Here is a 72,089-nt window from a genome sequence, read left to right as displayed (position 1 = left end):
GAGAAAGATCTTGATTTACTTGAGGAACGGCGTGAGGCAGATATGGTCCAATTGGCTTATTATCAGCAGAAGCTAAAACGAGGATATGATGCCCACGTGAAGCTAAGGCCACTTGCACCTGGTGATCTTGTATTAAGGAAAGTTGTAGGCACTTCTAAGAACCCAGCATGGGGTAAGCTAGGACCTAACTGGGAAGGCCCCTATCGCATTGTTTCAGTAGCGGGCATAGGGTCATATAGGCTAGCTGATCTAGACGAACGAATTGTTCCACGTCCATGGAATGTAAATAATCTTAGAAGGTATTATTATTAATGAAACGAGCTTTTGTCAGTTTGTATTTCAAAGTTATGAGCAGCTCTGACGCTCGCAATTATCAATTTTAAGAATCAAACAGAAACTTGGTTAAGTGCAGTCCTCGGACCACAAACCTTGTGGAAATTGATGTCTTATCATTTGTTAAACAGAACCTTAGTTATGCCGGGTCCTCGGACCTCCTACTTTGGGAAAATTAACATTTGAAATTATCAATTTTAAGAATCAAACAGAAATTTAGTTAAGTGCAGTCCTCGGACCACAAACCTTGTGGAAATTGATGTCTTATCATTTGTTAAACAGAACCTTAGTTATGCCGGGTCTTCGGACCTCCTACTTTGGGAAAATTAACATTTGAAGTAATAATTTTTAAGAATCAAACAGAAACTTGGTTAAGTGCAGTCCTCGGATCACAAACCTTGTGGAAATTGATGTCTTGTCACTTGTTAAACAGAACCTTAGTTATGCCGGGTCTTCGGACCTCCTACTTTGGGAAAATTAACATTTGAAGTAATAATTTTTAAGAATCAAACAGAAACTTGGTTAAGTGCAGTCCTCGGATCACAAACCTTGTGGAAATTGATGTCTTGTCACTTGTTAAACAGAACCTTAGTTATGCCGGGTCTTCGGACCTCCTACTTTGGAAAAATTAACATTTGAAGTAATAATTTTTAAGAATCAAACAGAAACTTGGTTAAGTGCAGTCCTCGGATCACAAACCTTGTGGAAATTGATGTCTTGTCACTTGTTAAACAGAACCTTAGTTATGCCGGGTCTTCGGACCTCCTACTTTGGGAAAATTAACATTTGAAGTAATAATTTTTAAGAATCAAACAGAAACTTGGTTAAGTGCAGTCCTCGGATCACAAACCTTGTGGAAATTGATGTCTTGTCACTTGTTAAACAGAACCTTAGTTATGCCGGGTCTTCGGACCTCCTACTTTGGGAAAATTAACATTTGAAGTAATAATTTTTAAGAATCAAACAGAAACTTGGTTAAGTGCAGTCTTCGGATCACAAACCTTGTGGAAATTGATGTCTTGTCACTTGTTAAACAGAACCTTAGTTATGCCGGGTCTTCGGACCTCCTACTTTGGGAAAATTAACATTTGAAGTAATAATTTTTAAGAATCAAACAGAAACTTGGTTAAGTGCAGTCCTCGGATCACAAACCTTGTGGAAATTGATGTCTTGTCACTTGTTAAACAGAACCTTAGTTATGCCGGGTCTTCGGACCTCCTACTTTGGGAAAATTAACATTTGAAGCTATAATTTTTAAGGATTAAACGTAAAATGGGTTAAGTCTTGTCTTCGGACCACAATTTTGATCAAGGTTATCTCCTTATTATGTCTGGATGTTATTGCGTTACTGTTTATTAAACTCGAACCTTGAGTTTCATATCTTTAAGTGTTAAGCAATTTTGTGCAAGGAATGGTCCTCCGATCTTACATCCTACTAGAAACGGTGTTATGCATTATGAGGGTTTAATCGTTATATGAATTCCTCTTTTCTTTTTAATCAAGGCATTGTTTAAATATATTAACCATGTCACCTTTATTAAATCTTTAATGATGTGCATAAGATTATGTGAAAGTTATGATTGTGCAATCCTTAGAGTTAGATTTGTTTACTCTGAGAAATTTTTGGTTATGTACTAATGGCAATCTTTATAACAAATACAAAAAAAGTAAGGTAAAGTATAACAGATACAACCCAAGTGAAAGGCAAATGAAATTGTTCTTCATTAATCAGTTAAATATGCATTACATAGATAGTTCAAAAATGGAAAAAGAGAAGCCCTAAGCTAAGTCCTAAGCTTTTGGAGGAGGATCTTGCTGAGAGGTACTAGTGCCCTCGGTCTTTCTCAACTCCAGCTCAAAGGGAGTCAAGATCTGCTTTCCCTTATCTGCTGTCTTCGTTGGAGGGACGTTGGGTTCAACTGTTTGGCTTAAATCCTTCTCTGCATCCCCTCCTCCTTCCTTCTCTTTGTTGGAACCAGAAGGTTCTGTAGGATCAGGAATTTGCTGTGTGACCACTGGAGGTAGAGCAGGAAGAGTTGTCTCAGGGGTAGGAGTAACAGCAGGAGCCTCTTCAATCTCCTGTATTTCTAGGGGAAGCCAAACGTTCTCGGACTTCCTCAAATCCGAAGATTGGGGAACTCCTGCTACGTTTAAAGCTTCCCCCCATACTTTTTGACAGTAATCGCAGCATAAAGCCGCGAACTCCTCTGTCAGCTGTTCCTCGGTGGTTGCTACCCCTTCATCAAAACTTGCCTGCTTGGCAGCTTGAAGAGAGAGTTGGAAGGAGCTGGCTTCTTCCTTCATCAGAGCCAGTTGCTTCTTCAGATCCGAGCACTCCCTTTGAGCTTGGGAGAGTTCTTCATCTCTTTCATGAAGGAGCTTGCGCTGTCCTTCTATCTGGGTCTTCATGGTCTTCAAGTTTAACTCGACCCCATTTTTCTCTCTCCTCAGATCAGCCACCTCCGAGGTCAACTTCTCATTCGCAGCAAGGGCTGTGCCCAAGGACTTCTCAGTTTCCATCCTGATTTCGAGCTCAGTCCTGGCTATTTTCCGAGTGTCTTCAATAAACTTCTCAGCTACGAAGACCTCCTGAATAGCCTGTAGTAAAGTATGATGGAGTTAGGAATAATAAGAAACAAACTTACCTATAAATATTTTTAAAAGTGGAATCTCCCTAAAAAAAGGAGAAAAACTTACCAACGCTAAGTCTCTTTTTAGTGAGAGGAATAGTTGTGGCTGGCCCATCTTTTCCAAGGTCTCCATGTCCTTGGGCAGCAGAAGAGGGCGTTCCAAGACCTCGGCCAGGTGGTGGGCGTGGCCTTGTTGAACTGCCCTTATACTGGATTAGCAGGAGATGGCTGCGCCGTCCAGCCTTAGATCGGGTGACCAGGTGGTCGGTGCTCGGCGCACTTCAGCCTCGTCCCTGATTTCCCCGATTTCTACCTAACGGGCTCTACCCTTGCCCTTGTCCAGCTTCTGCTGCTGGGCCGGTGGGAGTTGTTGGCGTGGTTTCTTGGGGTCTTTATTAATTGTCCCCTCATTATCCCCCTTCCTCTTCTTCTTGGGATCCTCGGCTGGCAGTTTTGGCTCAGCTGGAGGAGGAGGAGGAGGTAAAGCTGGGGGAACTTGGGACGTCCCCGTTTTCTTTTTCTCTGCAACCTTAGCAGCCCTATTGGTGAGGAGACCCTTCATTCTTCCCATGTCTTCTTCTAATTCGTCTTCGGGAAGGGCAACCACAAACCCTGCAATTCCAGAGGCCTCGGTGGCTTCTTCCTCCTCGTCGGAAAGTACCACAAACTGGTTCCCGCGAGGTCTCTCGGTGTCTTCGAGATGGAATTGGTCTATCTCGTCGTCAAGTGTGTGTGAAGAAGACACCTGCTCTTCTGGAACGACAGTTGCTTGTGAGTGCACGGCGAGGGGGACTGCTGTTATCGGCCGGTTGTACAAAATGGTGTTAGGAGCGTCCGGGAGGTCACGGTCGTCCAAAAAGTGGGGCCGAGCTACGTTTATCCTCTTTCGTCTTCGGTCGCCCGCAATTATGGCGTTCTCTATCTCCTGGAAGTCTTTGGAAAGGGGGGTGTACCCAAGAATAAGGTGAGCAGCCCGGAGTTGTAGGTCTTCACTAACGAACACCTCGGAGCGAAGTACCCGGTTTAGATCTGCGATGTTACAGTGACTCAGACGAGGACGCACGTGTTGCTTATCTGCAAAAAAGACGTCAAAACAAACAAACTTGGTCAGATTTACATAGATGTTTAACAAATTTAAGTAAGTACGAATACGCATTTCTGTGTGTGTGTTAGGAGAAGTTGTGTTGTGGGGAGATTATCCTACGGCGTCGCACCTGGATCCCCCCACTCAACTAGGCAGTGGAAGCCGTCGTGCCAGTTCCCAGACACGATCAAGTAGTCGTCCTTCATGCCTTTGTTTGATTTGGGCAGACAGGAGATTAGCCTAACGGTGCTAGACCGAGATTTAATGTAATAACCTACTTTAGAAAGTTTATGGGACTCGTATAGGAACACGACATCGTGCCATGTGAGGTTTAAACCCATCTGCTCGTTTAGAGCATCTACACTACCTAGAACTCTAAAAACGTTTGGGAGGCATTGATCGGGACACAACCGGTGGTTGCAAAGGTACTCCCTAGTTACAGGTTTCATTGGAAGGGTCATCCCACCCTCTAGAAAGGCTATCATAGGAATGATAACCTCTCCCTCTTTCCTAGAACCGGCCACGGCTGTTGCCGGGCAGTATTTTAGTCTCACATCGCTGGGAATACGGTATTTGGCCCTAAAGCCTTCCATCCCAGCGGTGGTATCAACTAGACACTTAAACTTACCCATTGGAAAAGAACGAAAGGTTAAACTCTAAAGGGGAGAGTGTTTACGAAGAAAGCCGAGGACTGTATCCGAGGAGAAAGGGTTAAGAGTAGAGAGAGCAAGAACTTACAAGGTTGAAGGTACAGATTTCCACGGTTTTCTGCTGGTAAAGGATGATTGTTGGTGTTTTGATGGGATTGATCCCTAAGGAATTAAATGAAGGCGCAGGTTCCCGAAGCGTCACGACGTGCGAAAAGGCGGCCTCGAAATTATATTTGTCCCGCCTAAAATTTCGTGGAGTAATGAGGGCCGTTGGATGCCCATCTCACCGTTGAACGTGAGGGACAAAGTGTAACTGGCAGTATTAAATACGCGCGTTGTTCAAAATAAAACCGCCAAATGGCATCTTCTGGGACGCGAAACGATTTCCACACGTGCCATTACTCACAAAATGATTGGAGTAGGTTCTCGTCGGATCAAAACCCTATTTTTCTCCTCGGACGTTGAAAATTAGAGTTTTGAGGGGCTATTGTGGGGGGCAAAAAGATCCTGATGGGAACGTGGGCCTTTTGGGCCGTGTTAAGGAAGGCCGACCTGACCCTGGGTTTGGAAGTTGTTAGTGCTATGGGTCGGCCCATACGCCGAGGATACGAGGATCCAGCCGAGGGTGAACTTACCCTCGGATGAGCACCTAAGAACTCGGGATTTCATAGTAAAGGTTAGGGGATGACACAGTTAAGGCCAATGGTTAAAAGGGGCGAACCCTAGAACGCCCCAGAAGCACCGGTGTTGAAGAAATGTCAAAGATAAAGGCTGCTACCTCCACATTAAAGACCCTGCACCTACCACCCTGGCCGCATTTATGGGGAAGTGACACCTGAACAGTGGAAGAGAAACTTCTGGTTACTATTCAAAGGCATTGAGAAAAGAAATATCTAGGCTAAGGGGGAGGTGAGACAACACGTGTACAAAGCATTCAAAAGAGTAGTATATAAAGAGCAATTTAAGACAGAAAAGAGGGAGGACTTTTTGTAACCTAAAAAAGAAAAAAAAGACTAAGAAAGGGATATAATATAAGAACAGCTCTCGGCTTACGTCCGAGGAGGCCAATTTACAATATTCCTTATTGTTTCCAAGTATTCGAAATCCTTAGTTTGTCATTTAATCCCCATATACTTCTAACTTGGGTTTCAAGCCCACACTCTACAAATTCATATTGTTTAAGGCTCATTGGGCCTGGGCCCGTAACTGTTCTTGGGGCCAGGTGCAATTGTGTACTTACACCCACCATTAGATTACATCTTTCTCTTATATCCTTTATGCTTACAAAATTTCAAGAAAATTAAAGATTGATAGTTATGTCATTAATAAATATTTTAAACTGCAAGTTTTTGTAATTTAAAATTATGCACAAAATATAAGTTTATACGTCATCTAATAAATAATATCTAATTGACACAAAATTTAACATGTGTATTAAGTGCGTAAAGAACATATAATTCAATAGTTAGATTTTTAAAATAATAAAGTTTAGCTACAAAATTGGTTGTACCATAAGGCTACAACCTTACTCAATATCTTTTTATTAGAAGTGAATTTTGACAAATCCACTGTTAAATTACATTTTCTTCTTATATCCTCCATACTTACAAAATTTCTATAAAATTAAAAATCAATAACTATATCATCAATAAATTGTTTAAATTGCAAGTTTTTGTAGTTTAAAATTATGCATAAAATGTAAACTTATAGATCATATAGTAAATAATATCCAATTGACACAAAATTTGATATGTGTATTAAAAACATAAAGAACATGCAATTCAATGGTTAGATTTTCAAAATACGTAGTAATGTGAATGATATTGAATAAAGTTGTAGTCTTAGGCTACAACTAATTTTGTAGCTAAACTAATATGTTATAATATTTATTTTATTGAGTAAGTTTGTAGTCTTAAGTCACAACAAATTTTGTAGTTAAAATTTGTCCGTAAGAAAATAGAAGAAATTAAGTTAAATTGGTATGAACTTACTTGCCTTATAGGGAACAAGAATAAGCGAGTAGAGAAATCACACTACAAAAACTTTGCTGGAAGAAACTATTTTGGCTAATTTTGCGTACTTATATATCGTAAGTTCTATTCCCAACATATACAGCCAATGACAGTCACATTCATACTACTTTTAAACCTATTGCATGTATAGTTGCATACAAGTATAGACTTGCCCTTTTAGCTATACTCGCTTGTTTTAGCCTAAAAAAAAATAGTCTTTTAGTTGTAACTTGTAAAGGTTGCCGTATATATCAAAAAATGCAAATTTGCTGATCCAATGTATGTGAGTAGAGCTGGAATTTAGCTTAAATAAAACGAGTTAATTTAACTTGAATCTGCCACGCACCATTCCACCAACCAGGGAATAAATCCTTTGGCTTTAATTAGAAGGATTAGCATTGTGTCTTATTATATATGGAGAAATCAAAATCAAAAGGTTGGAAATTCTCTATCTCTCAAAAGACAAAAAGAATGGTTCGCTTTACCATTGACTTAATTGTCATATATGTAAAAAATGCTTTTCGGCCTAAGATAAGTAACATTGAAAAATTGAAACTATTACTCTAAATGAAACCTACATTAACCTATGAAAGTCCACCGTATTTTTATTTATTAATTTTTTTTTTTGGAATAAGTTTTGGAACTAAGACTTATTTGTTGTTATTTAATTCTAACAAGTGATATGATTCTGAACGTGTTTTATTCAATTTTCGACACCCATCCCACCTTGATAATCCCTATTTATGTGAGATAGATTATTCATCCTTCAGATGTAGTACTGTATTTGCCAATTTAAATATCAAAACAATTACTTATCCCTTTAAAACAAGGAATCAAAGGGATTCTCCTACTTTTTAAGTTACAAGTAAGACTGCCACTATATTTTTCCTATATAAATAATCCCTTCCTCCTTCAAACTCTTCACGTACATCTCTATCTTTTATCTCTATATATTTGAAATCCTTATTATTCCTCTATTATTCATCTACATCTTCATTCTTTCTTCAAGTGATCATGGCTAGGGTTCCCATCGACAGCCTTCTCCTTCTAAGGTTTGTGCCTGTTTTTTTCTCTTATAGATATAATTTTCAATCATCATGGGCCATCTTCTTCTTTTGTGTTCTGGTACTATATAAGGGTTACTTTTTCTTGACATGAACTTTTTTTTTTTTTTTTGGGTTACTATAGGAGAGCATACTCGGTGGCAGTGGAGAATGCAAGGGTGCAGCCGGTAGCGACAGTGGTGAGTAAGGCTGCCGAATCTGGCAGCACTGTGGCTGGAGAGCAGAAAGATATCTTTTGGATGAGAGATCCAAAGAGTGGCAACTGGATTCCGGAGAGTCACTTTGGTGAGATTGATGTTGCAGAGCTAAGGGAGAAGCTTCTTCCCAAGAAGGAGAAACTTTGAAGAAGAAGAATTTTGATTCGAAGACCTCACTTGACTAGGAGGAGAAATATTACGTTTTTGTTTCTAATGTTACATGCTTTTAATCTAGTAAAACATGTTTTAGGTTTTTGTTCCATCTTGTCCTTTAATAGTCCATTAAATAAAAGTAGCTTTGTTGTTCTTGGCGTCCAAGTTGATTTGGTGTGCATTATTTTAAAATTATTATATTTTAAACAATATTTTTTTATGGGAATTATACTCAACAATATTGAATATACCGAGTTGATCTTGTTGTATACACTGTGTGGATATACTTTTACCTCAAAAAAAAAAAAAAAAATTCCAGAGTGCAAAGGAGGTAAATTGCCTATACTTCAATTACAAATGGAAATAAGGGATACAGTTCTCTACATGGGAGAAGTTGGATATACCTCTCTCTCTTCGTGGATAACTTGGATTCAAATATTCCCACCCTGGCTACTAGGGAAAAAGAAAACTCCTACTCCTAGTACCCCCAACCGTGATAGAAAGAAATCGATTAAAGAATTTGATAAAACCTTAGACTGAAAGAAATAAGAAAATCCAAAAGAAGAGTTAGAATTGCAATTGCAAAACTCCAGAAGAATGAATACATATTTTTGGAATTGGGGGAGCAGGTCCGGAATGGAAGGGGCTTGAAAAAAAAGAGAACAAGGGAGCAGCCTACTAGAATTAATAATGTTTAAAACGCATGGTGATAATATTCACCATGCGTCATTAGAACTAATAGTGCTTAACATGCACAATTCTTAAGGATAACATGCACTTAACTCTTAAGGATGAGGCCATAGCTTTTTTTCCACACAAAAAAAAAAAAAAAAAAAAAGATGATAGCTTTTTCTTTGAACTTTTTTACGTGAAGCTTTTAACTTATTTTCTTATGTAACTTTTTAAAACTTTTTTATTTTTCCTAAGAGCAATTTTTAATAAAATTTTAGCTATTAAGGTTTAGTTAAAAAGTACATCCAAATACACCAAAAGAAAGAGAAGAAAAATCCTAGTGGTATGCCCCTACACAATATCCATCCAACATGTTCCATTCACCATGATTAACTCAATATATTTCAAACATCAAATTTAACGACTTAAAAACATGATTGCCGCATCACAGGGTTGCATTCTCGTAACTTATTTTCTTGTCTCTAGAGCACAGGAACGAATGAGCCTGACCTCTATGCTCTAACATCAAAAACATCAAATGACCATAGTAAATGAGTGTAGTGGTGCCAGTAGGCCCAATACCACGACAAACAAATTATCTTATAAGGCCGGCTTATATAAAGTGCTGCCCAACTTGTGTACTCGTAAGAAACTTTATTTACGATGTTTTCTCTACACGCATGGGCATGCATGTTTGCAAATAGGCCTATGTGTTTGCACGAAAAAATGACATGCATTCCTATCCATTCCATCCATTCCAAAGTTCACGAATAAAAAACCACCAACAAAACCAAGCCAACCATTCATGCATGAATACAGAAAATTGTATCCAACTATCCATACACGACTATGACTATAAGTATAGCTGGATGAGCTCATCACTGACCACAGAAGGAGTGAGCACACCAAAATCTGTGAAGAGTAGAGTAAGATATTGAGGAGGTGCATAATCCTTATATATATATATATATATATATATATATATATATGGGAACTTTTAAAAAAAAATTGTAGGTTATTCTTAAAAAAAATGACCTATAGTGGTGTTTATAAAACGCTACTATAGGTTCTTTACAAAACGCCACTATAGTGTCTTGTAAACCAAGGCACGGCCTATAGCAGTGTTTTAGTAGTCCTAAAAAACGTTGCTATAGGAAACTTTTTTAGTAGTCCTACTCGTAGGAACCAGAAGTTTTTTATTATGGTAGTTGTGAGATGGAAAGCTATTTTGTTGGTTGCACGTGCTTAAAACCATAAAATGGAAATTTAGTGAGGTTGTTTTTTAATGCAGGGGTGGGATGGGGAGAAGGTAATTAGCTGAGGATATTTGGCTTTTAGCATAGTAAGAGAGGACAAAATTATAAGTTAACATGTGTTTAAAAGAATTTTGGAAACTAACATCTCGAGTTTTGGAAACCCGAGATGTGGGGTAAAACTTGAGTCTCAAAAGACTAGCTTTAGGCCGCTTTGTAGTTGATGACCTGGACATGAACGCCACATAGATCTCGAGTCTTAAAGACTCGAGTTCTGCCAAATAAAAATCGAGTCTCTAAGACTCGATTTTTTGTGCGAAAACTATTTTTGACACATAGACCTCGAGTCTATAAGACTCAAAATCTAATTAAAACTTACATTGATCTTGATTCTTATAGACTCGATTTTTGCTAGGAAAAATTTATTAAAACGCACACCTGATACGCAGTTGTTCTTTGCTCTCACTCTCTCACCCACAATCCTCACTTTGCTCTCTCACTCTCTCACCCACACTTAGCCTCACACTCCTCACTGCCTCACTCAACCATAACTTTGATACTCTCACTCACCACATTGCCTCTCCCACTACTCCTCCCTCTCAACAAATTCATATATTAGGTAAGGGTTTTTTGAGGACTTTGTCATTGTAGTGGGGATCATTTGTTGTTGGGTGTGTGTTAAAGAGTTTCACTATTTATTTTGTAGATAGTTAACATAACTTAGTTAAGATACCAATATTGTGAATTATAGAACTTTTTTTGTTAGTGTTAATTTTTTGAGTATTTATTTGCATGGTTTTTGTTATCATGATTCATCATTTGTAGGCTCTTATTTTTATCATGATCTTACAAGGGTTTTGACTTTATTCATCATTGTTTTGGGTATGAAATGGGTAGTGAATGAATTGTAATGAAATGGGTATGTAATTCATGCCCTTTGAATGGGTATATGAGTATGAAATGGGTATGTAATGAAATGTGTGACTTACTCATGCCCTTCGAATGAATTGTAATAAAATCGGTATGTAATTTATGCTCTTTGAATGTGTAATGAAATTGATTTTTTTGTATTGCGTATGAAATGGGTAAGTAATTATGATTAGATAATTTTGGCTTTTTTTTTTTTGTTGTATTGGGTATGAAATGAGTAGTCTTAACTTGACAGAAAAATGATTTGGCTATGAAATGTGTAATGAATGTGTAATGAAATTCATGCCCTTTAAATATATTGGAATTTGTACTTTGTGTAGTTTGACTAGATAAAATTTTTTTTAACTAACGCAGTAACTTGACTCAGACAGGTTCACAATAACTGTAATTGATATAATCCTACATGAACAATGAAACAGCAAGAGAGATGACAAACCATGAAATGATTGGTTGTATCCTTGTGAATGTGATCACAGTCTTCATGCTTTTGTGGGCTATTTACACCCGAATTAGACTTTCAATGGAACCTAGAGAAGACAGCAAATACCATTTCATAACTTTCTCAATTGGAGTTATCACCATTGTCTTTGGTTTCATATATTTCATCTTTGGACTTACAATAACGCTAGAGAGAAGGGGAAGCAGCATCCATAAAGGCCACAACACAAATGTTAAATGTTTGGTTTGACTTTGACAATTGACAAACAAATTTATACTGCATCTTTTATTATTGTGATGCTATACTTGAATTATTTCCTTATCATTCAAATAATTATTGGAATCTACAACAAAACGATACTATTGATCAGGATGCCCAATAAAGATTGTATATATACGATTTTGCACTTCTCAACAATTATGAGTTTAGACCGTTAAACAAAGTCAAACCATGGTTTGGGAAACTTTTTTTATTTGATAGTTACAACAGGGGAGGTGGATTCAAACCCCAAATGTCTCTATTTATAACACCTAGATTAGTCAGTTGAGCTATAAGGCTCTTGGCAACCATGGTTTGGGAAACTGTCTTACATTAAGAAAAATTCAGATTTTGTTTAGGCATCCCATCCTATTTTCTGACTGCTTTAGCTTTACACATCCACGACCTTCTAATTACTTATCAGATCATGGTTGCAAGATGAGAGCAAAACTTTACATAAAATAGTCCTCATGTGATGTCTAGCACCTCTCTCCACTCCTATATATATATATATAGTTGGCCAAAAGAAGGAAGGATGCCCCACAAAATAGTTTTTCAAATGCATCTAGAGGATGTTTATATAATCCTAACTGCTTAAGCCAACTAAACCCTACCACTACTATGAAAAATTCTAGTTAACCTCCTCTTGATTTTTGACCTACTACTATACAATAGCAAGAACAACAACCAAATAAAAAAATTCTAGTTAACCTCCTCTTGATTTTTGACCTACTACTATACAACAACAAGAACAACAACCAAGCCTTAATCTCATATAGCACTCACGTGTATTCTTTTTCTCCATTCTATCATATCGAAGACCATACTCCTTGTAACCTCATTTCCTAGTTTCTTACTCATACCACTTAACAACTAAGTAAAGAACTAAACAGAATCTCCAATTCTAATAACACCAATAGAATTCTAAACATGGTAGTCTCTCATAGATGTATGAATAAAAATGACAACTTGACAATGAAACAGAGCTTCAAGGAATCACATAAACAATAAAGCATCATTTTTCATTAAAACAAAGAGAACCCAATATAAAAATAAAAATAAAAATAAAAATAAATAAAAAATAAAAAGTTTGAAACATATGAAACATTCATTAATGGATTCCTAACAACTTTATGACAAAATGTACAGAATCTGAGTACAAAAAACCATAGATGTTAATACAAAAAACCATAGATGTCAATTACAAAAATTCAAATTTATATTCAATAAACGCAGAATTAGAAAATTATAAAATAAAAGCAATGAAAAAAATATCAAACTAGATTAAATATCAATGTATAAAATCCACACTAATTTCATAACAACAATTCACACTAATTTCTACGTGGCTAAATTTACACTATTGAAATTCACACTAATTTCATAACAACAATTCGAATGCTCAATTTGTTAAAAAAAAAAATCATTTTTTTATTTACTCATTTTCCAAACAATCAAACAAAATAATATACATTCTTCACTGAAATGACAAATGATCATTTCCTACCTAAAACCTCAATTTTTTTTTCTCGGAAACCAAACATGAATCACCAAAACTCAAAAAGATCCGAAATTGAAAAACGAAAAACCCTAGGTAACATCATGAAATTTCAAAATCTAAAATTGGAGAGAGAGAGAGAGAGAGAGAGAGAGAGAGGAATCTAAGAAGCAAAAATGACAACATATTGAGTAGAGAGAGATAGTACCTTCAGCACGGTGAGTCAATGGAAGCAGTATTGAGAGAGGAAACTGTTTAAGTGACTGATTGAGGAAACTGTTTCAGACTGAATGAGGAAACTGATTCAGACTAAGTGATTTACTCAAGTGAGTGAGTGAGTGAGTGAGTTTGAAAGTGACTTTGAGAGGGCGGAGCGAAGTTTGAGTGAGTGAGAGTGTTTGACTGAGTTTCAGTGTGTTTAAACTTTGAGAGTATGAGAGTATTTGAGTGAGGCATTTGAAAGTGCGTTTTTGGTATATGATCTGTAGATTTCAAGTCTTATAAACTCAATTTCTACATGGCTAAATTTGCTCCACGTGGAAAATTTGTCCACGTAACGGTATCCACAAAAACACTGAAATCGAGATTTAGAAGCTCGAGTTCTAATAAAATCTCGAGATGTTAGTTTCTAACATTCTTTTTAAACCTGATAACTAACGAAAATGTTATATATTTAATGCTAAATGAAAAAAAAAAATCGTAATTAGCTAGTTGTTTATGTGGAAGAGCAAAATCAAAGCGTGAAGCTCTATTAGCAGTAAGCACAAGGGGAATTCATCTTCCCTCTCTGCCTTATGAGTCACGATTTGTGTGCAACACCAAGGTACTTAAAAAGGTAGCTAGTGATCTAGCATACATATGCTCACTCCTCGTCCATTTCCAATCACAAGACGTAATATCTTAAAAGAAAAATGGTGTTTTTTTTTTTTTTTTGGTACCGCGCGCGAGTAGTTGATCACTATGTGGCAACTATGTAAGAATGGTGAAACACGCTGCTGCCAAATCAAAGCATATTGATAAACGACAATGTTAGCAAAATATCTTTGAGGGAAGCCCACTTGAGATTGTGGATTTGTGATGGCCTTGTCTTGTAGTGACAGACAAAAAAAGAAAGTGACATATTACAATGATACGTGATATTTATCTTACAATCGAAAGGGAAAGAAAAGAAATTGAGCACTCTTTTCTTTGGTTGAGAAAAAGCGCTACTTCAAATCATCTTTTTCAGCTTGTTTTATTATACTCTTGAATATGGAAAAAATAGTACTGCAGCAGAAATTTCATCTGCTTACCATAAAATAGTTCATAGTTCATTATACTCTTTCACCTTTCCCTTCCCACTCTCTACATCATCTTCACTTGCAAATACACAATGAAAGAGTGTTGAACTATGAACTATATATGATTCTATGACACTATCGCCCAATTTATTTGACAACGGATTGGCCTAGGCTCATGTCTCTGACCTATTTCCTCAAGGAGTATTTGAGTCTCACGTCTGCCACTATTGCAACAATGTCTATAAGATGCCACCATGTTCTTCGTAGAAGCTTCTAATTCTCTCATTTCATCCAATACAATTTGTCTGTTCCGGCACTCTATGCTACAAAAGCCTTGGTCACCCCTGCATTAACATAGCATCAATTAGTTTAATCCATAGCATTGGAGCACAAAATTTAGAGAAGGGCAAGACTTAAACACAGTAATGAACTTACATATTTTACAAAATACTATCACACTAGCAAGATAACTTTCACTCTAATTAACAAGAAATGTAATAAGATTAATTACCTGTACATGTACACATCTTTATCAAGGCTTAGTTCCTTATCACATAGGTGACACATTTTTAGAAAGCAAGATTCAAGAGATTTGGTCTGAAGATGAAGTGGGAATTGAGGATGAGAGGTGGGTTGGGTTAATTTCAATGCGGATTTCACAAGGATATTGGATTCACCATGTGAAACCTGTGTAAGGATTCGTAACCCAACAGCTAATGAAGTGCCGTTGTTTGAGACTGCCTGGCCTGCATAGCTGGACTTATTGTGTTGTTTACTCTGCTTATTAACTTCATCTTCCATTTTGAAGGGACTCTTGAACTTTAGAAGCATTTTGTTTATTATGCACAGAGAGAGAGAGAGAGAGAGAGAGGAATTTGATGAAGTTGGGAAGTGGTTGAGTGAATGAAATTTAAAGGCATTTGGTCCACACACAGAAAAATAATGATACAAGGCAAACGACATGTTTTACTGTTGTTGGTACTTTTTTGTTTCCCCACGTGCTTCATTTTCATTTGTATATAATAATTTTATAATCTTTACTTTATTTTGCATTGCATGCTTTGTCTAAAGACTAACGGTTTGGCACAAATTATATTGTAAAAAATTATAGTTCATATTCAACATTTTTCAAACCTTTGATTATACGGACCTGCCAAGTAATAACCACTATAACATGGGATGAGAAACGTGAAAAATGTGCAAGTAGAAGTAGAAGGAACAGGCGGAGTTTATTCAATTCATCATATATAGGGTTGGCCCAGACATCGAGAAAAAAAATAGGACGGTGGTACGGAAAAGCCAAAAATGCTGGACGTGAAAAGTGAAAACATCACGCACCGTAGGATTTGTGATTCGTCAGTGATGTAAGATGATCTTTTACAAGGATTGGTGGGTGATTTCAGTTTTAGGGAGGGACAATATAGAAGATAATAATAAGAAATAATCTAACAATATTAATCAATAGTAATAATAAAATAATAAATAGTAGTAATTGTCATACAAAATCTATTAATATTAAACAATTGTAAAACATCCGATTTATAGTTACTAAAGATTGATCATCATAGTTACTAAAGTTTAGATATGTAATTTGATTCCTAAAAATAAATTAAAAAAATAAATTTCAACTTTTATTTCTCTACTATTCTTATTATTTAAAATTTGGACTTCTACGAAAATGCAAGAGAATGAGGAAAAAAAAGATAATGTTTTAGTTGCATACAAGACATTATTATTATTATTATTATTATTATTATTATTATTATTATTATTATTATTGTAGGGGCATTGGGCCCAGTAATTTACCAAGGATGGCCCAACGAAGTCTTTTGGGCTAGAAACTCAAATCCGAAGACATCAAAATGATCTTGGAGTATCTGAATGTATCTCATAAAGAAATGTCAAGTAAAGATATGATAAACGAATGACCAATTACGTCCGAGGATTAGATTTGTCCTCGGATGGTTAAGCCGAGGACATAGGAAGAGAGGTTTAGTGTCCCACGGGCTATAATATAAAGAATCCTATGACTACGGGAATACACAGTACACGTGGAGAACGGTAGAAAGAGTGGTGGAATATCTAAGATAAAGCTGCTACCACCGCCCATACATTAAAAGTTCTGTAATTGATATACTGACTGCATAGATGGAAAAATGGGACATGAGCATGAGGTTTGGAACTTGGTCCCTGATCCTAGCGGACTTTAGGGAAAAATTGATGGGACAAGTATCATAAACTAGCATTGCAACCATGAGGTGGAAAATGATGAAGAGAAGAAGAGGAAGTATAAATAAAGGGGAAGACCTACAAAGAGAGGAGAGGTTTTTTCAGTAAGAAAAAGGGTCAATAGTATGTGATAATCAATAATTGTATCCAACCTTAGAAAATATCATTGTAAACTATCCTCGGATTGTGTCCGAGGAGGAACTTTCAGTCTTACTCTTGCAAATAACTCTTTATTTCGTACCATTGGGCCCAAAGCCCGTTCTTTTCCTTGTTATCTAAACCATCCTTGAAATCTAGATTACAAACCCATATTCTACAAATTTATTGTAAAAAGGCTTTTCAAGCCCATTTCCTTCCAGTCGTAGATTGGGAATTTAAATTGTGTCCTTACAATTATTATTATTATTATTATTATTATTATTATTATTATTATTATGTGTAAAGTTTGACATAAGGGTGAATTTTTCGTGTCTTGATTTGATGATAAAAAATTATCATTAGGAGCAAACGTTATAAGTTAAAATTCTAAAAAAAAAAAGTAAAACATAAGGGTGAATATTGTTTAAAGTGGAAGGAGTTGTTTTAATAACACTACAAAATCTCACAATATTTTTATAATAAATTAAAGTGTCAATATCTCTAAAAAAATTGAGGTGTCAATAAATTATTGGTAAAAATAAAATAAATTATTCTAGGCTTATTTTAACTAAAAATAAGAGTATTATAAATATATTGAAAATTTTATTGTGTTTTTAAACTTTTAAATCTGTGTAATTTTTTTTTTTAATGTCAGGATACAGTTTGTGCAGAACTCAACTTTATTGAAGTATATAACGGATTTTAGAAGAATATAACGTATGCAATTGTGGTGATAACGTGTGAGTTTAACGAAAAAAAAAAAAAAAGGGGATATTTCAGGAGAAGTCAGTATAGGGTAGGTGCCCCCCTCTGGCTCTGCCCCTAGTGCCTACAGAGAGAGTACAGTCCTATCTGTTGGCTTGGGGTGAGATGGGTCCAGGTCCAGCACTCACAGATCTATGCATGTCCCATGGGTCTGAAAAGTGGTGCTTTTGCAGCCACGTGATTGCAAAAATTAAATATAAAATAACGATTTATTTTGTGTTTAAATATTTATTTAATATATTTTATGTGTATTTATTTTTTATTTATTTTATACATGTTACTGTTTCAAAAACATTTAGAGGAGCATTCTCATCCAATTATATAAAATTCATAAAAATGCATATATATAAAATTGTAGCTAAAAGGAGAGCGGGGATTAGCTTCTTTTGATTCTCTATTTTGCATAAAATTATACACAACGCTACAGTACTTATCTAAATATATATAGGCATTTCTTATGCAAAAAGCTTCTCCCATTTTACTTTTCTCGATCTTCTAAACTCATTTGCATAGAAAAATAATTGCTTTAAAAGGGGAGAAATTGCTAATATCAATATAAATAAAGTTATGACCATGTTAGTTTAGTTAGTTCACATATATTTCATAATTTCTACTTTTTTTTTTTATAGGTAATTTCTACTAATTTAAGCACACACAATTTTTTTTTTCAATTTTATACATTTGTTATTAAATTTACTTTTTTGCCGTCTGATTTTTTTTTTTTCAAATGTTGTCAAAGAAATTAAATATGAGGAAAAATGACATATTCCATATTAATTTTTTGACTTTTGACAAGTATTCCAAATAATTATTTTTTCATATAAATTTTATAGAAAAAAAAAACCATATTTAAATTATTAATTTAAGGGAATAAATGCATTTATCCCATTAACATATGGAAAGTAATTAATACATTGACAAAAATACAAAGTTTTATTTTTATTTTTATATAAAATAGAAATTCTACTCTAGCCTAATCTAAGTGTATATACGAAACTTTTTTCTAGAAACTTGAACCTCTGCCCTTGTCCTCCATACCTCACAAGCTACAAGTATCAAGTATTTATACTCGTGAGGTGACCACCACACTAAGGGTACGTAGTAATCATAAATACAAAGTTTTGATAAGGTAGAAGGTTAAGTAAAGAAAACTTTTTTTTTATTATTCTCATGGAATATGCCACCTTACAAAACTTTACGTCACAATGACTAAGATTCATGTTGGTTCCATTTAGTTTAATTGGAAAAAATATTTTATTCTTAAATAAAATATGTGAGATTTAATCAACGCCTACACCAAAAGCCAATTAATTTGTATCATACCCTAATAAAATTGAGCAATCATTATGTAGTAGGCACAATAAATTTGAAATATTACTGTATCTATAAAATAATAAACAAATAAAATAATACTGAAATTCCTGCAAAAACCTACACACAAAAAAGAATCCAAAGCTCCTTTTCACACATATAATAAATACTATTAATTTTTTCAATAACTCACGTAAAAGTATGGTTGCAAGCACAAATCTATTTATTATGAATTCTACCACTCATAAATAAAACATACGTTTGATACTCTTTTTATCTGCTCAAAGTATATAAAATACCAATCTATTTTCTTTATATTATCCCCAAAATGTAATCTTGGGTTATAGTGCATTGGTATAACATCCAGAGTGTGATGAGATGTATAGCACAAAAAAATTGGCACTCCATAAACACAAACTTCATCACACTCCTAGTAAGTATTTGCAGTGATTAGTAAACATATTAAGAGGCTAGTTTACCATAATGAAATCATTGGCCTCTTATTTCATGGAATCGAGCAAAAGGCAATCTGATTCCTTGGCTCCAACCGTGCCTACTGAATGAAAGAACACCCCTAAATTTCACTGCATTCTCCAACATGGTGATCAAGTTATATTATATGTTTAATTTTTGTAATTGGGTTCCTTCTAAAACCTCAGGTCTTCCTTTTCCTCAATAAGCTTAGCTAAACTCACTCAAATGGCAACTATCCAACCCAAAAACTTATAAAAACAATAAAAAAAAAATTTACAATGGTGATTGTATTTTAGCAAAAATATATATATTTTACTACCAAATAACCAAAAAGTCTTGTTATTGGAGAAGCTAATTAAAGTTAAATTTTTTCCAAATTGAGAGCCATTCATTGGAGATCCATATCCTCTTGATTCACCGCCTTGCAACTACAGTAAACTGGTATAATTACTAGTTGGTTGTAGCAGGTTGTTAAAAATAAGATGAAATATTTTATTAAGATTATATCTCTTCTTTCAATTAAAAAACTCAAAACTCTCTTTTCCTTTATTATTTTGATGAGTTGTTTATATTATTTTAAATGAAGTGATAAAATAAATATAACATTTAATGTTGGATACATTCATTACATTGTAAAGTAATGTGATAAAATAGATAAAGTAGTTTTTTGAGGTGCTAAAAGCTAAAATTTTTAACACCACCACTATAAATGCTCTAATTTCAAATAAAAAAATCCTAACCAGCCTAGTATTAAAAAAACATTATTTTGATTTTGTTTTTTTTTTTTTTTTTTGTTTTTATCTTTGTTGGTAAATGATTGCATCTTAATGTATTTAGAAACAATAATTTTTAGTATTTATAATTTTTTAATACTATATGGATGTTTATTTAGAGTTCTTTTTCCTTTATACTCCGGCCCCCGCTAACTTAAAATCTTGAGTCCGTCCTTGCCTCCGTTTCATTTCCATTAATTATGAGTGGTGAAAAGTGGTCACATTCAATAAAAATTATTATTATATAAAATTTAATAAAATATTACTTATAAATTTTAAAAATGCAAGAGCAATTGATAATAAAAATATTAGTTGTTTTTTTTTTTAAATTCAATTTTAATAACATTTTCTATTAAGTTTTATATCAATTGATAATAAAAATAAAAAGTTTGTATAGACAAAAAACACGTAAATACATAAAATCTTAAGATTTACTTGTAAGAATATTTTTATTTTAAAATCATTACATGATAGTCTCATTATTAAAATGTCGCAAGCTACATATCTTTCAAAATTTTAATTAAATAAATTTTTTTTTGGACTTTTTTTTTTTTTTTTGTAAGGACATAATGTATATTGTTAAAAAGAGCAAAGTTTAAGGACAAAATTTATCTATAAACGTAGTTGTAGCCTTAGGCTACAACTCTCATGAAACAAATTCACATGACTGTATATTTTGAAAATTTAACTGTTGGATTACATGTTCTTTATGTTCTCAAAAAAATGTTAAATTTCATGTCAATCAGATGTAGTTTACTATTTAATCCATAAATTTATTTTTATCTATAATTTTGGACTACAAAAATTCAAATTTCAAAATTTAATTGATGACATAACTATTAATCTTTAATTTTATTAAAATTTTGCAAATATGAAATATATAAGAAATAAATGTAATCCAATTGTGGATTTGTCAGAATTCAAGTCTAATAGAAAAATATTGAGTAGAGCTGTAGCCTTAGTTTACAACCAAGTTTATGACCAAACTTTATTCAAAAGTGTAATTATATTGGGCCTAAAAAAATTTATGGTGGTCAAAAAAAAATTAAGGATTAGAAATCATAAAATTTTTAAAATTTGAATATAATAATTATCATTTTTTCTAGGTGGGGGTGGTCTATGACCTCCCTTAACCCAATGTGGAGCTGCGCTAACAGGAGTATTTGAGTTTTGAAATTACATTTCGAAATCATCAAGCTCATTTTCTATTTTCGAGAAAATTGCTACAAGAGTATTTGAGTTTTGAAATTACATTTCGAATTCTTCAAGCTCATTCTCTATTTTCAAGAAAATTGCTAGGTTTGGCCATTTGTGGTTATGGCTTTGCTTGGATAATGGCCAAAATGGTGATGGGTGAATGTTTGTTGGAAATTGATGGCTTTTGATTTGCAATGGATGACCTTGTCTTGGTGTTTATTAGCTCAGATATGGTTGTTTCTATTGTAGGTGGAAATGGTGTTAATGAGTATTGGTCCCTCATGGGATGAGGCTTGTCGTTGAGTGTTTTGATAGATATTTGATGGTAAAGGGTGTAAATGAACCAAGCCAATCATGAATAACTTGGACTCGACTCAATAAAAAACTCATTCATGTTTGTTTGTTTATAAATAAGTCAAGGTTGAGCCTTAGTTTTAAGCTCGTTTAATAAATAAGACAAGCCCAAGAAAAAAAATTTATTCACGAAAAAACTCATAAGCTATAAGACTTGATATAAAACAATTTAAGCATAGACTTATTTATAAGTTTATATATGTTAGTTAAATATACTCATTATCCATATCTTAATAATGACATGGACAACTTGGAAACACTACCTATTACTTAATATTTTTCATTCCCTCTAAACTGACCAAAAATCACTTTAGACTTTAGTTACATTTAAAAATTAATTAATTAATTAAGTTGACCACATATGATCCTTCTTCATCAATCATCTAATGTAAAGTTATAAAATATGTTAGTCTTTGCCCACTCATAATAGTTACAGAAAAAATATTTTTCTAAATTTTCACCATCTAACGTGAATGTAAAAATTGTATTTTGAATATTGTTGAAGTTGTAGACAATGATGAATGAATGAATTTAATTATGTAAATTTTAATTTGAATAATGGCTAATCATAAGTAAGATTAGACACATAATACAATAAGCATACTATTTTTTTTTCTTAATTTTACATATTTAAGCATTTGGTCATGTAATTTTGTTAAATCTCAAGCTCAAAAGCTTGGCATGAGCTTGACTTTAAGCTTGATATTAAGCTTGAGCTTGACTTGACTAGACTAATTAATTAAGCTAAGTCAAGCTAAGCTCAAGTTTTTTGGCTTTCCCATGAGCTCAAGCCGAGTTTGAGTTTTTTACTTTTCCTGACGAGCCAAGTTTGAACATGTACTACTAAACAAAGCTCGACTCTTTTACATGTAAAAAATCTAAAGCAGCGAAAGAAAATAAAACATACCTTCAGCTATTGTAGTTCAAATGATTTATTGAGAAAAACCCAATGTAAAGCAAGAAATTAAAAGAGATTCTTCTAGTCTATGGCTCTCTCCTTAAAAACTATTTTGATGGAGAACGTAGGCTTTTTAAGGTTAGACTAGGGACTTTTTCAATTTAAAGTTGGTTATCTATTTATACTCCTCCCATCAAAGAGTTTGTCTATTTACCAAAAGATGTCTATATTACCAAACAACGTTATAAGTGTCTATTCACAAATAGACTCCTAACAGGATGGATATTTATCTATCACTCTTATTATCAAATAAATAGTAAATCTAAATAAATGATAATTAATTAATTAATAAAATGTATCTAGGCCACATTAAGTCTCCTAATGGAGATAATTTTACATTCTCCCACTTGGCTCATATGACGTTTTAAGAATTTAATGAGTGATAGTCAATGTAATATGGCCGTAATTTTACCCATAGTTTCTATTTGTGAAATGCTCCCACTCAAATAAAGTATCCTATACATGAATCAAGGCGGTAATACTCTAATAGCAATGAGTACTTCCTTCAATGTATCACAATGTATGCACTCCCTAAGTGAGCACTTTATGAGCCATTAATACTGTATGAATTGACTACCTACTAGCCATTTGAGTCCTCTATATATCGGCATAGATATATTCTTTATATCCCCACGAATATACACCCTTATATATCCTCATGGATAAAACAAACCTTACATATACCCATGGATAAAACATCATTTACATCCCCACAGATAAAACAAACTTTATACATATACTTTGAGTGTGTTTGTGATTTGGCTATTTTACTGAATTTTTTTTGTTAAAAGTAATGTAGATAAAGGTAAAAATAAGCTGAAATAGTACAGTGGAACCTGTGAATAGTACAAAAAAGTACAGTGAGACTCATAAATAGTAACAAAAATAAGCTAAATAGTAAAATAAATTGACAAAAATAATATTTTCCAAACGAACACTTTATGTGCATAAAATAAAAATAAAAATAAAAAATGATGTCTTTTATTCTCTAAGAATATCCAAATACAATATCCAAATACATGTCCAAAAAATAAAACAACTAAAGTGAGTTTTTTTTTTTTTAAGAGAATTTCAACCTATGGCATCCGCTTCTAATGATAGCTCTTTATCATCAAACTAAGACACCAATCAGTTTTTGGTGTATGTGGAGATTAATCCTCAAATCTCTTATATAATTATCAGAGATTTTACCAGTTGAGCTAACTGGAACCCACAACTAGAGAAATTAAACATTAACTAAACTACCAAGTCCCATGTGTTCCATGTGATCTTTATATTGTTTGGCCGGCAAACTTTTAGTCATGCTTGGTAGTAATATGCTAGCTCTATGGAGTATGGATAGATTTTGTTTCTTAACATTCTCTCTAACACCAATGTACTTTATGTCGATATGCTTACTTTGGTTTCCTGTTTTATTATTCTTATAGAGTGAATTATCACGAAAAATTTTCAAAGGCCTTGATATAGAATCGACGATCTTAAGACCTATGATAAATTCCTTAACCATAATATCTGTGTTGTAGTTTTGTAGCATATATGATATCTTACATGACAAAACCAAATATTATTATTTCCAAGTAGTATGTCATTCATATTTAGGCTTAAAAAATACATTTACTCTCACTGGCCTTAAGGTATATACATTGATCAACAATGTGCCTAGTAAAACAAAATGAGGCAACAATGTTGGTAAACCTTTATAGTTTAAATACCATTAGTGAGATATAACTATCTAAAACTTTACCAATTGAGCTAATTGAAACCCACAATAACAATAAACTTTATTAAAGAAATAATAAAAGATTTGGCCAGAAAAGGTTCAGTTTGCCTACAGTATTGCATGCTTTTGATTTATAGATATACGATAACATATTATAAATGGCAAAACAAGTAAAATTAAAGAAACTGTATAAAAAGAATCAATTTAGTTTGAGTCATGAATAGTGATTCTTGTAGGACAAAATAGGCAATTATATTTTATAAACCACACTTTGTCACTGGTGTAATTACACGGGTCCCATTAAAGAATTTTACAAAATTCTCTTCACATCTTATCTCATCCTAAAATCTGAAAAGGTGAGAAAATATGAACAAATGGCTTATATGGGTCCCTATCAAGCATGAGCTAGCGAGTTATCTCTTTTTCTTTTTAGATACGTGAACGTAACTGCCAAGTTGCCAACCCAATCAATATGTTGACAATATCTAGTAATTACAAACTAGATTGAAACCTAGACTCTTAAGACAAACGAATCAAAACTTTTGTCAAATGCAAACGTAAACACAAACGTAATTGCAAAAAAAATGCAGAAATTCTATGCAAAAACGTAAAAACTCGTTGGTTACAACTTGATAGACCCACTGCAAAGTTCTCTTCGTAAATTAAGAAAAATAATGTAATCCTAGAATCATTCCAAAGGAAGAAAAGAAAACATTCCTTCCATCATGGTCGTTCAAATGATTTATAAATTGAGAGAAACCCAATGTAAAGAAAAGAATTAAAAGAGATTCTTCTAGTCTATGACCTCCTTAGACTAGTGACTCTTTCAATTTAACATTGATTATCTATTTATACTCCACTCATCAAAAAGTACGTCTATTTGTCAAAAGATTTCTATATTACCAAACAACGTTATAAGTATTTGTTCACAAAAAGACTTCTAATAGGATGAATATTTATCTATCAATCTTATTATCAAATAGATAGTAAATTCAGATAAATGATAATTAAATAATTAAAAATTAAATAAAATGTATGTGGGGCACATTAAGTCTCCTAATGGAGATAATTTTACATTACAACCCTATTTGATGATGTCCTACCTAACTGTGCATTTGAGATGGGATGGAGTGGTGTTTTTTTGGCTGTGGAAGTGAAAGATTTGGGGTTTTGATTGAGTAACAGTGGGTGGTATTGGATATTTAAAAAACGGTGGCTGATGAGGTTGACACTACGACATTATTGGAGGGGAAACTCAAATTGGTGGTGGACCGAAGCTTGGGGAAACTCAGTCACGTTTTTCCTTTTTTTTCCATTTCTTTAAATTTAATTGTAATAAAATATTTTTATTACATTTTATTTTGAAAAAAAATTATTTAATTGTAATTTAAAAGGATAATTTTTTTTAATCAAACAATATTGATTTTTTATTCTAAAAAGACACCATGTGTTTTGCATAGAACCACTTTCTATTATTTGAAATTGACGGAAATAGCTTGTATTTGTAAATGACCCATATCTCAGGAGGTGTTTATGTAATTTGCCTTACATTTTATGAATGAATATTATGGCAGGCTTTATCTTGATTGTTGGATGTGATTGGAGTGGGAAACAAATACATTAGGAATTTAGGATCATGATTCACATCTTACATACTTACTAAAAAAGAAGATGTCCATATCTTAAACAATATGAAAAAAAAGTAAATAAAAGAAACCTAGTCTTTTTTTTCTTTTCTTTTTTTTGAGAAGAAAAAGAAAACTAGTTAAAACAACGAGATGAATGGGTCTAATTATTTATAAAGTTATACTAATGAGTGCTCTTATGTGGCGTTTGGTACGGGGAATCCACATTACTCTCGGCATCTAGATTCCTAGGAATCACATTCCTAAGAATGTAGCTATTCCTGTGTTTGGTTTCATTAGGAATATCTTAAGATTCCTAGGAATGTGAGATGATAATGTTTGGTTTATTTCCAGAAATTTTAAATGAATTATTTATTTTTCCTATTCTATTCTTAGATTTGAATGTGAACTATCAATTCCTTAAAAAAAAAATTCATCTAAATAAATAATGAAAAACCAAATATAAACTATTAATTATGAAAAATTCATTAAAATTATAGTCTAAACATTTCAAAATAACAGGTACAATACAAAAATAACTATATAAATTCTCAAATGCTTTTATTCTTAATAATAATTTTAAAAGAATTTAATCCATAATAATTTGTTTTATATTTGATCTGAATTGATTAAATGATAATGAAAAAATGGTTAAAATTGTCAATTTATAAAAAATACAATTTCCTTTAAGTTTGGGAATCTGGATTCCCACCTGTTTTAAAGGGAATCCACATTCCTACTGAGAGGGGAATCCACATTCCCCTGTCATTTGATTCCTTAGTGTGATTTGCAACAAAACATGAGAATCTTTAAATATTCCTAAGAATCCTAAAACATTACCCCATACCAAACGCTTTAGAGTAATGGTTAAAAATCTATTTTAGGAAAATTTTTACACCACTTTTATGAAAAATGAAAAAAGCTATCAAAATATTAATTTTTTTTCTTTTCTTTTCCCATAAAAATTTTATTTAAATGAACTGTTAATCAATGTCTTAATATAGCAACACCACTTATTCTAAAAGTTTAAATTTTTTTTTTTTTTTTAATTTGAGAAACACACACACACACATATATAGGATAAAGGAGATGAAATAAGAGAATACACTCACACACCAACACCAAAAAAAAGTTTAAAATTATTAATTTAAACTCAATCATATTATATTTACTATACACTATTGTTATTATTATTCAACGTAAGAATACGCCAGTCACACAAATATACCTAGCAGATTTAATAGTAAGAGAAATGATATATCCACAACATTTTTGCAACAAATTTTAAGTGAGAAGTTGGGGCAAAAAAGTAATCTTAGTGTTAGGTTTAAATTTGAACTAATAACAACTAACCACCTATGATTTGCTGTAAAAATGTTGTGAACGTAGTATCTCTCTAATAGTAAAAGAGTAATGTTACAATTATAAATTATTTTACAACACAAACTATTAATGTGGCCAATTCTTAATGATTCTCATTTAAACCCATCACTACTAACATCATTTTTTCATTTACCAAATACCACTTACCACATCAACAATTTATAAACAAAATAAATATTTAAGAATTATGAATTAATGTAAAAGCATTATATTGATCGTTCCATAATAAAGAGCCGTTGAGAATGATTATGTAAAAGTACTCATGTCTATTGGTTATGGCTTCAAATTAATGCAATAGTTAGGAATTTATATTCCGTAATAACAAAACATTAGTCTAATTGTGAACAGAAATTTTGAGAGTAAAAGTATGATATGCCACAACAAAATGGTCAAATTTGTATAGGAGATGGATGTAAAGAATCACAAATAGATTATTGGGCAATTTACTACGTATAATTAATGAATGTAACACGATATACTTAATCGCTCCTGACCATTGAGTTGTTTGATGATGGTGACTTATGACAATACATCAATCTGACATAAAATGAATTTTCCTCAATTAGCACTTTATGAATTTTGCCCGATTAACACTTCATTCCATCCATTCGCTAGCTCTATATAGGTGCACTTCGGTTTATTTCAATCTATTTTGGTCCATTCAGTCTATTTAATCTAAATTGGTTCACTTCGTCCACTTCAGTTCATTTCAATCTCATTTAGTCCACCTAGGTTCATTTCAGTCAATTTAAGTCTATTTTGGTCCACTTTAGTTCATTCAGACCAATTCAGTCCATTCAGGCCATTCAGTGCCCATTTAGTGATATTCAGTCCACTTGTGTCCATTTTAGTCTAATTTGGTATGTTTCGGTCCTATTTGGTCCATTTGGTTTACTTTGATTCATTCAGCTCACTTCAATGATAGCTAAGAGTACGTTTGGTAACTGTTTTTTCCCTTATTTTCTATTTCCAAATTTTTTTTTCTATTTATGAGACTAAAAAATTTGTTTGACAATTTAAAATAAATAGAAAACAAAAACTATTCTCAAAACTAAATTTGTGAAGGAAACTGAAAACATGCAAAATGCTGTTTTCTATTTCTAATTTTCAAAAATCAATGAAAGTATGCATTTAATTTAATGAATCAGTCTCATTTAATGAATTAGTATTAAAGTTCAAATCCTAATAACAACATATTTTAGTATTTTCTATTTTTTTTCTTCAAAAAACTTTTTTTTTTTTAAATTTCAACTAACCAAACAAGTTTTTTATTTCAAAAATAAAAGAAAATTGTTTTTTATTTATATCCCCAAAAAAAAAAAATTTGGAAATAAAAAACAAAAATGCTTATCAAACATAACCTAAAATGTTTTGCATCTAGTAATTCAATCTTTCTCCTATTCTATTTCTTTCTTTTTTGTCTATTCCTCCCCTGAAAATTAAACTCACTGATTGAATTCAACCATGAACCATCCTCACGTTTTTTCTTCCTCTTAGCAGCCCGCTTTCCCATCTTTTCACCTTTATGATTTAACTCAAAGTTACTACTCTCTTCCCTTTCTTATCTTAAGCACAATTGGCTCTTACACCTTGTATTTTTACAGCTTTCAAACTTCAATTTCATGAGCAAAGCCTGCAATGGTTGAGAAGAATATATGAATGAAACTGATTTGAACATCACCAATGGGATGAAATGTGGCATGTGTTGGAGGTCAATCAAAGGTATTGAGGTTTCATTAGAGAAAGGTCAATCCACATAAATTCTTAATTCTAAAAAAGTTATAACTTTATCTATATTATTTTTCTGACTAAACTGAAACGGCATTTGGTACGATATTGAATCTTGTGTATAGAGTAGTGGTCTAACTTGTCATAATCATAGAAGGTTTAGATTTACCTTTTAGATCAATTGGCACTTCTTTGTATATCTAACAAAGTCATCTAAGATTTAAATTCTCATTCCTTATTATCGTAACTATAATTAAATTTTTTTAAAAGGTTATAAGTATTTTTTTTTTAAATCAATAATGTGTCATAATCGCGAAAAGTATGTGTTTAACCAATTAAACTCATCAATTTTTGTGTCTTGTTTTTATTATAAGTGGTTGATTAATAATTAGTGCGTAACCTAACTATCAAATGGGTGAAATGATATAATTTAGGGAAAATTACAATTTACCTTCTTGTGGTTTGGCCGAAGTTTAAGTTATTTATCTGTGATTTGAAATTTGACACTTTACCCACCTAAAGTTTGACCGAAATTTAAGTTGTTTACCTATGATTTGAAATCTCATAATGCAAGTGTTCTGTTGGATTCTTTTTTATTTTATCTAATCTTGTATTTTTATGTTTTTTGTTTGGAAGAGAGAAACATAAAAGTTAAGCAAAATTATATATTTAGCTATATTTTTAACAAAGGTAAGTTACGAAACTTTAACTGAGGTAACCTTAAGTGGATAAAGTGTGAAATTTCAAATTGCAAGTAAGTAATTTAAATTTTGGCCAAACCACAGGTGAGTAAATTATAATTTGCCTTATAATTTAATATTTAATTGATTTGATATAAATTTCGAAAGGTTATGTGTAAACTGTAAAGTACAATCATTTAAAAAGAGTCGCATGAAAGAACACATTTACTTGGTTGAATAGCAACCCGTGACATAGAAATGAAAAATGATACGTTCCAGTGCTCAAAGTTAAATATGCAGCAAAATTTGAAAACGTAGAAAGTTTATAAAAGCATTTCATTGATCTTGGCATAAAAATGAGCCATCTAAGAGTCATTGCTTTGGACAAAATATGGTACCTCGTGGGGTAAGTAAAGTCATCTACTATCGTTCTTTGGTATATTATAACCTATTAGGAAAATTAAGTTTAATTGTAAGGGTAAAATTTGCATTGAGAAGAACTTGTAGGAAGTGATTTTTGCGATGACTAGGTGGAAAAAAAACATAGTTAATTGTGACATTATATTGATCAAAATTCTTATCCTAAAATATGTGAAGGTATAGTATATATGGTTCAAAATATGAGTGAGTACTCGTTAAGGAATTGTTGTAGCCCGAAGTGAGCCCATCTTAAACATAGCAAGAAGTACCCACTTGTTTCTAGGACTAGGATGGAGACAGATTACTGCATAGATTTACTATCGAAGAAACAACATTTCCAATTGCAGTGGTCTAACTTGTTATAAGTTTATATCCATAACTTTACCAGTACTTTAGTGTAATTTTAATAAAAATGTCCAAAATTCAAATTTCTCTATTCCAATTTTAAAACTTTCAAATTATTATTATTATTTTAAGAACAGCTTATTAGTGTTTTATAATAATTATCTTTGATGTCTTAATATTATTTGAAAAATGAAATTTCAAAATTTTAATTTATTAAGGTCCAATCATGAAAAAAATTGTTTAACCAATCAGAAGATGAATGCAAATTTGTCATTTTACGTGTCTTTATTGTATTTTAACTGGTTCATTTGTACGTGACCTAATTATCAACAAGTGAAAGATAAAAATTACTTTTCTATTGGTTTGATATTTCATATCTGTACCCTTCGAAATCTTATATGAAAAGTGTTTTCATTTAAAAAGAGTCACAGGAACGCACTTCGTTGAGTAGCAAGTAGCAACTCATGCCATAGAAATGCAAGAGGAAAATTTAAAAACTTGGAATGAATATGAAAGCATCTTATTGCTCTTTCCACAACAAAGGGGCCATCTAAGAGTTATTGCTCTGGAAAAAAATGATACCTCTTGAAGTAAGTAAAGTCATGTATCTTTTTTTATGAACAAATAAAGTCATGTCTCTTGGTTATGACTATAAAATTATACTATAGTTCTTTGGTATTTTATTTTGCCTATTAGCTTTATTAAAGTCTAATTGCAAAGGTAAACTAATAAGTATAACTAGTAAGGAAATTTTACTCACATATCTTTTGCTATTAAATTTTCTCTTATTTTTCTTCTAAATAAAGCAAATAAAATTTTTATTGGTTTTTTATTCTTTTATTTTTCCATCCTTCCAACCAAACATGAATGGAAAAAAACTAAACCTAATATATGTCAATTAGTTCATTCAATCCATGTTATAAAATTATATTCCCTGGTTTATTTTCCTCAAGCTGAAAAAATTTCATGCTGAAACTCAATGCCAATTATATATCCAAATAAAATCAAGAGGGAAGGAAGAAAAACTATTGACGTTATGACGCACTGACATGCAAAAGCCCTACTATATATCAACGGTTAGCTATTTTCCAACGTGCACATTCTAAATCTCTCTATGTCTACCAGACCTGCCTGACATCAAATCAAATGAACCAATATGAAAGCTGCATGTCTGATCTCTCCCACTGCTATAATTGATTATACACAGGAGGATATGGCTATGAGTCCTGTACGAGCAAAAAGTTCTCACTACACTTGAACAAACTAGAGGCAAGGAAATGATTTATGCATAGAATACAATGACTGTGCTTTTGTAAATACACAATGAATGCAGAACTTTGAATTTTGTAACTTGAAAGCTTGGCCAATATTAATTAATTGTTCTCTGATCTGATCACTCCCCACTTATATTTTGGATAAATGTCAAATCTTTACAGCCTAGCTTTCATTTTAAAGTCATGTAGCTTTCGCACCCAACTTAGCTTGTGCTGAGGTTATATAAATGACTCCTGGAATTATTGTTAAGGTATTGGGTTCCGTTGCTTACGTCCTCTTCAAAGCTTAATGCTCAATGACAACCGAACTTAATGGAATAAAAATGATTTTGGCAACTTACAAAACTGAATAAATTAAAGAAAACCAACCGAAAGTTAATCGCCCTCTAGTCTAAACAAATTAAGGGTTTATACCCTGAAATTTGCATAACAAGAACAAATTTTGCTACAAGAACTCCAACAACTACTTGATACCCTGGCTTTCCAAAGGATGGGGTTTATCCTAATTAAAGGAACTTAATATTAAGGCACTCATCATTACACATTAAAAATCAAATTAAAAGAATTCCATTTTTCTAACACATTTTTCAATACATAAATTCCCTTAATTTCCTCTTAGTGCCTATAATATTAACTACTGCTTGACCTGATTCTCCTACTTCTGTTGCTTTGTGACAATACATGAACGTGGAATGGAATGGAAGTATAGAACTTTTTGGTGCATGTCAATGTTAATGGCATTCTCCAATAAACAAGGATAATCGAATAGAACAATTGGTTTTTTTTCGCAAATATTCTTTGCTTGAACCTGAGAGTTAATGATGGGTAGTGGACAATAACATTTTGATTATAATTTGAGCAAAATTTCCATAGAAATAACCCAAACAAGATAAGAACTGCCTGGAGTATTTAACAACAGAAACTACGTTGAGGATTCTCATTTCCTCAATCAATCATCTATGCTGCCTTTTCCCTTGAGAATCAGTGACTTTTGCTATTTGCCTTAAGAATAATTAGCCAGCAAATATCATATACTATTCTTGCCAGCATATATAACTTATGGGAATGCGTTTGGATCATGTTTTCTGATATTTTTTCCCCTTTGTAACACAATAGTCTTAGAAACACATACAAGAGAATTTGAAGAAAAATCAGATTAACTAATTTCCTTACCAATTAGCACTTTTAGTTTCATTAAGAGTCCAGGCTCCACTTTTTACTTTTATTTTGAGAATCAGGCTGCAATTAGATATAACATGCAAGATATATCATATATGGTACAACTAGCATATAAATAAGCAAAAAGAAGAAATAAAGTTATAGTGTTATATATGAACTTGCCATAGAAGAATAAGCGAGTTGAGAAATCACACTACAAGAACTTCGCTGGAAGTAAATATATCTGCCAATTTTAGATACTTACCTTAAGTCCTATTCCCAACATATACAGCCAATGATAGTCACATTTATACAACTTATAAACTTATTCAATGTAGAGTTTAAATTCTACTGGGTCTTATAAAACTTTTGGTTTACACTCTCGAATACTAATATCTCTTGAATCCCTTATTGTTATTGGGTTTTCCGATGTGCATTAGGCTCTTAAATTTTTTGGTAGTTCTTTGATCACCAACATTTGAATTGTCGACTCTTGAACAGGTTGGACAAGAATTTCGAATGATGTATCCATAGGGGATTTCATTGGTGCTTCATGTAATGCTTATAATATGAACTCCACCCGATGGGGGCATAATCACGACGCCTTTGCGAGTTGGAACCATTCTTTTACCTCTCCTTTCAAGGAGCAACAATGAAAGGCATGTGGTGTTATGATGAGGTGTAGTAGAGAACAAAGAATTAATGACCTTGAGAATCCATGAAAAATGATCTTTGTCTTTGAATCTTGATTGTCTAAAATGATAATTTAGTCAAAGCGAAGAGCAAAGCCACTTTTTTTTTACTGAAGGAGGTAGAAGAGCCAAGCCACTTGAACATAAGAGGGAGGGATATTAAGGGTTAATTTTCTTCTCATTATGCCATCAACGTGCATAAAAATAACCAAAGATGAGATAATCTCATAACTATGTAGTCCTAAAAAATAGGAGTGAACTCTTATCTAAGTACAATTTAAAAACAAAGCAAAGCTGAATACATATTGAAATAAAGCAAATTCTAATCCACTAACTAGATAATTATTTTAATTTCAAACTTTATCAATTTGAACTGACAAGCTCAGCCCCGGCCGGGTAAGAATCTTTCTATTATTATCAACGATATTGCATATATATAAGCTATAGCCCAACTGCTCTTGCCGTACCCACATGCAGTGTAGATAATTTTTTACCTCAAAAATTAAATTTTCCGGGTGCAAAGGAGGTGAATTGCCTATAGATGAAATTTATGGTTTCATTCGTAAAACTTGACTCCCTTATGCTTACATTCATTAACTAGTTTGGTTGGCTTTAACAAAATTTAATGATGTAGCTAGCTAGAGCCAATATCATCTAGTAATGTAGAACTTCACATAAAATAATTTCTCTAACCCACCATAAAAATTTTTAACACGCAACATTGTTTGCAATCATCTATTAATCTAGGTGGTAAGTACTATCTATCATAAAAATAAAAAATATAAATTTCCTCCAAAATTGTTGTGTATGTGCATGTGTACACGTTTTTAATATTTAAATTTGATATGTCAAAAGTGGTTTCACAACTTCGTCTTCTTGGGATAATTTTCTGTTTTTCTTCTTTAAGTCTAAGAGCAACCACATCAGTCCAGTTAAAATCATCTAAAACACAAAAAACTACCAATTTTACACATTTTGAGCCAAAAAATGCACACATCAATGGGTGTAAAAACATGCAAAATTGTGCAAATTCATCCCGAGCTACAATAATTGTGTATATTAACACGGTTACTGTAACTCGTTTATCCCTTTTTTTTATTAATTTCCATTGGCTCCTTTTTTCTCTCTCCTATTCGTGCTCAACAACCCAGTTAACTGCTCATCTTCGTTTTCCTCAGATGCACACAAACACACCCACATACAAACACACAGACATCATCACAGCAATACACTTGCTCAAAAAAAAAAAAAACAGAGATACACACACAGATAGTGGATCGGAGCTCGTGGCTGGTGGATCGTGGATCAAAACTCGAAGCTCGGATCGGAGTTGGTGGATCAGAGCGGATCAGAGCTCAAAGCTCGGAGCTGGTGGATCGGCGCGGATCGAAGCTCGTGGATTGGACAGATCGGAGCGAATCCGAGCTCAAAGCTGGTGAATCATGGATCGGAGCTCGGATCCGAGCGAATCGGAGAGTTAATCGAGAGAGAGAGAGAGTTGATCTGAAACGGGTAAAGAGAGAGAGAGAGATGATCTGAAACGGGTAGAGAGAGAGAAAAAAAAATCTGAAACGAGAAAGGAGAGAAAGAGAGAGCGAGAGAGAAAAGAATCAGAAATGAGAAAGATGAGAGAGAAAAAAATCAGAAATGAGAAAGGAGAGAGAGAGAGAGCGCGCGTCTTGTAAAAGTTGTTAGGAGAAATAATAAAAAATTGTGAGAGTACTGATTATTTAATTAAAAGATGGGTAGAATAGAGGAACTGATGTGAGTGTTTTGTAAAAATGAATGTGTAAAATATAAAAAGTAGGTTTTTAGTGTAAAAATGGATGTGTAAAATAGAGAGACTGATGTGAATGCTCTAAGGTTGTCTGGTACTGTTTTACCGTTTTCATTGTTTAAATAACAATAACACTTCCGAGACGTATTTCTATAACACTCAAATACGTATTTTACAATATTAAAAATTGAACAATAATACTTAAACACTGCTACCAAATGAGCCCCCAAGCAACTTATCCTTTCACACTCATCGTGGCGTCTCACTCTCCCATAAAGCACTATATACAACAACAACCAAAAATCCTATTTTTTATATTATCCTCTAGTGTGTGATGTCTTAGATTCTTTGTATTATTTATTTTAGCTGCTCAAATAGTTGGGTATATACTATATAGTATATAGCCTGTATACTCCCAGCTGTGTTCCTGAATTGTTGTAAAATTGACTTTATTTTTTATTAGTGAAAATATCATTACATATTAATTAAAATAATAATGAAGAAAAAGAATCCCCTTTCTCTAACATTTTTCGATGCATAAATTCCCTTTTCTCTCATAGTGCCTATAACTACTGCGTGACCTAATTCTCCCACTTTTGTTGCTTTGTGGTCGTACATTAACGTGGATTGGAAATATAGAACTCTTTTTGGTGCATGTCGATGTTACATGGCATTTTCTACTGTACAAGGATAATCGAATAGACAAAAAGCTTTTCTTTTTCCTGTATCTCCCACAATATTAAAGATGCTTTGCTTGAACCTGATGAGGAGGGTCAATAATGTGTGGATAATAACATTTTTATTACAATTTGAGCTAAATTTCCATGATACCATAAAAAAAACCCAAACAAGATAACAATTTCCTGGAGTATTTAACAACAGAAGCTACGTTAAAGATTCTCATTTTTCCTCAATTAATCATCTATAGTTGGCTTTTCCGGTTTTCCCTTCAGAATCAACGGCTTTTGCTATTTGCAATAGGAATAATTGGCCAGAAATTATCAAATATTCTTGCCACTATATAGAACTTATGGATATGTGTTTGGATCATGTTTTGTGGATTTTTTTTTTTTCAAAAAACAAAATTACACTTAGTCCTAGAAACATAACCATTGTACAAAAGAATATCAAGGGAGATAATTTGAAGGAAAATCATATTAACTCATTTCCTTAGCCCTTAGCACTTAGCATTTTTAGCTTCATTGAGAGTCTAGGTTCCAATTAGATACATGACAAAGTTTGTAACAAACTTAGTTGTGGGTATAACTCCCCGTAAAAAAAAAATCAATACGGCTACATATTTTGAAAATCTAATTACTAAATTGTGCTTTTTATGTTCTTAATACGCATGTCAATTTTTTTTTCAATTGAATGTTATTTAATATTCGTTTCATAACTTATTTTTTATACATAATTTTAAACTATAAAAACTTGAAATTCAAATATTTGATTGATGATATAATTATTGTTTTTTGGTCTTCTGGAAATTTTGCAAGTATAGAATATATAATAATTAAGAAAATGTAATCTAACTGTGGAATATGTCAATAAAAAGATATTAAGTGGAATTATAATCATTAGCTACAAAATAATTTGTAATCAAACTTTGTTTTTAGATACACCATACAAGATATATCATATAGGACAAAATTTGGCTACAAAATTCATTATTGGAGCCAATGGCTACAAATTCCACTTAAAAAGCATGGTTACATATTTTAAAATTTTACCTATTGAATTATATGTTGTTTATGTTCTTAACATGTATGTAAAATTTCATGTTAATCAGATATTATTGTATTATTCAATGAATAAACATAACTTTATGTATAATTTTAGATTACAAAAACTTAAAATTTAAACATTTGATTGTTATCATAGCTATTGATAATTAACTTTTGAAAATTTTACAAGTATGAAAGATATAAGAAAAATATAAAATCTAATGGTAAATTTGTGAAAATTCACATCCAATAAAATATATATTTAGTAGAGTTGTAACCATTGGGTACAAACTAGTTTGTAGCCAAACTTTATCCGATTATGTATATGTATAAATGATACAACTAGCAAATAAGAAAATAGAATAAAATAAGTTAAATCAGTATAAACTTTGCTGGAAGAAACTAATTTTGCATACTTTTGGTAAGTTCAATTCCCAACATATACAGCCAATGACAGTCACATTCATACTACGTTTAAACTTATTGCATGTATAGTTGTATTATGCACCATTCCACCAACCAGGGAATAAATCCTTTTATGGCTTTAATTAGAAGGATTAGCATTGTCTTTTTTTCTTTTCTTTTTTTGATAGGAAACTTAAAACCTTATTCAGAAAAAATCAAGAGAGATCATCATGTGAAAGAGCTTGCTCAATAAAGCAAGGGTTCTCTATCAAAAGACAAAAAGTTGGAAATTCTCTATCTCTATCTCTCAAAAGACAAAAAGAATGGTTTGCTTTACCATTCACTTTATGTAAAAAATGCTTTTCGGCCTAAGATAAGTAACATCGAGAAATTGAAACTATTACTCTAAATGAAACCTACATTAACCTATGAAAGTCCACCGTATTTTTTTTTTTTTTTTGGGGGGGTTAAATTTTGGAACTAAGACTTATTTTCTGTTGTTTAATTCTAATAAGTTTTACTAAAAAAAAAATTCTAACAAGTGATGTAATAGTGTAATTGCCATACTGGATTTTCTAATTGTGGATAATTTGGTTTCCATATATTTTTTTAATTGTTTAAATGGTCACGGTCACCAAGAAATCATGGTTACTAAAGGGGAAAAAAAACCAAAACAAAAAACAAAAACAAAACAAAACAGAAGGCATCTATGATTTTGTGTTTAATTAGCCACCAAGAAATCCTAGTTGTTAAAGGAAAAATAGAAGAAGAATAAATCCTAATTCCAGATGAAATAAACAAATATAAATAAATAAGGAAATCCACGTGATTCATTAACGTCGGGAAGTTTCCAATACTTTATCCAATTCAAATACCAAAACAATTTACTTATCCCTTTAAAACAAGGAATCAAAGGGATTCTCCTTCTTTTTAAGTTACAACTAAGACCGCCACTCTATTTTGCCTATATAAATAATGCCTTCCTCCTTCAAACTCTTCATCACATACATCCCTATCTTTTATCTCTATATATTTGAAATCCTTATAATTCCTCGTTCTCATTCTTTCTTCAAGTGATCATGGCTAGGGTTCCCATCAATAATCTTCCCCTTCTAAGGTTTGTGATTGTTTTTTTCTCTTAGACATTTAATTTTCAATCATCATGGGTCATCTTCTTCTTTTGTGTTCTTGACATGATTTTTTTTTCTTTTTGGTTACTATAGGAGGGCATACTCGGTGGCAGTGGAGAATGCAAGGGTGCAGCCGGTAATGACAGTGGTGAGGAAGGCAGCCGAATCTGGCGGCACTGCGGCTGAAGGGCAGAAAGAGATCTTTTGGATGAGAGATCCAAAGAGTGGCAACTGGATTCCGGAGAGTCACTTTGGCAAGATTGATGTTGCAGACCTAAGGGAGCGGCTTCTTCCCAAGAAGGAGAATCATTGAAGAAGAAGAATTTTTATTCGATGACTTCACTTGGCAAGGAGGAGAAATATTACGTTTTTGTTTCTAATGTTACATGCTTTTAATCTAGTAAAACTTGTTTTAGGTTTTTGTTTCATCTTATCCTTTAATGGACCTTTAAATAAAATTAGCTTTGTTGTTCTTAGCGTCCAAGTTGATTTGGTGTGTAGTATTTTCCAATTATTATACTTAACAATATTGCATATACCGAGTTGCTCTTGTTGTATATCCAGAGTGTGGATATACTTTTACGTGCAAAGGAGGTAAGTTGCCTATACTTCAATTACCAATCAAAGGATACAGTTCCCTATATGGGAGAAGTTGGATACCTCTCTCTCCGTGGATAACTCGGATTCAAATATTCCCACTCTACTAGGGAAAAAAGAAAACTCCTACTCCTAGTACCCCCAACCGTGATAGAAAGAAATCGATTAAAGAATTTGATAAAACCTTAGACTGAAAGAAATAATTAAGAAAATCTTAAAAGAAGAGTTAGAATTGCAATTGCAAAAGTCCAGAAGTATGAATACATATTTTTGGAATTGGGGGAGCAGGTCCGGAATGGAAGGGGCTTGAAAGAAAAAGAACAAGGGAGCAGCCTACTAGAATTAATGATGTTTAATAGGCATGATGATACTCCCTCCATCCTAAACTGTTTGACCTAATTAGAAAAACTCAATTATTTAGAAAAATATCATTAACTACCTTATCTTTTTAAAAAAAAGTTAAAAATTTCCTAAATTACCTTTAAACAAATTTATCAAAAAATTATTTAAATATTTTTATAATTTGAATAAGGATGACAGTGGATTTCAAATTTTAGGTTCTTAATATTTTTTTAAATTAAAAAATGCTCCCACAAATAAATTAAGGGCATAAAGTGAAAGTTAATAAATTAATGATGTTTAACTTTTCAAAAAAGACATAATTTTAAAAAATGCTAAAATGAAATACAAGCCAAAGAATTTGGGACAGAAGGAATAATATTTCCATGCATCATTAAAATTAATGGTGCTTAACATGCATTTAACTCTAAGGATAACATGCACTTAACTCTTAAGGATGAGGCCATAGGTTTCTCAAAAAAAAAAAAAAAGGATGATAGCTTTTTCTTTGAACTTTTTAAGGTGAAGTTTTTAACTTATTTGCTTATGTAACTTTTTAAAACTTTTTTATTTTTCCTAAGCGCAAAATTTAAAAAAAAATTGTAGCTATTAAGGTTTAGTTAAAAAGTATATCCAAATACACCAAAAGAAAGAAAAGAAAAAACCTACAAGAAAGTAAAGAGGGCAGGACTGGTACGCCCCTACACAATATCCATCCTACATGTTCCACTCACCATGATTAACTCAATGTATTTCAAACATCAAAATTAACGACTTAAAAACATGATTGCTGCATCACAGGGTTGCATTTTCGTAACTGATTTTCTTGTCTCTAGAGCACAGGCACCAGTGAGCCTCTGACCTCTATGCTACATCAAAAACATCAAATGACCAGAGTAAATGAGTGTAGCGGTGCCGGTAGGCCCAATACCACAACAAACAAATTATCTTATGACTGGCATATATAAAGTGCTGCATAACTTGTACTCATAAGAAACTTTCTTTGCGATATTTTCTCTGAACGCATAGGCATCCATGTTTGCAAATAGGCCTTTGTGTTTGCGCGAAAAAATGACACGCATTCCTATCCATTATCCATTCCAAAGTTCACGAATAAAAAACCACTAACAAAACCAAGCTAACCATTCATGCATGAATACAGAAAATTGTATCCAACTATCCATACACGACTATGACCATAAGTATAGCTGGATGAGCTCATCACTGACCACAGGAGTGAGCACACCCAAATCTGTGAAGGATAGAGTAAGATATTGAGGAGGTGTATAAACCCGAGCAGACCTTTCAACCTCAACCTTGGATGGAATGGGCACCCCAAAGTCGATAGGACGTAGAGCAGGGGCCATGTCTTTCTGGTCTAGTGGGTAAAGGCGAGCAAACTGCATAGCAACATATCAAATTATCAGTATTTAATGTCTAGTGGAAAGAAAATTATGCATTATGTTTGTTTTATCGAATGCGATAAACGCAACAAAGTGATTCTTCTAAAAATATGAAATTTTGAAACAATGATTTTCTTGATCAGATATTTTAAAGAACAAAATTTGGTATACCTTATAGCTTTCGGCAGCCACGTAAACTGGTTTGTTCATGCTGTGTGCTACCAATGCAATTTGGTATGTTCCCATCATGTTAATAATACCTCCACTTTCCACCACTCCATCTGCCCCAACAAATACCATTTCAACCTCATCCATAGTATATGCCACTGCAGAATCAATCAGGAGTTTCGCAGGAACATCAAGCTTGGCCAACTCATTAGATTATCGTAAACCCGTTCTGTCCGGTCTTCCCTCTGCATTTTTCAGCATGAAAAATTAAACTTGGTGACAGAGACTACGTTATGAAAGAATAAGAGATACAGACACTGCCCACTTGTTCATTAAAGAAGATTATCATCAAGACACAAAATGCAAACATAAGGACCATAACCCAACATAATATAAGTGTTTATAGAGCAGGCACCATAACCACGGACAGTCATGGGTCAATAATGTAAGGAAATCATATTCCACTTTCAAAGTGACCCGTGCTTTTGATGAAATCAAACATCAAGAAAATAATGTGATTTATTGCAATCTAGAGAATGGTGCAGAAAGAAGTAAAGGGCCAGATACCCCATTAAAAAGTTGCTGAATGGCTAGTTTCTCACATGTACATTAAAAATGGTACCAGTTTTGATTTAATCTTATTCATAACGAAGACAAAAGAACACTAATTTTGATTCAATTCCATCAAGAGACAGTCCAATGCAAATATAGCGCGTTAAGAGTTTAAAAAAACAAAACGAAACAAAACCTGTGCAGAAAACTCGAAAAGAGTTTCTTATTCTGAGCTGCCGTCTTCAGCAGTTCCAGGACAACTATAGAAAAGCCATGCACCAAAATTGTACAACCATAAAATATAGAATCTTGACTAAGCATGGCAATGATCCTGCGTGCCTGCAATATGAGAAAACTAATTGAGCTAATGGCGCTAATATTATATCATTGCTAATGAAATTTTCCTTGAGTTATAGATTGTAATTGGTTTGCATACCTTAGAGGAAATCTCTCCAAACTTCTCTGCGCGTTCAATCAAGCGAGACCTAGCTGAATTGAAGTCCTCGTATTCTAACGCTGAAGTTCTAGTTACATAACGCATGAATAGATCACAGCCTGCAGTCAAGGAGATGGAGGTTGTGTCCCATGACTGGTAAGCACATACACGGATAAACATGTCAATTGCAAAATCTATATATTGAGACCCAAAACTTTAACTTTTTATGTGCTGCATTTAACTAATTTTCCCAAGTGATTACCTTATGCCAACTTGTTTTTTTAACAATTTCCGATTATAAAAAGGATTGGCAATACATGACACTACTTATTTCTCTCCTATACTTTCTCAATCAACTCTGTTATGTACACCATAAAACAATTTTTCCATGTGTGACCTATTACTTTTGCAATATTTATTCATCATAAAATTCATTATTGTAGCAAATGGCTACAAATTTCACTTAAAAAATTAGTATGATTACATATTTTGAAAATCTAACTATTAAATTATATGTTATTTATGTTCTTAACACATATGTAAAATTTCGTGCTAATCGGATATTATTATATTATTCGATGAATAAACATAATTTTTATGCACAATTTTATATTACAAAAACTTAAAATTTAAACATTTAATTGTTGTCATAGCTTTTGATATTTAATTTTTTGAAAATTTTGCAAGCATGGAAGATATAGAAAAATAATAAAATCTAATGGTGGATTTGTGAAAATTTACATCCGATAAAAAAAAATATTTAGTGGAGTTGTAATCATTAAATACAAACTAGTTTGTAGCCAAACTTTATTCGATTATGTTTATGTATGAATGATACAGCTAGCAAATAAGAAAATAGTATAAATTAAGTTAAATTGGTATAAACTTACTTGCCTTGTAGAGAAAAAGAATACGTGAGTTGAGACTTTCCCTTTTAGCTATACTCACTTGTTTTCGCCTTAAAAAAATAGTCTTTTAGTTGTAACTTTTAAAAGGTTGCCGTATGTATACCAAAAATGCAAATTTGCTGATCCAATGTATGTGAGTAGAGCTGGAATTTGGCTTAAATTAAACGAGTTAATTTAACTTGAATCTGCCGTGCACCATTCCACCAACCAGGGAATAAATCCTTTTATGCCTTTAATTAGAATAATTAGCATTTACTTATTATATATGGAGAAATCAAAATCAAAAGGTTGGAAATTCTTTATCTCTATCTCTCAAAAGATTAAAAGAATGGTTCGCTTTACCAAAAAATGCTTTTCGGCCTAAGATAAGTAACATCGAGAAATTGAAACTATTACTCTAAATGAAACCTACATTAACCTATGAAGTCCACCGTTTTTTTTTTTTTGGGTTAAATTTTGGAAGTAGGACTTATTTTCTGTTGTTTAATTCTAACAAGTGATGTAATAGTGTAATTGCCATACTGGATTTTCCAAGTGTGGATAATTTGGTTTCCATATTTTTTTTAATTGTTTAATTGGTCACGGTCACCAAGAAATCATGGTTATTAAAGGGAAAATAAAACAGAAGGCATCTATGATTTTGTGTTTAATTAGCGACCAAGAAATCCTAGTTGTTAAAGGAAAAGAAGAAGAAGAATAAATCCTAATTCTAGATAAAATAAATAAATATTTATACTATATATAAGAGGATTCTCCTCTTTCAACTAGATTTTTATATAGTTCAAAAATACTCTCATTAATGAAAAGTAACTTTATTTAGAAATAAAATCATATATCAAATAATATATTTCATTTTAAATTCAATAAGAGAATTCCTAAAATTTATAATTTTTTTCCCTTCCCATTTAAAAAAGAAATTACAATTACTGCTTATCTTTAACATTTATCCTTTTTATTTGTTTGAAAAATAAAAGCATATATTTCTAAATTATAATAAATGTAAATTTTTTTTTTTTTTTTTGAGATGAATGGCAGAAATAAATGTAAATTATTAACTTTTAAATAAATAAGGAAATCCACGGTCATTTATTAGCGCCAGGGAGTTTCCAATACGTTAACCAATTCAAAAACCAAAACAATCACAAGTACTTGTCCCTTTAAAACAAGGAATCAAAGGGATTCTCCTTCTTTTTAAGTTACAACTAAGACCGCCACTCTATTTTGCCTATATAAATAATCCCTTCCTCCTTCAAACTCTTCATCAGATACATCCCTATCTTTTATCTCTATATATTTGAAATCCTCATTATTACTCGCTCTCATTCTTTCTTCAAGTGACAATGGCTAGGGTTCCCATCAACAACCTTCTCCTTCTAAGGTTTGTGCTTGGTTTTTTTCTCTTACACATTTAATTTTCAATCATCATGGGTCATCTTCTTCTTTTGTGTTCTTGACATGATTTTTTTTTTTTTGGTTACTATAGGAGGGCATACTCGGTGGCAGTGGAGAATGCAAGGGTGCAGCCGGTAATGACAGTGGTGAGGAAGGCAGCCGAATCTGGCGGCACTGCGGCTGAAGGGCAGAAAGAGATCTTTTGGATGAGAGATCCAAAAACTGGCAACTGGATTCCGGAGAGTCACTTTGGTGAGATTGATGTTGCAGAGCTAAGGGAGAGGCTTCTTCCCAAGAAGGAGAAACATTGAACGAAGAATAATTTTTATTCGACGACTTCACTTGGCTAGGAGATTACGTTTTTGTTTCTAATGTTACATGCTTTTAATCTAGTCAAACTTGTTTTAGGTTTTTGTTCCATCTTATACTTTAATGGACCATTAAATAAAATTAACTTTGTTGTTCTTGGCGTCCAAGTTGAATATACCGAGTTGCTCTTGTATCTAGAGAGTAGATATACTTTTACGTGCAAAGGAAGTAAATTGCCTATATACACTTCAATTACCAATCAAGGACATAGTTCTCTACATGGGAGAAGTTGGATATACGTAAACCTCTCTCTCTCTGTGGATAACTTGGATTCAAATATTCCCACCCCACTAGAGTAAAAGAAAACTCCTACTCCAACCGTGATAGAAAGAAATCAATTAAAGATTTTGATTACACCTTAAACTGAAAGAAATATGAAATCAATGATGTTTAACACACATGGTGATAATAGTTACCATGCGTTACTAGAATTAATGGTGCTTAACATGCACTTAACTCTTTAGGATAACATGCACTTAACTCTTAAGGGATGAAGCCATAGATTTCTCAACAAAAAAAAATGGATGATAGCTTTTTCTTTGAACTTTTTTTCGGTGAAGTTTTTAACTTATTTGCTTATGCAACTTTTTTGCTTTTCCTAAGCGCAATTTTTAATAAAATTTTAGCTATTAAAGTTTAGTTAAAAAGTTGGACAAGATTTAGGTACAGTATTTAAGTACTGTTCCTTAAGTTTCCCTTTTAAGATTCTACCATGTGAATTTGTTCTCGTAGAATAAAAATGTATTTTTTAGTTAAATAGCCACGTGGCTGAATTTTAAAATAAAAATCTAAGACACAGCACATAAATTACTATATTTAGGTTTTGTCTTAAAAAGTTTATCCAAATACACCGAAAGAAAGAAACCAAAAAACCTACAAGAAAGTAAAGGGGGCAGTAGTGAAGCCAGCTAGTGGTATGCCCCTACACAATATCCATCCAGCATGTTCCACGCTTTAACTAAATATATTTCAAACATCAAATTTAACGAGTTAAAAACATTATTGCTACATCACAGGGTTGCATTTTCTTGTCTCTAGAGCACAGGCGCCAATGAGCCTCTGACCTCCATGCCGGTAGGCCCAATACCCCGACAAATAAATTATCTTATAAGACCGGCTTAAATAAAGTGCTGCATAACTTATACTAATAAGAAACTTTCTTTGCGATGTCTTCTCTGCACGCATAGGCATGCATGTTTGCAAATAGGCCTATGTGTTTGCGCAAAAAAATGACATGCATTCCTATCCATTATCCATTCCAAAGTTCACGAATAAAAAACCACTAACAAAACCAAGCTAACCATTCATGCATGAATACAGAAAATTGTATCCAACTATCCATACACGACTATGACTATAAGTATAGCTGGATGAGCTCATCACTGACCACAGAAGGAGTGAGCACACCCAAATCTGTGAAGAGTAGAGTAAGATATTGGGGAGGTGTATAATCCCGAGCAGACCTTTCAACCTCAACCTTGGATGGGATGGGTACCCCAAAATCAATAGGACGTAGAGCAGGGGCCATGTCTTTCTGGTCTAGTGGGTAAAGGCGAGCAAACTGCATAGCAACATATCAAATTATCAGTATTTAATGTCTAGTGGAAAGAAAATTATGCATTATGTTTGTTTTATGGAATGCGATAAATGCAACAAAGTGATTCTTCTAAAAATATGAAATTTTGAAACAATGATTTTCTTGATCAGATATTTTAAAGAACAAAATTTGGTATACCTTGTAGCTTTCGGCAGCCACATAAACTGGTTTGTTCATGCTGTGTGCTACCAATGCAATTTGGTATGTTCCCATCATGTTAATAATACCTCCACTTTCCACCACTCCATCTGCCCCTACAAATACCATATCAACCTCATCCATAGTATATGCCACTGCAGAGTCAATCAGGAGTTTCACAGGAACATCAAGCTTGGCCAACTCATTAGATAATCGTAAACCCGTTCTGTCTGGTCTTCCCTCTGCATTTTACAGCATGAAAATTTAAACTAAGTGATAGAAATTACCTTATGAAAGGATAAGAGATACAGACACTGCCCACTTGTTCATTAAAGAAGATTATCATCAAGACACAAAATGCAACATAAGGACTATAACCCAACATTATATAAGAGTGTTTATGGAGTAAGCACCATACCCACGCTCAGTCATGGGTCAATAATGTAAGGAAATCATATTCCACTTTCAAAGTGACCCTTGCTTTTGATGAAATCAAACATCAAGAAAATAATGTGATTTATTGCAATCTAGAGAATGGTGCAGAAAGAAGTAAAGGGCCAGATACCCATTAAAAAGCTGCTGAATGGCTAGTTACTCACATTAAAAATAGTACCAGTTTTGATTTAATCTTACTCATAACAAAGACAAAAGAACACTAATTTTGATTTAATTCCATCAAGAGACAGTCCAATGCAAATATAGTGCATTAAGAGTAAAAAAAACCAAAACCTGTGCAGAAAACTCGAAAGAGTTTCTTATTCTGAGCTGCCGTCTTCAGCACTTCCAGGACAACTCTAGAAAAGCCATGCACCAAAATTGTACAACCATCAAATATAAAATCTTGACTAAGCATGGCAATGATCCTGCGTGCCTGCAATACGAGAAAACTAATTGAGCTAATGGCGCTAATATTATATCATCGCTAATAAAATTTTCCTTAAGGAGTTATAGAGATTATAATTGGTTTGCACACCTTACAGGAAATCTCTCCAAACTTCTCTGCACGTTCAATCAAGCGAGACCTAGCTGAATTGAAGTCCTCATATTCTAACGCCGAAGTTCTAGTTACATAACGCATGAATAGATCACAGCCTGCTGTCAAGGAGATGGAGGTTGTGTCCCATGACTGGTAAGCACATACATGGATAAACATGTCAATTAGAAAATCTATCGAGACCCGAAACTTAAAACCTTATGCCAACTTGTTTTTCTAACAATTTCCAGTTATAAAAAAAGGATTGGCAATACAATCTAAATATAAGTGAACAAGGTTAGTGGGATCATCATTCATCAACATAACTCGTCCATGACACTACTTTTTTCTCTCCTATACTTTCTCAACTTTTGCAATGTTTATTCATCACCATCATCACTGCTATATTAAAGGAAACTCTTACAATCATCAAATTCAGCCTCTTTACAATTACATGTGCACCAATTATGATAAAATATCAAACATCATAATATGAACTTGACAATTTCGTGGAAACAAACAGAGCATAAAGCTAAGAAAGAGAAGCAGAGGGGAATTTTACTTTGAGAGAATCGGAGGCCTTCTTGAGCTCGATTTCGAGCTCCATCATAGTGGTAGCCTCACTAGCTCTAATCACGGCGGCCAAGGCGCGAATAGCGGCGACGGCCTCCGCGAGATCGGGCTGTTTCCGCCAGTTGTTGAACTCGTTAATGACGCAGAAGCTCTTCCCGGAGGGAGAAGCGGCGAGGAGGGGCTGGGGCGCCTGAGCGTCGTCGGGATGGTGGCCGACGGCGGCCTGGGCCTGGGCGAGCCAGTCGCTGGTGACGACGGCGGTGTGGGCGGCTCGGGTCTGGTAGTAGGCGGAGATTTTGGGGTTAGGGATAGGGTTGAAGGGATCGGCGGCGGCCATGAAGGTGGAGTTTTGGGTTTGGGGAGGGGCAAGAGAAGAGAGAGTATCGGGGGGTTGTTTGGAGGATGAAGCGATGTCGTTTGGTGGGTCCTCTTGGAGGTGTCGTTGGTCCAGAATGAACGAGGCTGATCTCCACCACATAATAAAAATTAATACAATAACGTGTGTATGTGTTTTATGAGAGAGAGAAAGAGGGAATAATGGAAAGAAAGCAATGAAAACCGAATTTGCCGGGGACTGTGTGTGTGTATGTGTGAGAGATTCCGGTGGGTTTGATTATTATTTGTACATGAAGTTTTTTTTTTTTTTTTGGTTAATATTTGGATAGAATTTGACTTGGAGATTATATTATGACCAAAAAGATATCATAATCATGTATTTGCATTCCCACTAGGCCACTACTACTTTTTTTTACCAAAGAAACTATAGTAAATGAATGATTACGGTTTTAATTTCCAAAAAAAAAAAAAAAATTATAATTTTTTTGACCACGGTGGTAGGGCAAAAAGGTAAACTATGCTGGATTTGGATTCAAGTGTTTTAGGACAATGTTTTTTACATTTTTTTTTTATACAATTTTGAGATTATATTTAGAGCATTTTCATTAAGAATACTAAATGCTATAAATGATAAATTTTAACATCAAGTTTGTAAGCTACAACAAACGTGCTAATCTTAAATAAATAAATAAATAGCAACTAAGTTACAGTGAGCTTTCAAACTTAAAGAAAGCTCATAGTAGCTTCAATCTTAAAAAAAATATTATTTTTTAATACTTGTGGTGGAAAATGTGGTTTGTGTAATTGTTTTTTATTATTTTAATAAGTAGTTTATATTATTTTAAACAAAATAGTAAAAAAAATAAAACCTTTGATATTGGGTGTATTGTAAAATAAGTTGTTAAAATTAATAAAGTGGCTCTTTGAGATGTTAAATGCTAAAATTTTTAAAACCTATGATAAGAATGCTCTAAGACCAAAATATATCACAGATTTGCACTCCCACTACTAGTACTACTATTATTAAAGTACTACCAAAGAAGCTATAATTGTTTTGATCATATTGCTAGGACCAAAAGGTAAACTATACCAGATTTGGACTTTTCAAGTTTGAGAAAAAAAAATTTAAGTAATTCAATAGTAGAAAGAGAAGATATTCGAATTATGTACTGAATGAGCTAAAGGATGTACCAGGACACCTTTCTTGTATGTGTTATTTGATGTATATGATATACTTTTCTTTCAAATTTGTATAAAATTTTTTGCTATTCATGTGTAGTTAGTAGTTACTACTTACTGCATGGCTCATTATCTTTTATGTTTGAATTAAGAGAGTCTAAGTTTATTATATCACAAAAAACAAAAACAAAAAAAACAAAACAAATAATTGTTGGAATTAGAGATGTTTATCACTTAAGTGAATTTAGGTTGAGGAAGGAGGATCAATCTGCCAACCAACATGTATCCTATTGGGTTTGAATTTGCACAATCAAACATACTTATAGAAAAGGATTAGCTTATCAACTGATTTTTTTTTTTGACTTAGAGTTTGCAACCATCAATTTCAAGACTTCGAAAGACCTAAACAAATAATTTGGCAATCTCTCACAACTCACAACACAATGGCATGATGAAGCAACAAAATGAGAAAAACTCAAATAAATACTTTAATGACAGTTCACGTCTATAATTTGGCTCGATGGCGATAGCTAGGTAAAAAATAATAGATTTTTTGGGGACAAGTCTAAATTTATAGATGGTCATGAAATTTGGGGTATATTCAACCTTATTTCTATTAAATAGATTTTTGAAACTAGCCACGGCCTTTCAAGTCAAATTGGGCCAATCAACATGTTTCATGTTTTTGTTCTATCTTGTCTTTTAACAGTCCGTTAAATAATTTGTTGTTCTTAGTGTCTAAGTTTATTAGGTGTGCAATATTTTGTTATTTTAAAACTTGACAATATTGTATACCTTAATTACTCTTGACATACTAGTAGTGTCTCCTACTACTCAATTGTGTAGGATGATTTTGGGCCAACCCTAGAAGTCAATAATTATAAAAGAATAGTTACATAAAATTTATATGGTAATAAAACATCTTTTTTTTTTCCTAGTGTAACTCAACAAATTAGAAAATAACTCAATTCAAATGTACAATATTTTAGCAATAGTGGAAGTTTTTGAAAATGGTTCATAGGTATGATGAAAATTTAATTTTTTTATGAGAGTAAATGGGCTAATTTTCTATACGTTGATGCCTTAGAATGTTCATAGTTGAAGGCTTATTTTTCACCATTCTATTTTTGTTTTTAGCAGCCCTAGCCTATGGAAAATTATTGTATCATCCAAGACTATAAAATAACAGTCAGTCTATGGAAAATTATTTTATAGTCCTGATTTATAATTTTATACTCCTTTAATCACACTATTTTGTTAATGATAAATAAAAAAAAATTATGTTAATAGTAAACATATAGATTAGCAATAATAAAAACTTACTAATTAATTTTGTTGTGAAATTGTTGTGCACATTAAAAAAAAAAATGATCCTATTTTAATTACTTTTTTGTCTTTACTGTCATTGCCAAAAATTTGAGAAAACCATACACTACACCATTTTTGTGTGAGCTGACCAGAGAACATTCTAGAGTGGAGAAAGTAAAATTTGGTCTGACACCATTACCCTACTATAAAAATATCACCACTAGCTCTAGTAGAGTTACACAACCTACACTGCACTACTAACAAAACTTCACACTCACACGTTTCATGTTTGTGTTCCATCTTATCCTTTAGTGTCCAAGTTTATTATGTGTGCAATATTTTCTTATTATTTAACTTAACAATATTGTATACCTTAATAGCTCTTGACATAAAGGTATTGTCGATATTCTTTTAGCTCCACAATTTTTCCCTAATATGAAGGAGATGAATTGTCTATAAGTTAATCACCAATAAACTCCTAGTACCCAATTGTGGAGGATGATTTTGAGCCAACCCTAAAAGTCAATAATTATAAATAATAAAAAATTAAAAAATAGTAACATAGAATTTATATTGTATTAAAACCTCTCTTTTTTCTAGTGTAACTCAACAAATTAGAAAATAAGTCAATTCAAACGTACAATAATTTAGCAATCGTGGAAGCTGTTGAGAATGGTTCATAAGTATGATGAAAATAAACTTTTTTTTTAATGAGAGAAAATGGGCTAATTTTCTATACATTTGATGGTTTAGAATTTTCATGTTTGGTAGTGTAACTAAAACAACAGTTTTCAGTGTTTAAATAACATTACATGTATTTCTACACACCTTTTCACTCACACTTACTTCCAAAAAATACAAACAATATTACTAGAACAACTTTACCAAATGAACCCTTAATTGTTCACCATTCTATATTGTGTTTGAACTTATTATTTTACATTTTACTTTTATATTAAAGATAATTGACGTTTTTAAGTAATGTATTGATATGTCTGAATTCTCTAATTTTTTTTTTTTCTTTGTATGTGTATTAGGAGCCGCTAGGTCTGCCACATCCTTGAAAGATAATAGCATAAAAATTATTTACTCGAAATTCATGAGTCAGCTTGTTTTGCACCTACGCATTGATATTTGTTTCTATCACCATTTTACAAGGAATCTGAGATTAGGGATGGATTCAGGGGATAAAGAAGGGCAAGGGAAGTTTAGAAAATTGCGCAAATATGAAATATGTGGTTACATGCATACTGCTTTTTGTTGAAATCTATTATCCTTTCTCTTTAATGTAGCTAGATCCTCTTAATGTGAGTTCATATAATGTATCAATCGCTCATATCTGTATGAAATGCTTAAAGTCACATCCATAGGAATGGATTTGGGAATGCTTTATGGTGGCTACATCTTTGTTTTAGTGTCAACCAAGGTTCTTTTTCTTTTTTCTTTTTTTCTTTGTTCTAAAAATGTTTTTGGTTTAGGCTTTGTGTGAGGACTATGCTGTGAAATTTCAGAAATTTTTACTATTCTGAAAAGAAAAATGTGAAACAAAACAAACTAAAAGTAAACCAAAATTACACAAAGAAAAAATAATATATATATATATATATATATATATATATATATATATATATATATATATTGCATAATGTCCACTCTTCATCATTTTGTTTTTGGTTGCTTTTACTGAAAGTTTTTTTTTTTTTTTTTGAAAACAGGTTTTGAGTGCAGAAAGGAACTAAAAAAATTTCTCTATGGGGATAAATACGAAACCCACGGTCTAAATTTTTTTTTTCTAAGCTCTTGTTGTTGTTTTTTTTTTTTTTGTATAGTTTGTTTTGTAGAAAAGATAGAGAAAAAGTTCACAAATTTCTTAAAAAGAAAATGCGAAGAAGATTAAGAGTAAGTCTGTGTTGTGCTTCCCTGCTTATACTTGTTGTTTTAGAAACATAACACATTTTCTTGTTGTCACCTGTGCTAAGGATTTATTGTTCTTTTGGTAGGTGAAGGGCTCACGCCGGTCCTCTCCAACCTCACGGTTGTAGAAGGTGTTGCAGAGATGGCGTTAAAAGGGACCGGAAAGCTTGTAAGCGTACGAGAGAAAACCTTAAAAGATGGTGCTATTGACATTGGAAACTCATAGATCGGCTTAGATAGCACTAGATCAATGAGGAGTGTGAAAAAAATTTTAACCCAAACAATTTCTACTGAACATTTGGAAACTAGAGCACAAAGTGGACAATGAATTTCAAAAAATGGAGCAAAAGATGGACCACGAATTTAAGAAAATGGAGCTATTAATCAAAACTACATGTGGAGGCCCTAAACCACCACCTGGAGGTGGCCCTAAACCACCACCGTCGAGCTCTGGTGAAGAATCGGGCTCCAATGAAGACTCGACAGTGGTTTTGACGAGGGAGAGTAGTTGTTAGTTTTTTATTTTTTATTTTGACGAGGGAGAGTAGTTGTTAGTTTTTTTATTATTATTATTTGAACTCATGATGGTTCTAGTGATGGTGGAGATGAGTTCTTTTTTGTCTTTTTCTTTTTCTAGTCTTTTATTTATTTATTTGAACTCGTGATATTTCAAATGATGGATTTATTTTTAATTTAGTCTTATTTATGTTTATTAGTATTTTTAATTTAGTCTTGCGTCTTGCGTCTATGTTGCAACTTTTTTTTTTTGGAGAAGCGTGTTTATGTGGCTTTATGTCAAACGAGTATCTTGCGTCTTGCGTCTTGCGTCTATGTTGCAACTTTTTTTTTTTGGAGAAGCGTGTTTATGTGGCTTTATGTCAAACTAGTATCTTGCGTCTTGCGTCTTGCGTCTATGTTGCAACTTTTTTTTTTTTGGAGAAGCGTGTTTATGTGGCTTTATGTCAAACTAGTATCTTGCGTCTCGCGTCTTGCGTCTATGTTGCAACTTTTTTTTATTTGGAGAAGCGTGTTTATGTGGCTTTATGTCAAACTAGTATCTTGCGTCTTGCGTCTTGCGTCTATGTTGCAACTTTTTTTTATTTGGAGAAGCGTGTTTATGTGGCTTTATGTCAAACTAGTATCTTGCGTCTTGCGTCTTGCGTCTATGTTGCAACTATTTTTTATTAGGAGAAGCGTGTTTATGTGGCTTTATGTCAAACTAGTATCTTGCGTCTTGCGTCTATGTTGCAACTTTTTTTTTTTTGCAGAAGCGTGTTTATGTGGCTTTATGTCAAACTAGTATCTTGCGTCTTGCGTCTTACGTCTATGTTGCAACTTTTTTTTTTTTGGAGAAGCGTGTTTATGTGGCTTTATGTCAAGCTAGTGGGTCCCGCGCACTGTTCACGGGACCCACAAACCTCTTTTTTCAATAACTTTTTTATTAAAAATTCGTCTCACGACACTATTCACACATTTAAAAATGATTTTACTATAGTGTTTTCAGTGTTCAGTTTTCAATAAAATAAGCAACATCCAAACAGACTCTAATTGCATGCTTTTATTGAAATAGCCCTAAATATTGACCCGCACCCGCACCCGCACCCGTGCTTCATAAATATTAACCCAGAATGGAGGTATGATCATATTCTTCTTCTCTTCTTCATCATTTTGTTTTTGGTTGCTTTTACTAAAAGTTTTTTTTTTTTTTTTTGAAAACAGGTTTTGAGTGCAGAAAGGAACTAAAAATAATTCTCTATGGGGATAAATACAAAACCCACGGTCTAAATTTTTTTTTTATAAGTTCTTGTTGTTGTTGTTGTTGTTTTTTTTTTTTTTTGGTATAGTTTGTTTTGTAGAAAAGATAGAGAAAAAGTTCACAAATTTCTTACTTGGAAACAAAAAGCTGGAAGAAAAGAAAGTGGATGACAGCAGTTCGGGTTCGGAAGATCAAAAAGAAAATGTGAAGAAGATTAAGAGTAAGTCTGTGTTGTGCTTCCCTGCTTATACTTGTTGTTTTAGAAACATAACACATTTTCTTGTTGTCACCTGTGCTAAGGATTTATTGTTCTTTTGGTAGGTGAAGGGCTCATGCCGGTCCTCTCCAACCTCACGGTTGTAGAAGGTGTTGCAGAGATGGCGTTAAAAGGGACCGGAAAGCTTGTAAGCGTACGAGAGAAAACCTTAAAAGATGGTGCTATTGACATTGGAAACTCATTGATCGGCTTAGATAGCACTAGATCAATGAGGAGTGTGAAAAAAATTTTAACCCAAACAATTTCTACTGAACATTTGGAAACTAGAGCACAAAGTGGACACTGAATTTCAAAAAATGGAGAAAAAGCTGGACCATGAATTTAAGAAAATGGAGCTATTAATCAAAACTACATGTGGAGGCCCTAAACCACCACCTGGAGGTGGCCCTAAACCACCACCGTCGAGCTCTGGTGAAGAATCGGGCTCCAATGAAGACTCGACAGTGGTTTTGACGAGGGAGAGTAGCTGCTAGTTTTTTTTATTATTATTATTTGAACTCATGATGGTTCTAGTGATGGTGGAGATGAGTTCTTTTTTGTCTTTTTCTTTTTCTAGTCTTTTATTTATTTATTTATTTGAACTCGTGGTATTTTAAATGATGGATTTATTTTTAATTTAGTCTTATTTATGTTTATTAGTATTTTTAATTTAGTCTTGCGTCTTGCGTCTATGTTGCAACTTTTTTTTTTGGAGAAGCGTGTTTATGTGGCTTTATGTCAAACTAGTATCTTGCGTCTTGCGTCTTGCGTCTATGTTGCAACTTTTTTTTATTTGGAGAAGCGTGTTTATGTGGCTTTATGTCAAACTAGTATCTTGCGTCTTGCGTCTTGCGTCTATGTTGCAACTATTTTTTATTAGGAGAAGCGTGTTTATGTGGCTTTATGTCAAACTAGTATCTTGCGTCTTGCGTTTTACGTCTATGTTGCAACTTTTTTTTTTTGGAGAAGCGTGTTTATGTGGCTTTATGTCAAACTAGTATCTTGCGTCTTGCGTCTTACGTCTATGTTGCAACTTTTTTTTTTTGGAGAAGCGTGTTTATGTGGCTTTATGTCAAACTAGTGGGTCCCACGCACAGTTCACGGGACCCACAAACATCTTTTTTCAATAACTTTTTTATTAAAAATTTGTCTCACGACAATATTCAAACATTTAAAAATGACTTTACTATAGTGTTTTCAGTGTTCAGTTTTCAATAAAATAAGCAGCATCCAAACAGACTCTAATTGCATGCTTTTATTGAAATAGCCCTAGATATTGACCCGCACCCGCACCCGTGCTTCATAGATGTTGACCCAGAATGGAGGTATGATCATATTCTTCTTCTCTTCTTCATCATTTTGTTTTTGGTTGCTTTTTCTAAAAGTTTTTTTTTTTTTTTGAAAACAGGTTTTGAGTGCAGAAAGGAACTAAAAAAATTTCTCTATGGGGATAAATACAAAACCCACGGTCTAAATTTTTTTTTTCTAAGTTCTTGTTGTTGTTGTTGTTTTTTTTTTTTTGTTGGTATAGTTTGTTTTGTAGAAAAGATAGAGAAAAAGTTCACAAATTTCTTACTTGGAAACAAAAAGCTGGAAGAAAAGAAAGTGGATGACAGCAGTTCGGGTTCGGAAGATCAAAAAGAAAATGCGAAGAAGATTAAGAGTAAGTCTGTGTTGTGCTTCCCTGCTTATACTTGTTGTTTTAGAAACATAACACATTTTCTTGTTGTCACCTGTGCTAAGGATTTATTGTTCTTTTGGTAGGTGAAGGGCTCATGCCGGTCCTCTCCAACCTCACGATTGTAGAAGGTGTTGCAGAGATGGCGTTAAAAGGGACCGGAAAGCTTGTAAGCGTACGAGAGAAAACCTTAAAAGATGGTGCTATTGACATTGGAAACTCATTGCTCGGCTTAGATAGCACTAGATCAATGAGGAGTGTGAAAAAAATTTAACCCAAACAATTTCTACTGAAGATTTGGAAACTAGAGCACAAAGTGGACAGTGAGTTTCAAAAAATGGAGCAAAAGATGGGCCACGAATTTAAGAAAATGGAGCTATTAATTAAAACTACATGTGGAGGCCCTAAACCACCACCTGGAGGTGGCCCTAAACCACCACCGTCGAGCTCTGGTGAAGAATCGGGCTCCAATGAAGACTCGACAGTGGTTTTGACGAGGGAGAGTAGTTGTTAGTTTTTTTTATTATTATTATTTGAACTCATGATGGTTCTAGTGATGGTGGAGATGAGTTCTTTTTTGTCTTTTTCTTTTTCTAGTCTTTTATTTATTTATTTATTTGAACTCGTGATATTTTAAATGATGGATTTATTTTTAATTTAGTCTTATTTATGTTTATTAGTATTTTTAATTTAGTCTTGCGTCTTGCGTCTATGTTGCAACTTTTTTTTTTGGAGAAGCGTGTTTATGTGGCTTTATGTCAAACTAGTATCTTGCGTCTTGCGTCTTGCCTCTATGTTGCAACTTTTTTTTATTTGGAGAAGCGTGTTTATGTGGCTTTATGTCAAACTAGTATCTTGCGTCTTGCGTCTTGCGTCTATGTTGCAACTTTTTTTTATTTGGAGAAGCGTGTTTATGTGGCTTTATGTCAAACTAGTATCTTGCGTCTTGCGTCTTGCGTCTATGTTGCAACTATTTTTTATTAGGAGAAGCGTGTTTATGTGGCTTTATGTCAAACTAGTATCTTGCGTCTTGCGTCTTGCCTCTATGTTGCAACTTTTTTTTATTTGGAGAAGCGTGTTTATGTGGCTTTATGTCAAACTAGTATCTTGCGTCTTGCGTCTTGCGTCTATGTTGCAACTTTTTTTTATTTGGAGAAGCGTGTTTATGTGGCTTTATGTCAAACTAGTATCTTGCGTCTTGCGTCTTGCGTCTATGTTGCAACTATTTTTTATTAGGAGAAGCGTGTTTATGTGGCTTTATGTCAAACTAGTATCTTGCGTCTTGCATCTTGCGTCTATGTTGCAACTATTTTTTATTAGGAGAAGCGTGTTTATGTGGCTTTATGTCAAACTAGTATCTTGCGTCTTGCGTCTTGCGTCTTGCGTCTATGTTGCAACTTTTTTTTTTTTGGAGAAGCGTGTTTATGTGGCTTTATGTCAAACTAGTATCTTGCGTCATGCGTCTTACGTCTATGTTGCAACTTTTTTTTTTTGGAGAAGCATGTTTATGTGGCTTTATGTCAAACTAGTGGGTCCCGCGCACAGTTCACGGGACCCACAAACATCTTTTTTCAATAACTTTTTTATTGAAAATTTGTCTCACGACAATATTCACACATTTAAAAATGACTTTACTATAGTGTTTTCAGTGTTCAGTTTTCAATAAAATAAGCAGCATCCAAACAGACTCTAATTGCATGCTTTTATTGAAATAGCCCTAGATATTGACCCGCACCCGCACCCGTGCTTCATAGATGTTGACCCAGAATGGAGGTATGATCATATTCTTCTTCTCTTCTTCATCATTTTGTTTTTGGTTGCTTTTTCTAAAAGTTTTTTTTTTTTTTTTGAAAACAGGTTTTGAGTGCAGAAAGGAACTAAAAAAATTTCTCTATGGGGATAAATACAAAACCCACGGTCTAAATTTTTTTTTTCTAAGTTCTTGTTGTTGTTGTTGTTTTTTTTTTTTTTTTTGTTGGTATAGTTTGTTTTGTAGAAAAGATAGAGAAAAAGTTCACAAATTTCTTACTTGGAAACAAAAAGCTGGAAGAAAAGAAAGTGGATGACAGCAGTTCGGGTTCGGAAGATCAAAAAGAAAATGCGAAGAAGATTAAGAGTAAGTCTGTGTTGTGCTTCCCTGCTTATACTTGTTGTTTTAGAAACATAACACATTTTCTTGTTGTCACCTGTGCTAAGGATTTATTGTTCTTTTGGTAGGTGAAGGGCTCATGCCGGTCCTCTCCAACCTCACGGTTGTAGAAGGTGTTGCAGAGATGGCGTTAAAAGGGACCGGAAAGCTTGTAAGCGTACGAGAGAAAACCTTAAAAGATGGTGCTATTGACATTGGAAACTCATTGATCGGCTTAGATAGCACTAGATCAATGAGGAGTGTGAAAAAAATTTAACCCAAACAATTTCTACTGAAGATTTGGAAACTAGAGCACAAAGTGGACAGTGAGTTTCAAAAAATGGAGCAAAAGATGGGCCACGAATTTAAGAAAATGGAGCTATTAATTAAAACTACATGTGGAGGCCCTAAACCACCACCTGGAGGTGGCCCTAAACCACCACCGTCGAGCTCTGGTGAAGAATCGGGCTCCAATGAAGACTCGACAGTGGTTCTGACGAGGGAGAGTAGTTGTTAGTTTTTTTTATTATTATTATTTGAACTCATGATGGTTCTAGTGATGGTGGAGATGAGTTCTTTTTTGTCTTTTTCTTTTTCTAGTCTTTTATTTATTTATTTATTTGAACTCGTGATATTTTAAATGATGGATTTATTTTTAATTTAGTCTTATTTATGTTTATTAGTATTTTTAATTTAGTCTTGCGTCTTGCGTCTATGTTGCAACTTTTTTTTTTTTTGAGAAGCGTGTTTATGTGGCTTTATGTCAAACTAGTATCTTGCGTCTTGCGTCTTGCCTCTATGTTGCAACTTTTTTTTATTTGGAGAAGCGTGTTTATGTGGCTTTATGTCAAACTAGTATCTTGCGTCTTGCGTCTTGCGTCTATGTTGCAACTTTTTTTTATTTGGAGAAGCGTGTTTATGTGGCTTTATGTCAAACTAGTATCTTGCGTCTTGCGTATTGCGTCTATGTTGCAACTATTTTTTATTAGGAGAAGCGTGTTTATGTGGCTTTATGTCAAACTAGTATCTTGCGTCTTGCGTCTTGCGTCTATGTTGCAACTTTTTTTTTTTGGAGAAGCGTGTTTGTGTGGCTTTATGTCAAACTAGTATCTTGCGTCTTGCGTCTTACGTCTATGTTGCAACTTTTTTTTTTTGGAGAAGCGTGTTTATGTGGCCTTATGTCAAGCTAGTGGGTCCCGCGCACTGTTCACGGGACCCACAAAACTCTTTTTTCAATAACTTTTTTATTAAAAATTTGTCTCACGACACTATTCACACATTTAAAAATGATTTTACTATAGTGTTTTCAGTGTTCAGTTTTCAATAAAACAAGCAGCATCCAAACAGACTCTAATTGCATGCTTTTATTGAAATAGCCCTAAATATTGACCCGCACCCGCACCCGCACCCGTGCTTCATAGATATTGACCCAGAATGGAGGTATGATCATATTCTTCTTCTCTTCTTCATCATTTTGTTTTTGGTTGCTTTTACTAAAAGTTTTTTTTTTTTTTTTGAAAACAGGTTTTGAGTGCAGAAAGGAACTAAAAAATTTCTCTATGGGGATAAATACAAAACCCACGGTCTAAATTTTTTTTTTATAAGTTCTTGTTGTTGTTGTTGTTGTTTTTTTTTTTTTTTTGGTATAGTTTGTTTTGTAGAAAAGATAGAGAAAAAGTTCACAAATTTCTTACTTGGAAACAAAAAGCTGGAAGAAAAGAAAGTGGATGACAGCAGTTCGGGTTCGGAAGATCAAAAAGAAAATGCGAAGAAGATTAAGAGTAAGTCTGTGTTGTGCTTCCCTGCTTATATTTGTTGTTTTAGAAACATAACACATTTTCTTGTTGTCACCTGTGCTAAGGATTTATTGTTCTTTTGGTAGGTGAAGGGCTCATGCCGGTCCTCTCCAACCTCACGGTTGTAGAAGGTGTTGCAGAGATGGCGTTAAAAGGGACCGGAAAGCTTGTAAGCGTACGAGAGAAAATCTTAAAAGATGGTGCTATTGACATTGGAAACTCATTGCTCGGCTTAGATAGCACTAGATCAATGAGGAGTGTGAAAAAAATTTAACCCAAACAATTTCTACTGAACATTTGGAAACTAGAGCACAAAGTGGACAGTGAGTTTCAAAAAATGGAGCAAAAGATGGGCCACGAATTTAAGAAAATGGAGCTATTAATTAAAACTACATGTGGAGGCCCCAAACCACCACCTGGAGGTGGCCCTAAACCACCACCGTCGAGCTCTGGTGAAGAATCGGGCTACAATGAAGACTCGACAGTGGTTTTGACGAGGGAGAGTAGTTGTTAGTTTTTTTTATTATTATTATTTGAACTCATGATGGTTCTAGTGATGGTGGAGATGAGTTCTTTTTTGTCTTTTTCTTTTTCTAGTCTTTTATTTATTTATTTATTTGAACTCGTGATATTTTAAATGATGGATTTATTTTTAATTTAGTCTTATTTATGTTTTTTAGTATTTTTAATTTAGTCTTGCGTCTTGCATCTATGTTGCAACTTTTTTTTTTGGAGAAGCGTGTTTATGTGGCTTTATGTCAAACTAGTATCTTGCGTCTTGCGTCTTGCCTCTATGTTGCAACTTTTTTTTATTTGGAGAAGCGTGATTATGTGGCTTTATGTCAAACTAGTATCTTGCGTCTTGCGTCTTGCGTCTATGTTGCAACTTTTTTTTATTTGGAGAAGCGTGTTTATGTGGCTTTATGTCAAACTAGTATCTTGCGTCTTGCGTCTTGCGTCTATGTTGCAACTATTTTTTATTAGGAGAAGCGTGTTTATGTGGCTTTATGTCAAACTAGTATCTTGCGTCTTGCGTCTTGCGTCTATGTTGCAACTTTTTTTTTTTGGAGAAGCGTGTTTATGTGGCTTTATGTCAAACTAGTATCTTGCGTCTTGCGTCTTACGTCTATGTTGCAACTTTTTTTTTTTTGGAGAAGCGTGTTTATGTGGCCTTATGTCAAGCTAGTGGGTCCCGCGCACTGTTCACGGAACCCACAAACCTCTTTTTTCAATAACTTTTTTATTAAAAATTTGTCTCACGACACTATTCACACATTTAAAAATGATTTTACTATAGTGTTTTCAGTGTTCAGTTTTCAATAAAACAAGCAGCATCCAAACAGACTCTAATTGCATGCTTTTATTGAAATAGCCCTAAATATTGACCCGCACCCGCACCCGCACCCGTGCTTCATAGATATTGACCCAGAATGGAGGTATGATCATATTCTTCTTCTCTTCTTCATCATTTTGTTTTTGGTTGCTTTTACTAAAAGTTTTTTTTTTTTTTTGAAAACAGGTTTTGAGTGCAGAAAGGAACTAAAAAATTTCTCTATGGGGATAAATACAAAACCCACGGTCTAAATTTTTTTTTTATAAGTTCTTGTTGTTGTTGTTGTTGTTTTTTTTTTTTTTTTTGGTATAGTTTGTTTTGTAGAAAAGATAGAGAAAAAGTTCACAAATTTCTTACTTGGAAACAAAAAGCTGGAAGAAAAGAAAGTGGATGACAGCAGTTCGGGTTCGGAAGATCAAAAAGAAAATGTGAAGAAGATTAAGAGTAAGTCTGTGTTGTGCTTCCCTGCTTATACTTGTTGTTTTAGAAACATAACACATTTTCTTGTTGTCACCTGTGCTAAGGATTTATTGTTCTTTTGGTAGGTGAAGGGCTCATGCCGGTCCTCTCCAACCTCACGGTTGTAGAAGGTGTTGCAGAGATGGCGTTAAAAGGGACCGGAAAGCTTGTAAGCGTACGAGAGAAAACCTTAAAAGATGGTGCTATTGACATTGGAAACTCATTGATCGGCTTAGATAGCACTAGATCAATGAGGAGTGTGAAAAAAATTTTAACCCAAACAATTTCTACTGAACATTTGGAAACTAGAGCACAAAGTGGACAATGAATTTCAAAAAATGGAGAAAAAGATGGACCACGAATTTAAGAAAATGGAGCTATTAATCAAAACTACATGTGGAGGCCCTAAACCACCACCTGGAGGTGGCCCTAAACCATCACCGTCGAGCTCTGGTGAAGAATCGGGCTCCAATGAAGACTCGACAGTGGTTTTGACGAGGGAGAGTAGCTGTTAGTTTTTTATTTTCTATTTTGACGAGGGAGAGTAGTTGTTAGTTTTTTTATTATTATTATTTGAACTCATGATGGTTCTAGTGATGGTGGAGATGAGTTCTTTTTTGTCTTTTTCTTTTTCTAGTCTTTTATTTATTTATTTGAACTCATGATATTTTAAATGATGGATTTATTTTTAATTTAGTATTATTTATGTTTATTAGTATTTTTAATTTAGTCTTGCGTCTTGCGTCTGTGTTGCAACTTTTTTTTTTGGAGAAGCGTGTTTATGTGGCTTTATGTCAAACTAGTATCTTGCGTCTTGCGTCTTGCGTCTATGTTGCAACTTTTTTTTATTTGGAGAAGCGTGTTTATGTGGCTTTATGTCAAACTAGTATCTTGCGTCTTGCGTTTTGCGTCTTGCGTCTATGTTGCAACTTTTTTTTTTTTGGAGAAGCGTGTTTATGTGGCTTTATGTCAAACTAGTATCTTGCGTCATGCGTCTTACGTCTATGTTGCAACTTTTTTTTTTTGGAGAAGCGTGTTTATGTGGCTTTATGTCAAGCTAGTGGGTCCCGCGCACTGTTCACGGGACCCACAAACCTCTTTTTTCAATAACTTTTTTATTAAAAATTTGTCTCACGACACTATTCACACATTTAAAAATGATTTTACTATAGTGTTTTCAGTGTTCAGTTTTCAATAAAATAAGCAGCATCCAAACAGACTCTAATTGCATGCTTTTATTGAAATAGCCCTAGATATTGACCCGCACCCGCACCCGTGCTTCATAGATGTTGACCCAGAATGGAGGTATGATCATATTCTTCTTCTCTTCTTCATCATTTTGTTTTTGGTTGCTTTTTCTAAAAGTTTTTTTTTTTTTTTTGAAAACAGGTTTTGAGTGCAGAAAGGAACTAAAAAAATTTCTCTATGGGGATAAATACAAAACCCACGGTCTAAATTTTTTTTTTCTAAGTTCTTGTTGTTGTTGTTGTTTTTTTTTTTTGTTGGTATAGTTTGTTTTGTAGAAAAGATAGAGAAAAAGTTCACAAATTTCTTACTTGGAAACAAAAAGCTGGAAGAAAAGAAAGTGGATGACAGCAGTTCGGGTTCGGAAGATCAAAAAGAAAATGCGAAGAAGATTAAGAGTAAGTCTGTGTTGTGCTTCCCTGCTTATACTTGTTGTTTTAGAAACATAACACATTTTCTTGTTGTCACCTGTGCTAAGGATTTATTGTTCTTTTGGTAGGTGAAGGGCTCATGCCGGTCCTCTCCAACCTCACAGTTGTAGAAGGTGTTGCAGAGATGGCGTTAAAAGGGACCGGAAAGCTTGTAAGCGTACGAGAGAAAACCTTAAAAGATGGTGCTATTGACATAGGAAACTCATTGCTCGGCTTAGATAGCACTAGATCAATAAGGAGTGTGAAAAAAATTTAACCCAAAAAATTTCTACTGAAGATTTGGAAACTAGAGCACAAAGTGGACAGTGAGTTTCAAAAAATGGTGCAAAAGATGGGCCATGAATTTAAGAAAATGGAGCTATTAATTAAAACTACATGTGGAGGCCCTAAACCACCACCTGGAGGTGGCCCTAAACCACCACCGTCGAGCTCTGGTGAAGAATCGGGCTCCAATGAAGACTCGACAGTGGTTTTGACGAGGGAGAGTAGTTGTTAGTTTTTTTTATTATTATTATTTGAACTCATGATGGTTCTAGTGATGGTGGAGATGAGTTCTTTTTTGTCTTTTTCTTTTTCTAGTCTTTTATTTATTTATTTATTTGAACTCGTGATATTTTAAATGATGGATTTATTTTTAATTTAGTCTTATTTATGTTTATTAGTATTTTTAATTTAGTCTTGCGTCTTGCGTCTATGTTGCAACTTTTTTTTTTGGAGAAGCGTGTTTATGTGGCTTTATGTCAAACTAGTATCTTGCGTCTTGCGTCTTGCCTCTATGTTGCAACTTTTTTTTATTTGGAGAAGCGTGTTTATGTGGCTTTATGTCAAACTAGTATCTTGCGTCTTGCGTCTTGCGTCTATGTTGCAACTATTTTTTATTTGGAGAAGCGTGTTTATGTGGCTTTATGTCAAACTAGTATCTTGCGTCTTGCGTCTTGCGTCTATGTTGCAACTATTTTTTATTAGGAGAAGCGTGTTTATGTGGCTTTATGTCAAACTAGTATCTTGCGTCTTGCGTCTTGCGTCTATGTTGCAACTTTTTTTTTTTGGAGAAGCGTGTTTATGTGGCTTTATGTCAAACTAGTATCTTGCGTCTTGCGTCTTACGTCTATGTTGCAACTTTTTTTTTTTTTGGAGAAGCGTGTTTATGTGGCTTTATGTCAAGCTAGTGGGTCCCGCGCACAGTTCACGGGACCCACAAACCTCTTTTTTCAATAACTTTTTTATTAAAAATTTGTCTCACGACACTATTCACACATTTAAAAATGATTTTACTATAGTGTTTTCAGTGTTCAGTTTTCAATAAAAGAAGCAGCATCCAAACAGACTCTAATTGCATGCTTTTATTGAAATAGCCCTAAATATTGACCCGCACCCGCACCCGCACCCGTGCTTCATAGATATTGACCCAGAATGGAGGTATGATCATATTCTTCTTCTCTTCTTCATCATTTTGTTTTTGGTTGCTTTTACTAAAAGTTTTTTTTTTTTTTTTTGAAAACAGGTTTTGAGTGCAGAAAGGAACTAAAAAAATTTCTCTATGGGGATAAATACAAAACCCACGGTCTAAATTTTTTTTTTATAAGTTCTTGCTGTTGTTGTTGTTGTTTTTTTTTTTTTTTGGTATAGTTTGTTTTGTAGAAAAGATAGAGAAAAAGTTCACAAATTTCTTACTTGGAAACAAAAAGCTGGAAGAAAAGAAAGTGGATGACAGCAGTTCGGGTTCGGAAGATCAAAAAGAAAATGCGAAGAAGATTAAGAGTAAGTCTGTGTTGTGCTTCCCTGCTTATACTTGTTGTTTTAGAAACATAACACATTTTCTTGTTGTCACCTGTGCTAAGGATTTATTGTTCTTTTGGTAGGTGAAGGGCTCATGCCGGTCCTCTCCAACCTCACGGTTGTAGAAGGTGTTGCAGAGATGGCATTAAAAGGGACCGGAAAGCTTGTAAGCGTACGAGAGAAAACCTTAAAAGATGGTGCTATTGACATTGGAAACTCATTGATCGGCTTAGATAGCACTAGATCAATGAGGAGGGTGGAAAAAATTTTAACCCAAACAATTTCTACTGAACATTTGGAAACTAGAGCACAAAGTGGGCAATGAATTTCAAAAAATGGAGAAAAAGATGGACCACGAATTTCAGAAAATGGAGCTATTAATCAAAACTACATGTGGAGGCCCTAAACCACCACCTGGAGGTGGCCCTAAACCACCACCGTCGAGCTCTGGTGAAGAATCGGGCTCCAATGAAGACTCGACAGTGGTTTTGACGAGGGAAAGTAGCTGTTAGTTTTTTATTTTCTATTTTGACGAGGGAGAGTAGTTGTTTGTTTTTTTATTATTATTATTTGAACTCATGATGGTTCTAGTGATGGTGGAGATGAGTTCTTTTTTGTCTTTTTCTTTTTCTAGTCTTTTATTTATTTATTTGAACTCATGATATTTTAAATGATGGATTTATTTTTAATTTAGTATTATTTATGTTTATTAGTATTTTTAATTTAGTATTGCGTCTTGCGTCTGTGTTGCAACTTTTTTTTTTGGAGAAGCGTGTTTATGTGGCTTTATGTCAAACTAGTATCTTGCGTCTTGCGTCTCTGTTGCAACTTTTTTTTATTTGGAGAAGCGTGTTTATGTGGCTTTATGTCAAACTAGTATCTTGCGTCTTGCGTCTTGCGTCTTGCGTCTTGCGTCTTGCGTCTATGTTGCAACTTTTTTTTTTTTGGAGAAGCGTGTTTATGTGCTTTATGTCAAACTAGTATCTTGCGTCTTGCGTCTTACGTCTATGTTGCAACTTTTTTTTTTTGGAGAAGCGTGTTTATGTGGCTTTATGTCAAACTAGTGGGTCCCGCGCACAGTTCACGGGACCCACAAACATCTTTTTTCAATATATTTTTTATTAAAAATTTGTCTCACGACAATATTCACACATTTAAAAATGACTTTACTATAGTGTTTTCAGTGTTCAGTTTTCAATAAAATAAGCAGCATCCAAATAGACTCTAATTGCATGCTTTTATTGAAATAGCCCTAGATATTGACCCGCACCCGCACCCGTGCTTCATAGATGTTGACCCAGAATGGAGGTATGATCATATTCTTCTTCTCTTCTTCATCATTTTGTTTTTGGTTGCTTTTTCTAAAAGTTTTTTTTTTTTTTTTGAAAACAGGTTTTGAGTGCAGAAAGGAACTAAAAAAATTTCTCTATGGGGATAAATACAAAACCCACGGTCTAAATTTTTTTTTTATAAGTTCTTGTTGTTGTTGTTGTTGTTTTTTTTTTTTGTTGGTATAGTTTGTTTTGTAGAAAAGATAGAGAAAAAGTTCACAAATTTCTTACTTGGAAACAAAAAGCTGGAAGAAAAGAAAGTGGATGACAGCAGTTCGGGTTCAGAAGATCAAAAAGAAAATGCGAAGAAGATTAAGAGTAAGTCTGTGTTGTGCTTCCCTGCTTATACTTGTTGTTTTAGAAACATAACACATTTTCTTGTTGTCACCTGTGCTAAGGATTTATTGTTCTTTTGGTAGGTGAAGGGCTCATGCCGGTCCTCTCCAACCTCACGGTTGTAGAAGGTGTTGCAGAGATGGCGTTAAAAGGGACCGGAAAGCTTGTAAGCGTACGAGAGAAAACCTTAAAAGATGGTGCTATTGACATTGGAAACTCGTTGATCGGCTTAGATAGCACTAGATCAATGAGGAGTGTGAAAAAAATTTAACCCAAACAATTTCTACTGAAGATTTGGAAACTAGAGCACAAAGTGGACAGTGAGTTTCAAAAAATGGAGCAAAAGATGGGCCACGAATTTAAGAAAATGGAGCTATTAATCAAAACTACATGTGGAGGCCCTAAACCACCACCTGGAGGTGGCCCTAAACCACCACCGTCGAGCTCGGGTGAAGAATCGGGCTCCAATGAAGACTCGACAGTGGTTTTGACGAGGGAGAGTAGCTGTTAGTTTTTTATTTTCTATTTTGACGAGGGAGAGTAGTTGTTAGTTTTTTTATTATTATTATTTGAACTCATGATGGTTCTAGTGATGGTGGAGATGAGTTCTTTTTTGTCTTTTTCTTTTTCTAGTCTTTTATTTATTTATTTGAACTCATGATATTTTAAATGATGGATTTATTTTTAATTTAGTATTATTTATGTTTATTAGTATTTTTTATTTAGTCTTGCTTCTTGCGTCTATGTTGCAACTTTTTTTTTTGGAGAAGCATGTTTATGTGGCTTTATGTCAAACTAGTATCTTGCGTCTTCCGTCTTGCGTCTATGTTGCAACTTTTTTTTATTTGGAGAAGCGTGTTTATGTGGCTTTATGTCAAACTAGTATCTTGCTTCTTGCGTCTTGCGTCTATGTTGCAACTTTTTTTTTTGGAGAAGCGTGTTAATGTGGCTTTATGTCAAACTAGTATCTTGCGTCTTGCGTCTTGCGTCTATGTTGCGACTTTGTTTTATTTGGAGAAGCGTGTTTATGTGGCTTTATGTCAAACTAGTATCTTGCGTCTTGCGTCTTGCGTCTATGTTGCAACTTTTTTTTATTAGGAGAAGCGTGTTTATGTGGCTTTATGTCAAACTAGTGGGTCCCGCGCACTGTTCACGGGACCCACAAACCTCTTTTTTCAATAACTTTTTTATTAAAAATTTGTCTCACGACACTATTCACACATTTAAAAATGATTTTACTATAGTGTTTTCAGTGTTCAGTTTTCAATAAAATAAGCAGCATCCAAACAGACTCTAATTGCATGCTTTTATTGAAATAGCCCTAGATATTGACCCGCACCCGCACCCGTGCTTCATAGATATTGACCCAGAATGGAGGTATGATCATATTCTTCTTCTCTTCTTCATCATTTTGTTTTTGGTTGCTTTTACTAAAAGTTTTTTTTTTTTTTGAAAATAGGTTTTGAGTGCAGAAAGGAACTAAAAAAATTTCTCTATGGGGATAAATACAAAACCCACGGTCTAAATTTTTTTTTTCTAAGTTCTTGTTGTTGTTGTTGTTTTTTTTTTTTTTTTTTTGGTATAGTTTGTTTTGTAGAAAAGATAGAGAAAAAGTTCACAAATTTCTTACTTGGAAACAAAAAGCTGGAAGAAACGAAAGTGGATGACAGCAGTTCGGGTTCGGAAGATCAAAAAGAAAATGCGAAGAAGATTAAGAGTAAGTCTGTGTTGTGCTTCCCTGCTTATACTTGTTGTTTTAGAAACATAACACATTTTCTTGTTGTCACCTGTGCTAAGGATTTATTGTTCTTATGGTAGGTGAAGGGCTCATGCCGGTCCTCTCCAACCTCACGGTTGTAGAAGGTGTTGCAGAGATGGCGTTAAAAGGGACCGGAAAGCTTGTAAGCGTACGAGAGAAAACCTTAAAAGATAGTGCTATTGACATTGGAAACTCATTGACCGGCTTAGATAGCACTAGATCAATGAGGAGTGTGAAAAAAATTTTAACCCAAACAATTTCTACTGAACATTTGGAAACTAGAGCACAAAGTGGACAGTGAGTTTCAAAAAATGGAGCAAAAGATGGACCACGAATTTAAGAAAATGGAGCTATTAATCAAAACTACATGTGGAGGCCCTAAACCACCACCTGGAGGTGGCCCTAAACCACCACCGTCGAGCTCTGGTGAAGAATCGGGCTCCAATGAAGACTCGACAGTGGTTTTGACGAGGGAGAGTAGTTGTTAGTTTTTTATTTTTTATTTTGACGAGGGAGAGTAGTTGTTAGTTTTTTTTTTTTATTATTATTTGCACTCATGATGGTTCTAGTGATGGTGGAGATGAGTTCTTTTTTGTCTTTTTCTTTTTCTAGTCTTTTATTTATTTATTTGAACTCGTGATATTTTAAATGATGGATTTATATTTAATTTAGTCTTATTTATGTTTATTAGTATTTTTAATTCAGTCTTGCGTCTTGCGTCTATGTTGCAACTTTTTTTTTTTGGACAAGCGTGTTTATGTGGCTTTATGTCAAACTAGTATCTTGCGTTTTGCGTCTTGCGTCTATGTTGCAACTTTTTTTTATTTGGAGAAGCGTGTTTATGTGGCTTTATGTCAAACTAGTATCTTGCTTCTTGCGTCTTGCGTCTATGTTGCAACTTTTTTTTTTGGAGAAGCGTGTTTATGTGGCTTTATGTCAAACTAGTATCTTGCGTCTTGCGTCTTACGTCTATGTTGCAACTTTTTTTTTTTTTTGGAGAAGCGTGTTTATGTGGCTTTATGTCAAACTAGTGGGTCCCGCGCACTGTTCACGGGACCCACAAACCTCTTTTTTCAATAACTTTTTTATTAAAAATTTGTCTCACGACACTATTCACACATTTAAAAATGATTTTACTATAGTGTTTTCAGTGTTCAGTTTTCAATAAAATAAGCAGCGTCCAAACAGACTCTAATTGCATGCTTTTATTGAAATAGCCCTAGATATTGACCCGCACCCGCACCCGTGCTTCATAGATATTGACCCAGAATGGAGGTATGATCATATTCTTCTTCTCTTCTTCATCATTTTGTTTTTGGTTGCTTTTACTAAAAGTTTTTTTTTTTTTTTTGAAAACAGGTTTTGAGTGCAGAAAGGAACTAAAAAAATTTTCTCTATGGGGATAAATACAAAACCCACGGTCTAAATTTTTTTTTTCTAAGTTCTTGTTGTTGTTGTTGTTGTTTTTTTTTTTTTTTGGTATAGTTTGTTTTGTAGAAAAGATAGAGAAAAAGTTCACAAATTTCTTACTTGGAAACAAAAAGCTGGAAGAAAAGAAAGTGGATGACAGCAGTTCGGGTTCGGAAGATCAAAAAGAAAATGCGAAGAAGATTAAGAGTAAGTCTGTGTTGTGCTTCCCTGCTTATACTTGTTGTTTTAGAAACATAACACATTTTCTTGTTGTCACCTGTGCTAAGGATTTATTGTTCTTTTGGTAGGTGAAGGGCTCATGCCGGTCCTCTCCAACCTCACGGTTGTAGAAGTTGTTGCAGAGATGGCGTTAAAAGGGACCGAAAAGCTTGTAAGCGTACGAGAGAAAACCTTAAAAGATGGTGCTATTGACATTTGAAACTCATTGATCGGCTTAGATAGCACTAGATCAATGAGGAGTGTGAAAAAAATTTTAACCCAAACAATTTCTACTGAACATTTGGAAACTAGAGCACAAAGTGGACAATGAATTTCAAAAAATGGAGCAAAAGATGGACCACGAATTTAAGAAAATGGAGCTATTAATCAAAACTACATGTGGAGGCCCTAAACCACCACCTGGAGGTGGCCCTAAACCACCACCGTCGAGCTCTGGTGAAGAATCGGGCTCCAATGAAGACTCGACAGTGGTTTTGACGAGGGAGAGTAGTTGTTAGTTTTTTGTTTTTTATTTTGACGAGGGAGAGTAGTTGTTAGTTTTTTTATTATTATTATTTGAACTCATGATGGTTCTAGTGATGGTGGAGATGAGCTCTTTTTTGTCTTTTTCTTTTTCTAGTATTTTATTTATTTATTTGAACTCGTGATATTTTAAATGATGGATTTATATTTAATTTAGTCTTATTTATGTTTATTAGTATTTTTAATTTAGTCTTGCGTCTTCCGTCTATGTTGCAACTTTTTTTTTTGGAGAAGCGTGTTTATGTGGCTTTATGTCAAACTAGTATCTTTCGTCTTGCGTCTATGTTGCAACTTTTTTTTATTTGGAGAAGCGTGTTGATGTGGCTTTATGTCAAACTAGTATCTTGCGTCTTGCGTCTTGCGTCTATGTTGCAACTTTTTTTTATTTGGAGAAGCGTGTTTATGTGGCTTTATGTCAAACTAGTATCTTGCGTCTTGCGTCTTGCGTCTATGTTGCAACTTTTTTTTATTAGGAGAAGCGTGTTTATGTGGCTTTATGTCAAACTAGTGGGTCCCGCGCACTGTTCACGGGACCCACAAACCTCTTTTTTCAATAACTTTTTTATTAAAAATTTGTCTCACGACACTATTCACACATTTAAAAATGATTTTACTATAGTGTTTTCAGTGTTCAGTTTTCAATAAAATAAGCAGCATCCAAACAGACTCTAATTGCATGCTTTTATTGAAATAGCCCTAGATATTGACCCGCACCCGCACCCGTGCTTCCTAGAT

At 33.5% G+C, this 72,089-nt stretch overlaps 4 protein-coding genes and 1 pseudogene across 4 annotated transcripts; 2 read left to right on the top strand and 3 right to left on the bottom strand.

Annotated features, from left to right (window-relative positions):
- Positions 1-14,385: 14,385 nt before the first annotated feature.
- LOC142636884 (FCS-Like Zinc finger 17-like) lies at positions 14,386-15,325 on the bottom strand. The gene is made up of 2 exons (XM_075811173.1): positions 14,965-15,325; positions 14,386-14,797 (listed from the first exon to the last, which is right to left on the bottom strand). The coding sequence occupies exons 1-2, from the start codon at positions 15,282-15,284 to the stop codon at positions 14,581-14,583; spliced, it is 537 nt and encodes a 178-aa protein (XP_075667288.1). The 5' UTR covers positions 15,285-15,325; the 3' UTR covers positions 14,386-14,580.
- Positions 15,326-38,576: 23,251 nt separating this feature from the next.
- LOC142633478 (protein SENESCENCE-ASSOCIATED GENE 21, mitochondrial-like) lies at positions 38,577-39,197 on the top strand. Its single transcript, XM_075807717.1, has 2 exons — positions 38,577-38,700; positions 38,807-39,197. Exons 1-2 carry the CDS (start codon positions 38,663-38,665, stop codon positions 39,024-39,026), a joined length of 258 nt encoding a protein of 85 aa, XP_075663832.1. The 5' UTR covers positions 38,577-38,662; the 3' UTR covers positions 39,027-39,197.
- Positions 39,198-40,839: 1,642 nt separating this feature from the next.
- On the bottom strand, positions 40,840-42,395 carry LOC142637368 (uncharacterized; annotated as a pseudogene).
- A 1,940-nt stretch (positions 42,396-44,335) lies between these two features.
- On the top strand, positions 44,336-44,912 carry LOC142633383 (uncharacterized). The gene is made up of 2 exons (XM_075807617.1): positions 44,336-44,494; positions 44,600-44,912. The coding sequence occupies exons 1-2, from the start codon at positions 44,457-44,459 to the stop codon at positions 44,817-44,819; spliced, it is 258 nt and encodes an 85-aa protein (XP_075663732.1). The 5' UTR covers positions 44,336-44,456; the 3' UTR covers positions 44,820-44,912.
- Positions 44,913-45,830: 918 nt separating this feature from the next.
- LOC142637011 (uncharacterized) lies at positions 45,831-48,833 on the bottom strand. Its single transcript, XM_075811301.1, has 5 exons — positions 48,148-48,833; positions 47,586-47,738; positions 47,342-47,483; positions 46,613-46,854; positions 45,831-46,438 (listed from the first exon to the last, which is right to left on the bottom strand). The coding sequence occupies exons 1-5, from the start codon at positions 48,634-48,636 to the stop codon at positions 46,232-46,234; spliced, it is 1,233 nt and encodes a 410-aa protein (XP_075667416.1). The 5' UTR covers positions 48,637-48,833; the 3' UTR covers positions 45,831-46,231.
- Positions 48,834-72,089: the final 23,256 nt, after the last annotated feature.

The sequence above is a fragment of the Castanea sativa genome, chromosome 5 (assembly GCF_040712315.1).
Source record: "Castanea sativa cultivar Marrone di Chiusa Pesio chromosome 5, ASM4071231v1".
In the NCBI taxonomy this organism is placed as follows: Eukaryota; Viridiplantae; Streptophyta; class Magnoliopsida; order Fagales; family Fagaceae; genus Castanea; species Castanea sativa.
Note: the sequence above shows the minus strand (reverse complement) of the source record. Positions and strands in the feature narration are given on the sequence as shown.

Coding starts and splice junctions, on each gene's coding strand:
- LOC142633383 (XM_075807617.1), top strand. CDS start 44,457: ATGGCTAGGGTTCCCATCAACAACCTTCTCCTTCTAAG. Junction 44,495..44,599: donor AACAACCTTCTCCTTCTAAG/GTTTGTGCTTGG, acceptor TGGTTACTATAG/GAGGGCATACTCGGTGGCAG.
- LOC142636884 (XM_075811173.1), bottom strand. CDS start 15,284: ATGCTTCTAAAGTTCAAGAGTCCCTTCAAAATGGAAGATGAAGTTAAT. Junction 14,798..14,964: donor AAAGATGTGTACATGTACAG/GTAATTAATCTT, acceptor ATGTTAATGCAG/GGGTGACCAAGGCTTTTGTA.
- LOC142633478 (XM_075807717.1), top strand. CDS start 38,663: ATGGCTAGGGTTCCCATCAATAATCTTCCCCTTCTAAG. Junction 38,701..38,806: donor AATAATCTTCCCCTTCTAAG/GTTTGTGATTGT, acceptor TGGTTACTATAG/GAGGGCATACTCGGTGGCAG.
- LOC142637011 (XM_075811301.1), bottom strand. CDS start 48,636: ATGTGGTGGAGATCAGCCTCGTTCATTCTGGACCAACGACACCTCCAA. Junction 46,855..47,341: donor CTTTCGAGTTTTCTGCACAG/GTTTTGGTTTTT, acceptor TGTAAAATGCAG/AGGGAAGACCAGACAGAACG. Junction 46,439..46,612: donor TGGCTGCCGAAAGCTACAAG/GTATACCAAATT, acceptor GTTGCTATGCAG/TTTGCTCGCCTTTACCCACT.